General features: G+C 42.4%; 1 protein-coding gene and 1 long non-coding RNA gene across 2 annotated transcripts; both read right to left on the bottom strand.

Moving 5' to 3' along the window:
- Positions 1-20,293: 20,293 nt before the first annotated feature.
- Positions 20,294-20,597, bottom strand: LOC141768636 (uncharacterized). Its single transcript, XR_012594132.1, has 2 exons — positions 20,451-20,597; positions 20,294-20,354 (listed from the first exon to the last, which is right to left on the bottom strand). It is a non-coding gene; the product is annotated as an uncharacterized LOC141768636 (long non-coding RNA).
- A 10-nt stretch (positions 20,598-20,607) lies between these two features.
- On the bottom strand, positions 20,608-35,812 carry LOC141768504 (general transcription factor II-I repeat domain-containing protein 2A-like). The gene is made up of 4 exons (XM_074636833.1): positions 35,718-35,812; positions 33,893-34,163; positions 21,849-22,280; positions 20,608-21,717 (listed from the first exon to the last, which is right to left on the bottom strand). Exons 1-4 carry the CDS (start codon positions 35,810-35,812, stop codon positions 20,608-20,610), a joined length of 1,908 nt encoding a protein of 635 aa, XP_074492934.1.
- Positions 35,813-72,089: the final 36,277 nt, after the last annotated feature.

A 72,089-nucleotide genomic window follows, 5' to 3' on the forward strand; every position in this document is an offset into this window, starting at 1 on the left:
ATTCAACCATAAATGCTCATGAATATTTCTGCATATAAATGAACCTGCTGATCAATGGATCTTTACGGTGAATCACGGCAACTGCTGAGAGAAAGACTAAGAAGAGAAACTTCTCTGACACCGAGATCGAGGTGCTTGTGGGTGAGGTGGAGGTCAGAAATAATATATTGTTTTGTGGCCACAGCAGTGGTGTAACACTTTTTTACACTTTCATTTGATCAATTTTGAGTGTTCCCCAGCTAGAAGCGGCATTTTTTTTAAAGTTCTGATTGATGTATCCCAGCCAGAAGCTGGAAGCTACACTGACTTCACGTTATTGTATTATCTTTAGATGTTTTAGTAATAAGTTCAAGTTGTAAAACCATAAAACCAATAAAAAATAAAAATAAAAAATTCACTACAAACCTATACCAATCGACTCAGAATTGCCTGAAACGTGCTCCTAAACACCTTCTGGGGGTCCTTTTTTTGCCTCAACACAATTTTCACCTGCGTGCACCCCATTGCGAATAACAGGCGAACGTTTTCACGAATATCTCACGAACCGAACGTCGTAGGCACTCGGACATGTGCTCCGTCTCCCCTAATTCGGCCACGTTGAACACGCCAGTCTTGGTCCCGAGTCTCTACGACCTTCCGTTCCCGAGATAGACCACTTTATGCTCAAGGAAGTGACATAACTCGGGAACGGAAGTTCGGACACGCTCGGGGGTGGCACCATTGGAAAGCCCGTATATGATAACATGGATAAGGAACCAACTCCCATCTCTCTAGGACCTTACTTTCAGGTCGTAATTTAAGAAAGTATAATCCTCAAAAGTATAATCGTGGTTATCATCCCTATTCCTAACCCTAACCCCTAACCCTAACCCTGACCCATAACCCTAACCCTAACCCCTAACCCTCTGAAGAAGCAATATTTTTGCGAAACGTCGGGGAACATTCCACGGCACATTTACCTTTTACCCTTTTTATGGTTTTACCTCTCTTGGTTTTACCCTTTATTGGTTTTACCATTTTTAACCTTTTTGGTTTTAATCTTTTTTTAAACCTAATTTTAATAAAGTTCTTAATTTTGATCGTCAAGTGGAGGGCTCTGCCTTTCTGCAGGAGGAGGCCTACTCTCTCCATCTAACGGGCCTGCTCTCAAAAGACATTTCTCAGACATTTTGGACAATTGTTGGATTTTTATTCTCCCCTGAGTGTCCCCACCAGGCCCAACCAGCCACAAACAACTGGGACACACACGGCTACAAACATCTCCAGCCAGACCTCAAGGAGACGACTACCACCCCCTCCAACCACCACGGGCCAATACACACACACTCAACCACCCACCAGACCCAGAAACCAGGACCATCAGTAAACAATATTTTAAGCTAATACAAGCTATCCATCACAAACACACAATTGATCAGGCCATCCTCACACACACATTCCCATCTGGCATGCTCAGACAGGTCCATAGACTCACGGATTTCATTAAACCATCCACACCTACAGACAGCACACGCAGTAAAATACAAGCAAACACTACACACTGGATGCAAAACAACATGACAATACTCCAGGACCATTACCATTCCACCATACTCACCCTCAACAACACCACCCGCAACCCTCTGGCCCTACAAATTGCACTCAATTGGGCCAGAAAACGCTACGGACAACGCCTTAGACCGGACACCATACACACAGTAGAACACACACTGAACATACACAAACAACATAAAACAACCAGCCACTCCACCACTGTTCCATCCTCACACCGGAACACACTCTAGGACCCCTTACCTCCCTCTCCGAGTACATCACCAGACACAACTCACAGAAGGTCAACCGTCCACCTCTGCTCCCCACTCCACTACTGGCCCCAGCCCGTACACCCCCTACACCCAGCCAGGCTCCCAAGCCCCCCCTCACCCCCTCTACTACCACAACGTAGACCCCGCAGCCAGCCCCCCACCCTGCCAACCTACACCCAGGAACCTCCGCAGCCACGGAGGTCTCCCCGAAATTTTTTTTTACCAGCCACATCCACCCCACTCACCCAAAGAGGCAAGAGGGTCTCCTGGGGGCCCAAACAAGCCACCCTGGGGGCCCAAACAAGCCACCCTGGGGGCCCAAACAAGCCACCCTGGGGGCCCAAACAAGCCACCCAGGGGACCCCCTCTGCTTAACCTAACCCCCAGCTGTCACCTATCCTACCCATCCTTCACCACAAAACCCCAGCCCCACTGCAGTCACCTACATCCCTTCTCCCACATCCCACCTCTCCCACCGGGCCCTCCTGCACCAAGCCCCATCACATCCCACCCAGCACCACAGGTAATCTCCTAGAAGTTCACGCCCAGATCCACCAGTCACCCGAACACCTTCAGAACACCTCTGACCTGGACTCCATATGCCTTAGCACCCATACTACCTCCCGGTAGTGGTACTAGGGGACTCCAACATCAACAGAATCCCGGCTCACACCTATCAAAACATCCAACTGGACAGTTACCCTGGGGCTACTTTCTACCACTTCACTCAGGTCTTTCAAAAAAACATACCCAACACTACCACCAAAATAGTCATCATCTCCCTGGGTATCAACAATAAGGATGAACTACCCAAGATCACCTCAATCAAACAACTGAAAAACCTACATAAACTGACACAGCTTACCTTCCCCAACGCAGACATCTACTTCCCCATATTGAACTGCTCCCCTAACCTCACCCCTCTGCAACAGGCCAACCTCAAACTCCTTAACAACTACATAGCCACACACCTCCCCTCCCTTTTCGAAATCCCCCACGACTAATTCATCACTGAAAAAGACAACATCCACTGGACACCCACTACAGCCACACTCATCTTCAACTACTGGTGCCAACAGCTAAATTTATAATTCCTCCTGAAACCAACCCGGTACACAACACACACAACTACATACAACTGATCCAACTGACCCCTTGAACCCTGCATCAACACCCAACCCTGACCTGGGGTGGAGCTCACCCACTAACATACTCAACCTCTCCAAACTATTCACCCCCTCCCCAGCACAGCTCAGCCTTTTGGAGAAGGGACTTTCCTTCGTCCCCCGCCCATCATCATTTGACTGGGAGGAACTTCAAAGGGATCTCCACCAATATCATAGACGCATCAAAATCATAACATACTTCAAATCCGGAAGCACCCACAAATTCACTCCATTCACACACCCCTCCAACTGGGAACCAGCCACGTCCCAGTTGGCCAGACAAACCCGCCACCTCCTTCACCTCAATAGACAGGCCCTACATACATATCGGCCTCCGACGGATGTCCCAGACAATCTGTCGGAGGTCGAACACAGAGCCCTCACACAACTCACACATAATCCCAACATCATCATCAAACCGGCAGTCAAAGGATCTAAAATAGTCATCATGGACCGCCAACAATATCTTACGGAAGCAAACAACAAATTTCAAACACACAGTACTACAGACCCATCCCAGACAGCATCCAAATACAAACACAGTCAACTCTCCGCACTATCATACAGTCACTACCACAACAAATTCATCACAGCCAAACAGAGAGATTTTCTCTTCGGACCAGACAACCCCCGCCCCAGATACCTATACCTATTACCGAAAATCCACAAAGACCCATCCACCTGGACAATTCCCTTTGAGGTTCCTCCCAGCAGACCCATAGTTTCCGACTGCAACAGCACCTCTTACAACCTTTCTCAATACCTTGATCACTTCCTAGGCCCCCTTTCTACCAAACACCCCAGTTACATCAAGGACACCTACCATTTCCTGGAAATCATCCGACCCATGGCTGTTCCCAACCAATCACATCTATTCACCCTTGACATAGACAGCTTATACACAAACATTCACACAGAATCCGGCCTTCAAGCAGTCACTTCAATTTTTCAAAAACACCCCAACAGCAATAGACCAGACAAGGAAATCATCCAATTATTAAATATCTGCCTCAATAACAATGACTTCACTTTTAACAACCGCCACTTCCTTCAGGTCCACGGAACAGCCATGGGTCAGCGATTCGCCCCTTCCTATGCCAATATCTATATGAGCGAGTGGGAGCGAGAAGCCTTAGCAAAATGCACCCACACACCCTCACTTTACCTTTACCTTGGCCTCTCTTGCTCCCACTCGCTCCACCCCCACCCATGCTCCACCCTAGGTCACCATACCACCCGACAGTCACCCGCCACCACTACCGGACCCCCACCCCTCGACCTCCGCACCCCCACATATCCTACCCTTTGTTTCCACCTTTTCCCATAGAATCACCACGCTCCACCGCACCATCAAACACAACTTCACAGACTACCAGACACACCACCCAACACTTCAACATCACAGTACAATATCTGCATACCGTAAAAACAAACGCTTACAGGACATCCTCATCAGATCCAAATACTCCGACCATAGACCCCCACTTCATACACAACACAGCACACATTACAAAACCAGAAAATTCATCCACAACCCCCACAGTGGAGCAGCCTATCCCTCCCTTGGCTCCTTTTCCCTCAATACTACCAACACCATATACATCATCACGTGCACCCTCTGCCATAAACATTACATCGGCGAAACCAAATACACCATACTCACCAGATTGAAACAGCACCTGTATACCATTGGTGAAGGTAAGCTTACAACTCCTCTGGTCCAACACTTTCAACACCACTCACCCAACCATCTCATCATCTCCGGCCTTGAAGCCAACGAACAATGGACCAGTGGGCAGAGGAAAAGAGCAGAAAAAATCTGGATCGATAAACTCACCACTACCACACCAGAGATCTCAATGCCGAATAACCTCACTCTCTCTCCACAGTATCCCCTACTCCTTGACCCTCACCCCCTTCCTCTCTTTTCTCTTTCCCCTATCACCAGCCCATGTTTTATTCCAACTTTCCTAACCAGTCCATTTTATTCTTGGGGGCCTGTGCTTCTGTGCGCACACATGGGGGAGCGCTAATGTGACCACAACTATACCACTTTTGCATGATTACGATTAGCTTTTAGCACCTCTCACTCCAGCACTTTTGCATGTCTTTTTATTCTTCTTCTTATTATATTTATTACATTATTTAATCTTCTCTTATCATGCACAGAATTACCTATTTTATTCTTGCTCTTGGTCGCACGGTGGTGCTCCCTCCTGGGTGTGCCGCAAGCACGGGCCCCCCGTGTTTTATCTGGACTCTCTCTTTTATCAGAACCTGTGCAGTACCCTACCAGAAATTAATAAATTCCAGCCCAGATAGCAGCTTACCTGCTCACTGGTCCTCATCCTTGTCCTCCTTCATCACAGCCCCAGGGTCGACTGAGCCAGGATCCGAACCCGGGCCTTCCGGGGCAGGGAGCTGTCCTTTGCCTCTCATCTACTGTTCCACAAAGCATACTAACACAACACACATACACATTCTTCACACTCATACATTCACAAACAGATCATTAGGCCAGTGCAATAAAACCAAAAACAGGATCACCCAACCCTAATCCTAACCCCAAACCCAACCCCAACCCTAACTCTAATCCTCCCTCCAACCCTGACCCCAACCCCTAACCTTAACCACAACCCTCTACCCTACACCTTCCTCTAACCCAGATCCCAACAACATACAAGGACAACACTCCTCTGCGCTGCTACCTGGGACCCCCCTGGAGGAAAACATGACACCACAATTAAAACTTTCCACCAAACCACTCCAAGTGCAATTCATTTTCCATCCACTCCAAAATGGGCTTCTTTAATATACCTAATTTTGTGATACACTGCACAGGTCCCCCCCTTTTCTTCATCAAACCTTCCATGGTCATGATTTAAACTTCTCTTTATTCTTTTATTTATTGCTATATACGTTTGTCTTTGTTCATCTTATCCCGTTCCCATCTCTAATTTTACAGACGTAGGCAAAATTGTTGGTACTCTTCCGTTAAAGAAAGAAAAACCCACAAAGGTCACTGAAATAACTTGAAACTGAGAAAAGTAATAATGAATAAAAATGTATTGAAAATTAACTAATGAAAATGAGACATTGCTTTTGAATTTTGGTTCAACAGAATCATTTTAAAAAACAAACTAATGAAACTGGCCTGAACAAAAATGATGGTACTCTTAACTTAATATTTAGTTGCACAACCTTTTGAGGCAATCACTGCAATCAAGTGATTTCTGTAACTCTCAATGAGACTTCTGCACCTGTCGACAGGTATGTTGGCCCACTCCTCTTGAGCAAACTGCTCTAGCTGTCTCAGGTTTGAAGGGTGCCTTCTCCAGATTGCATGTTTCAGCTCCTTCCACAGATGTTCAATAGGATTTAGATCAGGGCTCATAGAAGGCCACTTCAGAACAGTCCAATGTTTTGTTCTTAGCCATTCTTGGGTGTTTTTAGCTGTGTGTTTTGGGTCATTATCCTGTTGGAGGACCCATGACCTGCAACTGAGACCAAGCTTTCTGACACTGGGCAGCACATTTCGCTCCAGAATGCCTTGATAGTCTTGAGATTTCATTGTACCCAGTACAGATTCAAGACACCCTGTGCCAGATGCAGCAAAGCAGCCCCAGAACATAACCGAGCCTCCTCCATGTTTCACTGTAGGTACAGTGTTCTTTTCTTTGTATGCTTCATTTTTGCGTCTGTAAACATAGAGCTGATTTGACTTGCCAAAAAGCTCCAGTTTTGTCTCATCTGTCCAAAGGACATTCTCCCAGAAGCTTTGTGGCTTGTCAATATGCATTTTGGAAAATTCCAGTCTCGCTTTTTTATGATTTGCTTTCAACAGTGGTGTCCTCCTCGGTCGTCTTCCATTAAGTCCACTTTGGCTCAAACAGCGACGGATGGTGCGATCTGACACTGATGTACCTTGACCTTGGAGTTCACCTCTAATCTCTTTGGAAGTTGTTCTGGGCTCTTTGGTTACCATTCGTATTATCCGTCTCTTCAATTTGTCATCAATTTTCCTCTTGCGGCCACGTCCAGGGAGGTTGGCTACAGTCCCATGGACCTTAAACTTCTGAATAATATGTGCAACTGTAGTCACAGGAACATCAAGCTGCTTGGAGATGGTCTTATAGCCTTTACCTTTAACATGCTTGTCAATAATTTTCTTTCTGATCTCCTGAGACAACTCTCTCCTTAGCTTTCTGTGGTCCATGTTCAGTGTGGTACACACCATGATGCCAAACAGCACAGTGACTACTTTTCACCCTTTAAATAGGCAGACTGACTGATTACAAGTTTGAAGACACCTGTGATGCTAATTACAGGACACACCTTAGTTTAATATGTCCCTATGGTCACATTATTTTACATCTTTTCTAGGGCTACCATCATTTTTGTCTAGGCCAGTTTCATCAGTTTGTTTTTTAAAATGATTCTGTTGAACCACAATTCAAAAGCAACAGCTGATTTTCATTAGTTAATTTTCAGTAAATTTTTATTTATTATTACTTTTGTCAGTTTCAAGTTATTTCAGTGACCATTGTGGGGTTTTCTTTCTTTAACGGAAGAGTACCAACAATTTTGCCTACGTCTGTATGTTTTATTTATTACTTACCTTATTATATATTACCCTAATTTACTCATTATGTGTGTATTTATTCATATTATTCTGCATGTTTTACCTCACCTAGTTCGTATACCATTGTGTTTTATCCTGAATCCCCTCCATGAACTTTTATGTCATTTTCTTAACCTCCTATATCCTTTCATATTCTTTTTAATGTATGGTTTTATTCCAACTTTTTTAACCAGTCCATTTTATTCTTGGGGGCCGTAGGTAGATTTGTTTTGCAGCAAAAATAGAGGATGACATCCGTATTGACAATGAGTTAGAGCACAGACAAGAGACAGACATACCAAAAACATGACAAAGGGTACTCAAAGGCTTACTGGGATCAGGACCCAGCAAAAAGAGAAGGCCACAAGAACAATATAAAAAACTACTGAAATATCAGGACAGAAAAGACACAATAAAATGAGAAAAGGGATAAACTTCCATAAATATGTGCAAAGCTGCTAAGACTTATTTAAGTGAACAATTGCAGCTGGAACAAAACTGTTCCTGTAGCGCTTTGTTCTGCACCTTGGGACCCTAAACCTCCGACCAGATGGGAGAAGCTGGAACTCGCCAAACAGAGGATGAGAGTCATCTTGTGAGATGTAGCTGGCTATCCGCTGTAACTGCCTGGTATACAGGGACTCTAAGCTCAGCTGTGACTCACCAATCAGCCGACTGGACCATTTAATAATCTAGAGCGTAACGATTGTGAGAGAGCTGTCACTGGCTTTATTTCTATACTTTGTTAATTTACACAATCCATATGTGCAGGTGGTGAAGATGCGTGAAGAAGGCAGTGTGTGTGTGGTGCACAGTGGTGTCTCCAAAGCACTGTGCGCCACAGTGCCTATTATTAGATCTTATTAAAGCTATTGGCGCTCTGTTCTGCTCTTCTTTAATGCTATCATGCTGTCGTGATGGTGAGACAGCGCTGATGAGATATTGAGCAGAATTTGATTTGAGATTTATGTCAGTTGGCTGATATCTTTTACATTTGTAAGGTGCTTGTGGAATAGTTATGGCTCACTATCACAAATATCACTGCTGTTTTAAATGTTTATGATAAAGTGGATATAAGTATGAAGAGAAGTTAAATGTGTGAGAGGCATCATTATACGTATAATGAATACTCTCACATTTCATTTCTATAGTCTGGCTTCGATTCACCACCTCACCGTCTGCGTCTCCAGTTCCCCCTACCTCGGTGCCTTCATAATGTGCGTACGCACGGGTCAGAGTTTCCGTACCGCTGCGCACATTCTCCCGTCAAGTTTGTTTTTATAGATCACAACTGTTGCGTGGGAAGTGGCGTACGCACTTTTCAGGCCCCGTTTTGTGTGTACGCAACGGTTATAAATGAGACCCCAGGTCAGGTGGTATGTTCAGTTGGGTGAGGCCGAGGAGATAAAATCCCATTCCCTGGAGTATGAGGGAGAACAGGAGGTGGCAGCTCGCTGTGAGGCTGCAGCTTTCCTTTGTTTGGTGTTCTTTTGATTCAGTTTAAATGTAGTTTCATTGAATTTCCCGGGTTTCATTTTTGCCACGTTTCCCCTGTTTCAGTTGTTAATAAATGACACCTTTTTTTGTACTACTCCTGCTTATCAACCTGGTTCTTCAACATCTTTTTAAAGCAATCCAGTACCAAACCACCTCATCTGCCCTTTATATGGGGTGGCAGCACACTACAAAGCACTGGTATTACAGTTTTTCTCGATTGTTTACACACATTTTCTGAAAGCATGCCTCATAGTCTCAGAACTCTACACACAAATCAAAAAACACACACACAATGGGCAAAACCCCTCAATTCTCCTGCAAAATGAAACTTTACATTCAAAACAATGTTATTTCTTCTCAAAATGGTATTTTGTTTTCAAATGACACACACAAACCATCATATGAATAGACATTTATAAGAACCAGTTGAACACTGATGTGCTCAATGTAAAACACTATGATGAATGGAAAACACTTCTTCTCCATTCATCATAATGACTTAGGCCTTTTTTTTGTTCAGTGTTACACTTACTACAGACAGTACATACATAAGTGTGTTGTAAAATATTTTAGAATATTGTTTTTATACTCAGAACACACAAATACACGGTAACAAATATATTTTATTTTCCCCACAAAAACAATGTACACAGTGTACATCCCAACCAACACAAAGTTGCACATACAGTGGTCTACATACAAAACAACAGAAGAATTTACTGTATACAGTTACAGTAAAAAAAAAAACGAAAAAAAAAACTATGCTGCATCCTCTCTTCTGTTTCGGTCTGGCCACAGCACCTCATCCACATCACAAGCAATGTTTTCCCTGGCCAAGCAGCGGGGGAAATATCGCTTAGCATGTCGAATCCAGCCATGAAAAGCATCAACTGCTATATCTCCACATGCGTCTTCCAAAGCTTGGAGAAGGGGTATACGCGTTTGTGGATTTCGGTCATACACTTTCCATGATTGCTAATTGTAACACTCTGTGACAGGTGTTTGCCCATGTGATGAGTCAGTGTGCATAGTAGGGCAATTGACTTTAGAATTTTGAATGACAGTGTGTTCCTTGTGAAAACGAGATTTTCTTCATGAAAATTGTGCCAAATGCAGAGAATTGTGTGTAGTGTTTTGAAAAAAGTGTGTTTTAGAACTGCAATTTGAGTGTAAAGCAGGAATTGTGCTTGTAGTTTAGCAGAATTGGTTCAGGGGGTTGGTGCATGAGTTACATGTTGTGGTCATTGTGTGTCAAGTACCAGTATTTGTGTGTAAACAATTGAGAAAAACTGTAAATGGTATTTATGCGTCTGTGTTTTTTGATGCATCTCATCATGAAACTGAAACGAACTAGGAGCAGTGGTTGGCTGGTTCACATTCCCAACCCTGAAATGACTGTCTCTGGGGACCTCTGATATACTACACGATCCCCTGCTGAATTTGCCTGGGTTCTTACCACCCAGTTACCATGAGCTGCCACGTGGAGGCCCAGTAGGAGTCTTGATGATGTAGAGGCACTTCAATCAAAAGGTTGTAACTTGATGCTGAAGAGCCTTGAATATTACAAGGTGATGGTATTTGATTTCCACTTGGCATTTTACCTGAAGTGATCACATCACCCTGTGGCATACTGCACACCAGCTCACATTAATGTGTGAGTGAAAAATGGAATAAAGTGTATGTATAAGAGTGTGAAGGTGTATCTGATCCTTAAAACTGGGCTCAAATCATGTCTCTGTAATGAGATGCATCCTGGTTGTTGGGCTGTGGTGGGTGTGGGTCATCAATGTCCTCTCTGAGTTGATGAAGAAGATCCTGCTCATCTTCATCAATTTGCTCACTGGAATCTATATGTTATGAAGAATGCAACACGCTGTGACTGTTGCACTGATATATGGCAATTTCTCCATGTGCAGACACTTGAGCCTCCTAAACTTGCATTTCAGGAAGCCAAAAGTGTCATGTTTTTTGGTTTTAATGATGGACCCAAATGCAGTGACAGTGGGCAGACAGGTAAATCCAACAAAAAGCCAGCTTTAATCTTAAAAGCTGAAGTCAAAAAACAAAGTTGACAAGAAACCAAAAACCAGAGTCCAGACTTGAGGAAAAACAAAGTATAAAGGAAATACACCAAAAAAACTAAAATGAGCACAAAAATTAAATTACAAACCAGGAGACACAAGGATCACAGATAGAATGAACACTAGTAGCTAGGCAGGACAGGATAGACGGGAGTAACATCGCAGACAGGTATACAAAAGGCAATCCAAAAAAGTAAAGTCCAACAGGAACAAAACACAGTGAAAAAAAACTCTCTCACAGGAGGAATCACATGTGGAACGACAACGAACTGACAAAGAAACAGAGACTAAATACACCAGGGAATCAGGGTGATTGGACACAGGTGGGACAAATCAGGGCGGGGCAGACAATTACAAAAAGGCGGGAAACAAACAAAAGCAGGAAGTAAAACCAAACAAGACACAGGAGAAGTGAATTTCAAAAATAAAAGTGGAAACACTAGAATGAATGAATATAAAAGAAAACCCAAATCACAAATAACAGAACTAATAAACCCCTAAAAGGATGAACACAAGACAGTCTTGACTCTTAACAAGAAAAAGTCCAATGTCCTCTGGGCACAGCGCCAGACCGTAACAAAAAGCATGCCCAATGGCTACACAAGCTGCATTAAGCTTTTTGTTAAAGCACGAGGATGAGCTGAATCACCGATAATGTGCATTCCCTCTGGGACCAGGGCCTGGGGATCTTCTTTCAGCAGCCGAGCAACATCTGTGTTCCCAAATGCTCTGGCATCATGTCAACTAGCAGGGTGACCTATGACAGAAGTGCCGTTCACTGTCACAGAATCCGGTGAGTATGATGGAATAGAATTGTTTTCTATTGTAATAGGCTATGGGATTTAATGTTTTTTAATGTGGTTTTACAATGTGAATGTGACATCCGTCGACAGCACAGACTGTATTTGGAAATCCAGCTGTTTCAAACCGTAACTGAGATGTGTGAAGTGCTTCCTCTGTAGGCCACAAAATGTGATGGGACAGCTGTGAATTGGCCGGGGAACAAAAGTGATGGAGATGTGTAGACTGTGTAGATTGTAGATTTTGAAATGTTGAATCTGTCTGCCACACCCCTACGTACAGCGGGTAAAATAAGTATTGAACACGTCACCATTGTTCTCAGTTAATATATTTAACTGAGAATATTTTCAGCAGATGTTGGTAACAACCCAAGTAATCTATACACACAAAGAAACCAAAACAAATAAGTTCAGAAATGAAGTTATGTGTAATAATGTGAAATGACACAGGGAAAGAGTATTGAACACGCTTACTGATATTTATTTAATACTTTGTACAAAAGCCTTTGTTGGTAACGACAGCTTCAAGACGCCCATTCTTCCACACAAACAGTCTTCAAATCTTGAAGGTTCCGTGGGCCTCTTCTATGAACTCTGATCTTCAGTTCTTTCCATAGATTTTCAATTGGATTCAAGTCAGGTGATTGGCTGGGCCATTCTAGCAGCTTTATTTTCTCTCTTTGAAACCAATTGAGAGTTTCCTTGGCTGTGTGTTTGGGATCATTGTCTTGCTGAAATGTCCACCCTCGTTTCATCTTCATCATCCTGGTAGATGGCAGCAGATTTTTATCAAGAATGTCTCGGTACATTTTTCCATTCATCCTTCCTTCAATTATGTGAAGTTTGCCAGTACCGGATGCTGAAAAGCAGCCCCACACCATGATGTTCCCACCTCCAAACTTCACTGTTGGTATGGTGTTTTTAGGGTGATGTGCAGTGCCATTTGTCCTCCAAACATGGTGTGTATTATGGCATCCAAAGAGTTAAATTTTGCTCTCATCTGACCAGACTATATTCTCCCAGTATTTCACAGGCTTGTCCAAATGTTGTGCAGCAAACTTTAAACGAGCTTCAACATGCTTTTTCTTCAGCAATGGAGTCTTGCGTGGTGAGCGTGCATACAGGCCATGGCGGTTGAGTGCATTACTTATTGATTTCTTTGAAACAATTGTACCTGCTAATTCCAGGTCTTTCTGAAGCGCTCCACAAGTGGTCCTTGGCTCTTGGACAACTCTTCTGATAATTCTTTTCACTCCTCTGTCAGAAATCTTGCGAGGAGCACTTGGTCATGGCCAGTTTATGGTAAAATTATTATGGGGATCATGGCCCCAACAGTGCTCACTGGAACATTCAGAAGTTTAGAAATGCGTCTGTAACCAATGCCATCAGTATGTTTTGCAACAATAAGGTTGCGGCGGTCTTGAGAGAGCTCTTTGCTTTTACCCATCATGAGATGTTTTGTTGTGTGACACCTTGGTAATGAGACACCTTTTTATAGGCCATCAGTTGGGACTGAACCAGCTGATATTAATTTGCACTGACAAGGGGCCGGATTGCTTTCTAATTACTGATAGATTTCAGCTGTTGTCTTGGCTTTCCAGGCCTTTTTGCACCTCCCTTTCTTCATGTGTTCAATACTTTTTCCCTGTGTCATTTCACATTATTACACATAACTTAATTTCTGAATTAATTTGTTTTGGTTTCTTTCTATGTATAGATTACTTGGGTTGTTAACAGCATCTGGTGAACATTTCATGTCAATAGCACCTTTGGAGATATATTTACTGAGAAAAATGGTGACGTGTTCAATACTTATTTTACCCGCTGTATATGACTCCTGGTTAGACAGAGTCCACAGACAGATGAGAACACGGTTAGACACTAGTGATCTGGTTTGCTGTCTGGTCATATAGAACGGTCATGAGGTCCTTGTTAGCAAAGAAGAGAAAATCAAATTATTTAAAGATTAAATTTGCCTAAGATGTTGGATAATTTCTCAACGCCTTTTATTAACCTACCTGATAACTTGAGAAACATCAAACATGGAGATACGTGGTTTTCACTGGCGGTGATCAGAAAAAAATATTAAACACTTGACTAAATGAACTGTAATGGTACGTGTCCACAGGTTTTTTTAATCGTACGGGATCGCCTCGCTTTCCAGCATTGGACGCTTGATGAGCTGCCACTAGACACAAAGTACTAAGCACCTGATTGGACGAACGCTTTCCCTCGTAGGCTGCTGCTCCCGGCTTTCAACCCGGAAACAACATGGCTGCTCGTTTGGAAACTTTCTTCTCTTATAACACGAAAATAGTTCACTGAAATGTGTTGCTGAAAACATTTTATGCGAGGAGTAAGCCATGGAACTGCTGAATCTGTCTTTATTTTGGATCGACAACGTTTAGTATAAAAGTTTTTCTGGAGTTTCCAGAGGTGGCGAGTCGGGTCGGACGCCCGTGATTAAGTAGCCTGGACCTCAACTTTATGCAAATGACAAGCGGCCAACGTGACGCCCATTTCTCGAATCGCTCCGCCACGCTACTAGAATGCATTGCACGGCTGCTTGCATAGACAATGAATGGGAAGCGTGGAAAGGACGGCGCCTGTTGACATGTACCATAACAGTGGCCACAGCTCTGGTTCATTTTAAATATTTAAATAAAAGAAATAATTTTCTCAGTTCAAGTCCATTTTCATGGAAAAGTAGGGGGATCTCTTCTGCTTCAACTTCATCAGCGATCAAGAATGCATACGTAATTTCTTCAGCCATAGCTATCGAAACGTGGTCTGTAAACTACAGATAGCCTGATTTCGTCTACTTTCCCGGCGAGGCGCAGCTCATCTCGAACAAGCCTGTTATTTGATGAAGTGTACACTGCGAAGATCTAACGCTCCGTCAGCACAGGGAACGTCAGCAGTGTGTGACGGTTGCTTCACTGAACGGCTGCGTGTTTCACGTGTGACATCCACGCTGCCCTTTCTTTCTACATAGAGTTTGCCTTCCATAATGGCCATTTCATTTCATTATAAATGTCATTTATATTTATTTTTGACAGAAAAAGGTTAAAACGCATGTGGTAATTTGTAAATAATAGTAACAATTAAAACTCCGTCCTTTATTCATGCATGGAGACCTGCAAGTCACATCATGTTCTACAACACTGTCCTGCACATATTTCAGAATAAAAGCCTTGTGTTAGCAAATTAATTCAGTCCACAGAAAAAAATGTTTTATTTTTAAATGAAAGCAGAAAGTGTTGATTTAAAAATAAATCTTTACTTTTTTTCCATGTCCGTGACATATTCTACAGATACAGACATTGAAACTGTAGTAATGTTGCTGGTATGATGTCAATATAGAGTATAACGATAATTTTCACTGTCTGTTGTTGCTGTGAACCGCGCGGCTCGCGGTAAAAATAGGCGAGACCTCGAATCTCTAGAAGAGAGCTGACACACAGCCGAGCTGCGCTGCTCACACGGTCAGTGTGGCTGCTCTAACCTGTTAACACGGACGCTGAAATAAAAAACAACAGGTAACGCAGCCGCCACGCGCTGCTGACGTTCCCAGTGTGGACAGAGCGCAAGTGCGCAGATATCCGTCACAGTCCCTCCTCCGTGACACCTGCCTGCCTAGTGCGAGTGTTTTTTTTTTTATTATTTTACTCTGCGTTTATTAATTTTACTCTACTCTGTGTTTTGGTATTGTTTGTCTGTATGCTCGTTTCCCTCCCCCTCCTGTCCTCTCTCCTCACTACTCACCTGGACATAATCTGCAATCAACGCTCCTGCCAGCCTCCTGCAATCAGCACACCTGGCCACCATCAATCAGCAAGCTCCTCTTCACTTCATAAAGCCTCCTCCAACGGCCAGTCTGCCGGATGCTTGCCATCCATGGTTTGTCAATGTGCCACGCTTCAAGCTCCTGCAAGTGATCTTGACAGTTTTATTCCTTTTTTTTTCTCTCAAAAGGCCAAAACAGACACACATTTTTGTGTTTTTCTTATATCCATCCATTATTAAAATTCGCAATCGCTTTGACGCAGTCATCAAATGTGTAACCTCATTCTCTAAATGTTCCTCAAAACCCCACACCATTAACGCAATTCACCACGGCACTACTTTATTACAATATCTTATGCATAGATATTGAGTATTCCTTCGCAATTTTGCTTCACACACAGAGGGTGCATCCCAAGTCTCTTAATTGCATCCACGTTTCCCTCACTATCGTGGAAATTTGTAATTTTGGGCTATACAAATTGAATTGATTTGACCTCTGCTGAACCTTCTTAGTGACACTACTGATATTCTGCTCCGACTTGCGGGTGATGATTGAGCCCAGGAAGCAGAAGGACTCCAGTATCAGGTTCTCTTTATAATATCATGGTGGATTACTGGAACAAAAACATTTAACATGGTGTGCAGGCCGGACACAAAAAGTCCTCATGCCTGTTTGGTTTTGCCACACACACCCAATGATACCAAAGGCGGCATGATGTGCATTCAATCTGAAAGTAGATAGATAAATTAGATTTGTTATAAATTAAGAATGCACTCCATGTAAAAAACTTTAAAGCCTTCCTACCCAATGATCAACAGGTCCTTTTCTCCACATGCCCTGCACAGGTCTGTCAGGTTGTCTATTAAGATATTCAAATTTCACAGTGGGTTAAGTATAGGGAAATGTTACAACAACTACACTACTATAACAACTATTTGAAGCTTACCAGAATCATCCATCAGTCTCCTGGCTATTTGTGTTCTCAAAGTGTTTATGCCGTCCTCATCCACAGCAAAGTCCATGCTGCCTCCGGTTGATAGACACTCGGCTACCTTAAAATACAGATCAGTGTTATTTGAGTCCTTTTTAAAATGGGTTTAAAGTCTTACTAGGGTACATAATCTTACTTTGCAAACTAACACTCCACAAGATGTGGAATCTTGCTGACGTGGATGAGAAACTGTGTCACACATCCATTGTGATATGTTGACACTCTTTTTCTGCATGAAAGCCCTAAAGCAACTAAATGAAACACATGAGAATAAATCATGGATTTGCGTACCTTGTTGAATCCCTACATTGTTTTAATTGATAGAGGTGGCTCCAAATGGGTCGATAAGCAAAACCCGTCCTTCATTTCGATACATGGCTTTTTACAGATAGGATACTTTAACATACAAGATTCTCAGAGTTGTACATTTAGTTGCATTCATTTACGTGCACTTACTACTAGAGTCCAATGATGATTTTTACAGACAGCCCCGACCAGGGTGTCCCACTCCCTTACGTCGAGCTGCAAGTGATAATTTTAGCTTTTAAGATTGCATAATTGTAACTAAGCCTTGGGACACACCAGGAACGTCAAGAGCGAGTGGTGGCTGCGTGATACACGCGTTGGGCATTCACACCAGCTGCATTTCAGCTGCGTGTCAACAGCTTGTCTGCTGCGTTTCTGCTGCTGCTGTCAGCCCTTTCTTTCTACATAGAGTTTACCTTTTAATGGCCATTTCATTATAAATATTATTTATATTTATTTTAGACCGAGAAAGGTCTAAAATAATCCTTTTTGGCACCCACAAGCATGTAAGCATTTACAATCTACACACAAAGAATATTCACATTAACTTTCATGTTAAAGAGGAAAAATCTGAAGCAGTTTAGCAAACAATACTTACCTCACTCTCCAATTCCTTCCCAGGTGCCAGCCTCTGGACATCCGCAGTAAAAAGTTTGTACGGTCCCACTTTTGCCCACAGTATCTCCCCTTTGATTTTCAATATATCCTCGAGAGCTGGGAATTCAGAACATTTCAGTCATGCTAAAGGGGACTTGTTATTTTTTGCCAGCTTTGCAGGAATCCTCTCCTCTGGCTCTGTAAATGAAATGATTTGATCTAGGTTTGCGATGGTTTTGGTTGAGTTGTTACTCAAACTAACAACTTCTCCCTGAATTGAAGTGATTGTGAATGGTCCCTCTCTGCCAAACATTAAATAATAAGGACTGTACTGAGTTGTTAACTGCTTCTTTGTCCGTAGTCCAAACATGGTGGCTTGGAGGTACTCATCCCATTTTTTCGGTCTATTTCTGGCGAGTTTACCGAGAGAACTGAAAAATAACAGCAGGCATTTTTATATCAGTAATTTATTCCATAGCATTCATGTTGTGTAGGTGTATGATCTGCCAATTTAAAAATATGCAACTTACCTTTGGATGGTGCTATTAAGTTTCTCCACCAAACCATTGGTTTGGGGATGATGGGGGGAACAGAAGGACCGTTGAATGCCAAGGGCCTCACAGAGTCCGGCATTCACCTTAAATTCAATTTTACAGAAAAAAAGTGAGCATTTACAGTATGGCTAAATAATACGTGACGTTTCAGGACGTTCAAGAGTGTTCTACCTGGTTTTTAAACTCTGTCCCCTGGTCTGTAAGCAGTCTCTGAGGTGCACCAAATTTGTATACAAATCAAGAATACAATTGGTCACCTGCTCTGCAGACTTATTCTTCAGAGGGTAGGCCTCTGCCCACTTTGTGAAATAATCAACCATTACACAAATGTATTGATTACTACCCTCAGTTACAGCTAACCTCAATAGGTCCATGCCAACAGGTTCAAATGGCACGGTTACCTGAAAAAGTTGAACGACAATTAGAGATCTGTATGTAGTAGCACATTTAGCAACATGGGACATTCAGTCGCACAAATAACCTCACCTCTATTGGGTTGTACTGGGTCTTTCTTTAAGACTGGCCCGCTTTGCCTGGCAATCTGGACACTGAGCAACCGGAATCCAAATAATATTCAAATTAAATGTACCTAGGGCTTTGGTCAAGTACAAACAGCAGGCCTAAATGGAGGGAATATCACAAATGAATGTTTTAATAGAATTCATTTAGTTATTGCTTTTGCATTTGACAAAAATGTTTTCTTAAATAGGTCTTCATGTTAAAAAAAAAAAAAAAAAAAAACTGAAGTAAATTTGGGTGACCCTTATAACTTACCCATTTGCGGATGTCAGCTTCCATTCCAGGCCAATAATAACGGCTGATCACTGAATGGTGTGTTTTCTCAACACCACAATGTGATCCAATTGTGCTGCAGTGTAGTTCTTCAAATATTTCATTAGCCTCGGCGGCTGATAGGACCACCTTGGCCAAATGCTCCTTTTCCTTCCTGCATATGTAGTGGAGAACTCCATCTGGTCAAAAAAAGCTCAATTTAATCTTAATATAACAGAACAAAATGACTTATTGTGATTGATGGTATATAACATTAACACTTACCCTTGAGCACAAATGTTGAAGCTCTTCTTTTTATTGTGTACCTCTGCTGCTTAGTGAGGCCATCAGGTAAGCCATTATGGACTTTGAAGTCCATAATTTCTTTCACAAGTTTTTCTTCCATTATGTTTCCGTTTTCTTACTGTGTTGTCTCCTTCTTTTCTTTCTCCCTACTTCCAACACAGTCCAACTTCTCCACAACCTTATGTATGCGTTTCCATAAATTGGTGGTAATGGGCTGATTGGACAAAGGCTTGGTTTGGTGGGCTCAACCATTTTGAACCTGGTAACTTCATGTGGTTAATGCCCATGTATGGTCAACGATCACATATGGGTGTATGTTTGGGTATTCATATACTTCTGGTCATATATTAGAGCAGGGGTGGGCAATTAATTTTTACAAGGGGCCACATGAGAAACCTGAGTTGTGTTGGAGGGCCGAACCAACAATAACTTGAACTTAATTCTGCTCAGTATTAATTTTGATTAATTGATTTTAATTGTAAAAAGCATTAAATTATATATTTTTGATTAGTTGCTACTGGTAATCAGAAGAATAAGGATATTCTGTAAATATTTATATAAATATGAAATTGTGGTGTAGGTCATATAGGAAAATACTCCTATAGAAGTAATAAACAGTAAAAACAATAATTGCATCAGTGTTTCATTTTATTTTTAACATGTTAATCTTCCCAAATACTGAATAGGTGTTTTACAGTATGTTAAAGATAGGCAATTGTCAACTTGATGCAAAAAGCAATAAATGCTTTTAATGTTTTACAGTTCATTTTACTTGCTCTGAAGAAGCTATGTTGCTTGTGGTGGTGTTGGTTCATAAAACATCTGATGTGGTGCACATTTAAACACAGGATCCAGGGAGCCGTTCCAACAATTTATTAAAGTCAAGGTGTGAAGTTGGATGGCAGTTGGTGGATGATTTTTTCTATTAAGAAAAGACATTAACAGATGATATTATAAATCTCATAAATATAATACAGATTACAATTAATAAGTCAATTCATTTTAACTTACATCTTTATGCATCCACAATCTGGAATTTGCCTTTTCTCCTTCACATATTAAACTCAGGTATCTAACATAACACAAAACAATCTGTTAACTTTCAAACAATATATATCTCATTTCAACCAAATAAATTATAAAGGCACAAAAGCCACATTAAACTCACATCACTCTCTCTTTGTTCTGCCTGGAATTGTTTGGAGGGAAAGGGGAGGGTTCAGGCCTGGAGGGCAGACTTATATAACCTACGGGGGAGTGGTTTAGTCAAGTGTGCATTCTATACCATGCCTGCAGGTGGGTTAGGGACTTGTGATTTAACATGTTCAGTGGGAAAAATCCAGCCTGCTCTGGGCTTGAACAAGTGCATTGAAATCTGGCTGAATGTCTGAGGTGGATATGCGAAGGACAGCTGAGAGGTGGTCATCAGTGATAGAGGATCTGTATCTGGATTTGTTGAACTTCATCACTGAGAATGTCTGTTCACATACGTAGGTAGATCCAAAGAGGACTAGAATCTTCTGAGCATGCCTCCTCATGTGTGGAAAGTTCTCCTCTTTGAGGGAAGAGTAGAAGTCCAGTAGTGAGACTGACCTAAAGTGCTCTGCCAGAAGTGTGTCAGACTGCAGGTCAATCAGTTCCATCTGAACATCACTGGGTGCATTCTCCACACTGCAGGTGAAGGGAGAAGAAACCATGTGCATCTCACTCTCAACTGTTTTAAAGTCTTGAAATCGCCTTGAAAACTCACCATGCAGTGCTTCTAACATGGATGAGTACTTGTCGAGGTGATCAGCTGATTTTGTGGCTTCCTTCAGTGTTGGCAAGTGGGTGAGAATGTTGTCCTTCATTTGGCTTGAGAGAAGCTGCAACTTTCTCATGAAAGCCTTCACTGCGCTGTACATTTCATGTACAAAAAGGCCTCTGCACTGCAGTTTGACATTTAGTTCATTCATTAGTGCCGTCACATCTACAGCAAAACCAAGGTCAGCAATCCAGTCTGCATCTGTAAGCTGTGGAATGTCCTTTCCTTTCTTCACACAGAACTCGTGAATCTCTTTTCTCAGGTCCCAGAAACTTTTCAGTACTTTGCCCAGGCTGAGCCACCTGACAGCTGTGTGGTAGCCTATGTCACAATGTTCAGTCTCGCTTTCCTCCAAAAGTGAAACAAACTCTCTGTGATTCAATGCTCTTGCCCTGATGAAGTTAACTGTTTTAGTTACAACATCAACAACATGGTTCATTTTTAACACTGACTTACACAACACTTCCTGATGTATAATACAATGCAAAAATGTCAATTTCTGCTCAGGGTTCATTTCTTTCACTTTATCCTGCATTCTCTTCAAAAGTCCAACATTTTTCCCCGTCAGATTTGGACAACCATCCGTTGTCACACCTGCCAGCTTGTCCCATTTTAGTTCCAACTTGTCCAAACATGCATTGTGAATAAATCACTCCCGGTTGTTGTCCCTTTCATTGACTGCATGGCTGCCAGCTCCTCCGTGATTTTAAAGTCCGTAGATATCCCACGTATGAAAATGAGTAGCTGGGCAGTGTCACGTACATCGCAGCTCTCATCCAAAGCCAGGGAAAAATAGTCGAAGCTGACCGCTCTGTTCTTCAGCTGAAGTTCCAGATTCCCCGCGATGTCCTCAACCCTCCTCGTTACAGTCCGTCGCGAGAGGGGCACGTTCTCAAAAGCTCCCTTTTTCTCCGGGCATATTAGGGCAGCAGAGTCCAGCAGACACTCCTTAATGAACTCCCCGTCAGAAAACGGTTTACTTTTTCTAGCGATTTTGTGGGATATGACATAACTTGTCTTGACAGCTGCATCTCTGGATGTGCAACATTTAGTAAAAAGTCCTTGTTGGTTTTGCAGCTTAGCTAGCAAAGCATCCGACTCCTTTGCGCGCTCTTGTTCAGACAAGTTCTTGTATTTCTCCTCGTGTTTGGTCACATAGTGGCGGTTCAAATTGTAATCCTTGAACACGGCGACCTGTACACCACAAACTAAGCACACGGCTTTACCTTTGACTTCTGTAAATAGATATTTAGCTGTCCATGTCTTGTTGAAAACGCGGCATTCGGTATCGATTTTTCTTTTGCTGCCGTGGGCTGACATGTTGAGGGCTAGCTTAGCATACCAGAATCACATGTAGCTGTTTAGCGTAGTCACGTAGTCACGTAGTCACGCATGTGCGTGACTACGTAAATAAAAAAACCTTTTCAAAATAAAAGCACACAGCCGTATTGCGTGCACAGCATAAATAGGCCTATTTTTTTATTTATGTTCTAATTTACTTGACCTCACGCGGGCCAGGCAGGGACAGCCAACGGGCCGGATGTGGCCCGCGGGCCGTAAAATGCCCAGGTCTGTATTAGAGGCTAGTGTATGTTTTCTATAACTGAATTTATTGAAAGGCTAGGATAGCACCTTGAGATGTAGCATCTCACTTTCGAGGGGGTCCTATAGACACAAATACAAAAAACACATACAGACAAAACAGCATTACATAGAAAACATACACAGATACAGATAGCTTGCTCACCATCTCCCACCCAGACCCCCGGCCCTCTGCTATTATACAAGAAAAATTTGATACAATGACCATATTTAAATCAATTACATCGGCATAAAGAACAATTGCAACAGTTTGTCTTCAGTTTGTATGTAGCACAAATAAACTGAGGATCATAAGTACACACAAATTGAAAACATGAACAGGTTGTTTTAAGTGATATTCTTCACTTTTAAATTGAATAGCTACTAACATAAATATATATTTTATCTTAGAAAGAACCTGTGTTAAATGGCTGCTTTGTGTAAATAGTATGATTTCCCCTTGAGAGGGTCATATGTTGTGCAGATTGATTGGCTACAAGTGAAATTTGTTGGCCTCTCCAGAATAAAATGAACTTGAGTGTTTGACCTCTGTGTTGTTGTTGTCTGGGTCAATTCTCAATCCAGTGCATTTTTGGTCTGAAAACATTTTCTTTATCGTGCAGCTGATGCAAGATCTTCAAACTTCAATATTTCCACGTGAATACAACAACATAAACATAAACAAACACTTATTTGTGTTGTAAATCAGATGGTCTGAAGTACACAGACAGTGTGGTCACAAGTTAATCTGGCTGCCTTCTGCGTCTCAGAGCGACTACTTAGCGTATGATGTTTGAGATAAATATGACATTCACTTGCAATCATCCTAGTGCTGTCACACAAGTTGTGCTTTTGGTAGTTTGGAGTTCGAATCCCGCAAAACCTGACTTCTTTTTATTTATTTATTTTTTACTTAAAGGAATGAAGAGTTGTTCTACCTGACACATGTTTACTAAAACAGACTCCAAAGACGAATATGTGTATTTAGAAACTTGTATTACTTAAACAGGAAGAGCAACGCTGCTCTTCCTGTTTTCAACATATTCATCATAACAAGCAACGTTCCCAACGCGAGCAGAATATAGCGGACACATGAGCGTGACTGAGCTAAAAATAGCATATTTACCGTAACAAAACCGTCAGGGAAAACCGGGAATCTTGGCCGCAGATGTTGTTAATTTCTCGCCGATTTCGGATCAGATTCCTCCGGGAACGAGCGCTGTGTGAAGTTTCTGCTTTATAAACTTTTAAGTAGTTTATTTTTCACGGTAAAAAGCAGTAGCGCCGAGATGGAAGTCACTCCTCTCTTTTCCTGCTCTCTCTCTAGCTGCAGGGCGAGCTCCAGGGCGGGGAAGAAAATAACGCTGTGTTGAGGACGTTTGATTGACAGCAGAGACCAGGAAACGCTGACCAGGCTCTGAATCAGAGTTTTTCAGACAGAGGGTGAAAGGACTTTATGAAGGCAGACCCGAGGCAGACAGTATGAGAAGAATAAAGTTTTTTTTGAACACAACAGCATGTAAACATGTTCTGGTACAACATTAAAATACATCTATGAACCTGGAAATGAGCATACTATGAGACCTTTAAACAGTGTTGGCCGCGGTTGGAGGACGTAGCTGTGGTCTCCAGGGCCGGAGTCTCTGCTGTACTCTGCTCCTCTGCCTGCTTGCCTTCAGTCACACAGCACGTTTGTCCTCGCTCTTTCGCTCCACTCACGTGCATGCGCGCACACTCCACACTGCAGAAGAGTTAGTTTAGCTCTGAGAATATCTAGTGAATGTACAGTGGACGTTTGTGCAGTAATAACTGCTGCAGCTCCTCCAGACCAACAGAGGTTTCCCGTGTCTTGTGAAGTGACGGGGCTCCACAGAGAGAAACGTTATCGTCTCCAACCAAAACTCCGGTGTCTCCCCTGTTCCCTCCGGCCGCGGTCGGGAGGCTGGGGCAGGAAAAGCCAACACTAGGATTAGCATTGATTCATGGAGAGACCTTCGTCTGGTCAGCTAACATATATAAATACTATTACTATTTCCACACCAACTTCTCTTCGAACAAATCTAAAACTCCTCTTGTGTTATCTTGGGTAGTCTGGAAGCGCTCTTTTCCTCCTTTTTGGACTCCTCTTCAAGGAAACGCATCAGTGCCCCCCTTTGTGGCACGCTGTTTTCTGGGTGGGGGGACAGGTAGAGGTGGATGGCTCATCATCCAGCTCTGAAGTGCTGCTTTTTTGTGCCAGGGTGGGAAGATTCCTCTTCCTCCTCACATGACTGGCCACAAGTAGCGGCCCCAGCTCCAGATGATGAGCCACTGGGGGCCACGTCAGCCACAGCCTCATGGTTTTCCCCGACACACGAGTCCAGCAGGCCTCAATAGAGGGCCGCCTCCCGATGGCCTCGTGCATCAGGAAATAACCACAGCCAAGTGGCTGCCGTGGCCTCTCCCCCTCTCATCTGTCCCTGTAGTTGTTGTTGGATTTTACAGCTCCTGGAAGATGTCAAACAAGGGATTTATGAGTTAGATGTAGACACACTAAACACACTACAATGCGATGCATTATCTAAAATAACAATAGTCTCAAATGCTTATTTTGTTTATGCTTATTTAATGAACTGAGCTCATAAGAAATACAATATTTAATCTTATACTTTCTCTTTAAAGCTGGACATACAATGCTGAGCCACGTCATTTGCCGTGCAGTGTACAGGGGGGACCGAGGACCCTTACAGACCGCTGCTAGCAAACAAACTTTACCTGCCCCGGAGCTTTCAAACCAATCTTTATTGACAACTGTCAACAGCCAGAACGGCCCCAAGGAGCCGACAGGCCGTGTTTTTTTTTCTATTTTACACGTACAGTGTGAGCACTAAGGTCGTGGCTGACGATCGGACCGTACAGTGTGAGCACATAAATCATGAGCTTTTGGCTTTAGATCGCAAACAATCTATTACTACTAGTCGGAATAGGCAGTACACAACAACGTTTCTAAAATGGCACAGCGTATGCCCAGCTTAAGTTGTCCCACGTTTTAGACACCTGTGTGGAGGTGAGCCGTTTCCTCATGGCCCATTAGCCTTATGGTTTCCCTGTTGAGCACAAAACATGTCAACTTATTGCATCCCAGATCCCAGACACAAGATGGTTCTATTCAATATTAATAAAAGGGCATCTCTCGTTAACGTGACAATGTCAGATCATATTCAACTGTGAGTCTCACATGCAAAGTGAGGGGAAGAGCTTAAGTGTGATTACTTATAAGTATAATACATGATAAATGGAGCACACACTTAATAGGCACGTGGACAGTTGTGATAGCGTGACATTGTATTGATTATCATAAATTGCAGCGAAATAGCACGGTCAAAACAGACATAAAACAGTTAACTCCCCCCAGGCCTTCTGAGCAGTATGCCTCTTCCCTGTGAAGAGGTGGTCATTTTCAGACCTGCGCTTTATTAATTTTTTTTGTGCCTCCGTCCGTCCCTGTTAAATGTGACATATTTCATACATGTCAGAAAAGGAAAACATTAAGCAATGTCACACATCATTTCTCTACAATGCTGTACAATGACATAACTAAACGGGTTATGGATTAAATAAATGTAAACACGTTTATTAACGTCACATTATTTAATAAAATAACATTAAATACCGGACACTTACATTTGTGCTGTTTTTCCACCATCTTGTTTAAATGCCTGACAGATGTAACTGGAGGCGAAGTCGGCGGAGTACGTCGGCTTTTAAGCTGCACGACTTCCGTGAAGGCTGCTCTCGTGTATCCTCGGTCATGGCTCCTCAGAGATCCCTCCTCGCTCCTCTGTGCAGAAATAAGAGCTTTGGGACGGTCTTCAAGACGGCGCACCAGAACAACTTCCGGTTCAAGCGAGGAGCGATGAAACGACAAATAAGACACTTGGGATGAACCCGGAGTTATATCAACCAAATCTGAAACAAATCCGATGATTGAGAAAGTTGACATAAAATGCATGAAAAACGCACAATATTCAAAATGTCATACTTCCGGTTGGGTGGAGCTAACAAAAGCCAATGTGAAATATGTCTGAAATGATGGTTACCACATTTTGTGTATATCGGAACAACTATGTCCAAACTAAGGCCATCCACGCATTAGGGGTCGCTATGGAGCCCACTAAACACGCATGAACCCAATCGCTGTCTATTCTCACATATTGTGAAGGGAAGGAAGGGCCTCCAAAACGTCCGGAGCCCCGGGGCCTCAAGTAATATTAAAGCGCCTCTGATCACATGTTGTCTATCTCGCACAACACACCTGGTAACAAATGTTTTTGCATGCCTGATCTCTGGTAATCTTCTGCAGATATGTCCAGACATCCAGCATTCACTGTGTCCAAGAGGGACATCTGATCATGTGGCTGGTGGTCATCAACTTTCCACCTCAATGAGGAAACAAATTCCTATCTGATCCACAGTTTAGACCACATTGACTTCTGTTGTGCTGACTGTGTGAAGAGTTTTGAAAAAGTGAACTCCGTAATGAGAAATGCACGTTACCATTAGTAAAAACACTGCACAATAAAAATGACTTCAAGAAGCAAAGGCTTTACTTCCTGTTTTTATGTAGTAGAAAGAAGAGAGCCAGCACAGCGCACTGCTGCAGTCTCTATAGAGAGGTATGTTGCGTGCTATCAAGTCACAATTACGCACGGACACGGCAGATCCGCTGGTTACATTAAGTGTAGTTTTGAAACACAGAACCCTCCGTGCTTATGTGCACATCAAACATGTTGTTTTGATTAACTATTCTACACAGTTCCATCAACAGACATCTCGCTCCTCCTATAACTCCCTCAGGGACCTTTCGTTCCCGTCAGTCTTTCACCCGGTGTCTCCATCCTGGACAAAATGTCGTCTGAGCGCCACATTTTTAATTATAATAGCCTACAGGTGTGTGGCTGTAGCGAGCAACATGATGTGATAGAGATTGTTCGGGTTCAAAACTAAAGTTGAAAAATAATTACGTTTCCTCTGAGGGAAACTCTCTACAGGACTCCCAAACTGTCAGTGTCATGAGGGGGATAGTCCTGTGATTAAGTAGTAGTGAATGTGATGAGTCATGATTGTCACAGCCTCTAATGTCCCCCCTTATAATAACGCCTTCTTTCTGATCCCACTCCGTGCTCCATCCTGATGAAAACGCCTATGGAACATGCGCGAGCGTGCACGTAATAATATGTAAAAAAGTAATGTTGACTTACTTTGTCACATTAGTCTTTAGTCACGTGACTCGTCGTTATCGTCAGCTCCGCGAGTCGCTATTTAGTGAAGTTAACGTCAACCACGACCGTTTCCTAAGCCTACCTTAGTGGTCGTGTTGCCTAAACCTAATTTCCTGTGAAAACAGAAGTTTAATTTGAACAGACACTATCGAGCGTATATTGATTGACATATCATCCCTGATCCGTCCAAAAGTAACGCAAGGGGGGTATCCCGTGTGTCGATCTCCGATGCCGAGGGGCGCTGACTAAGCGGCAGTATTTGAGTTATATTGAGTTAGGAGTGAGAATGTGTTGCGTCAGACGATAGCTGGTGGTTACGTGCGTTCAACCAAATCCTGCTCGAACGTGATTGGTCAATACTACTCTGACTACTTAACGGAAACCAGAATATTTTCGATGCCAAAATCTTGTCCACAGATTCTACATGTGAATGCAAAATCTGTTTATAGAGATTAGTACTCTTACTGTACAAACATGGAGGAGGAATGCCAATCTACATATGGCTGAGGTTTTCATAGTTTTAAAAACCCATTTTGGACCATCAGTTTTATTGCACCGCTTCACCTCGAGCTGAGATGATCGTATTTTGGAGGCAGAGGGGAGCAGAAAGAATGCATTAAAGGGAGATATTTCACAACACAGATTCTAGTTATTCATGTTTTGGAACTGGACCATGATGACTGTTTTAGTAATCACTGCACTCATGCACCACTCACTCACTCACTCACTCACTCACACACACACTGTGGGTGCTCAGTTACTTTCATATTACTCCCAGCGTTTGGCTCTGTGTCCAGCAGAGATTCAACAACCATGATATTTATTATTGCTCTGTGTGTCAGTGTGCTCTCAGGGCTTTCGTCCAGCCCTGTTCTGTTAAAGAATCTCATTTGTCTCTGGTAGGGACGTATCATTACCGGAGTCCCGAGCCCCCGGGAGCACTGGAGAAAGGTAACAACAGATTCCTCATTAGCAGTGACTCCAGATGCTCCACACTGAATGGTGGCTGGATGTGACCTCTTTGGCCTGAATAAGGCTTCTTGCAGGCTTTGGAGGTTCACATACAGTATGTTGTCTTTAATTTCCCCTAGTTTGTCTTGTTTATATGTCTGTTCATGGATGCCTGAACTTTAGTTTATTATTTACAGTACTGCCAAGTGGAACTGGGATATGTTTAGATTGTATTGATTCAGATTCCAACTCTGCTAATATGGTTCTTATTGAATCATGGTTCCAATTCTTGTCCTAGTATTTTAGAAGGAAAAGGAAAAAATGTCAGTATAATCCATCTTCAATTTCAGCAGTAAATCTAAAATACACCACCAAAAATGTGTTTTCAGGGATTCTGAAAGCATGTTCCTTTACAAAGTCTTTCAGTATTTGGGACAGGTTCCAATTCAAAACTCGGTCCCTTTTCTTCCCACCAAACACTACTGCTCGTTCTCACCAAGTGCTCTTTTTTCAGCTCATGCATTATTTCTTTCCTAAATAGAGTGCTCCAGGGCTGACGTATTTTTGTAGGCCAACTAGGAAATTAGCATCGCCCTGGTTCCCTGGATAAAAAGCCAAAGGGATTTTTCCATTAGGTTTTGGATTATTGCAGAAAATAAACTCTGGTAAAAAAATGTTTGATTCTTACACATTTTGTTCTGTAAAATAATCTCCACATATGAACACCACTTTTATGACTTTTGAAGTGTGAATGCAATCGCCAGAAGTAAAAGCTAACGTTAGGCTATAAACAAACTCCACCACGGTGGCATGAGCGCGTGTTAGAGTGACCGTTCGTTGTTGTTATTGTTGTATATTGCTGTGCTGCGCTCTCCCTTTTGCTCTTTTTCTTTTGGTGCGCTCTCCTGTCCCTCCGCACCGAGATGACGTCACGTCTGGGGGATCCCCTTCAGGGCAACGACTCCGGACCGCCCTCAGGTGGATGCCCTCAGTTTCCCGCCATTTGTGGTCCTGCCTCCGATACGTCACCGCTGTGTCCACCACTCCGCGGTCGGGGCGGAACCGAATCATTTAAAAGAGGACCGGAAATGAACGACACGGGTGGCTGTGATTATGCTTGATCAGTCCACCTCGTTGCTTTTTTGTGTGTGGTTACCTTTGTAGTATAGAAGCATTTGTTATTTGGTTGGAACTGGGCTAGAGAGAAGTGTGTTAGGTCACAGTAATGTGCTAGTTGGATAGGCTTTTCCTCTGTGTAATGCACTAGTTAAAGAGGTGGCTGCCATTCGTGTGTTTTGTTTATTAGTGTTGAGAGCAGTTGAAATAGAGTTTTATTTTTTGTTTATATTTAATTGTTTGCTAGCTCAGCTGTGATCCTAATTTCTAGTTTTGCAGTAGTTTTATCAAGTTATTGATTTAAGTTACATTTTATGTCAACACTTGTGTTCGCTTTTGTTTGCTGCAAATTGTTGGTAAATTGCCTGCAGCCTGTTTCTATCAATTTTAATTGTGCATTTAACAATAAACGGCTACTGTACGCCTGATACCATCGGGTCATGTTGCTTCCCTTACCCCTAGACCTAAATGGGACGTAACATAATGGGGGCTCGTCCGGGATCATTGTAACCAATTCCCAAGCTAATTGTAGTTGTTAAATTGTTTGTGGACAATCACAGTGAATTTGTCACTTTGTAGGTGACCTAATTGCTGATTGGATGATGGCTCCGTTTAACCTGGAACAGTTCATTGCTCATCCCACTTGGGAACAATTTGATCATTGTCTTAAAGATGACTTGCTAATTATCGCTAATCACTTCCAGATCTCTGTCTCTAAACAGTTGCTAAAAAAGGAGCTTAAGGCTCAACTAGTCGGTAGATTGGTGGAACTGAGGTTCTGAGACCTAAATGGGACGCAACAGCACGAGTATACACAACAAGGCTGTAAAGGAGGACGAGTCGGCGTGATGACGTTTAGTAGTCTCATTTAGCCACTTCTTTCGCAACCGCCTTTTTTAAGACACAAAGGCTTCGAGTGGGGAATTTATTGATGTATTTTATATTGTATAACAATACGTTAAAATCTCTTCAGCTTGTCTTAACAACAGACCTTATTTCAGGCATCTAACTAAAAACCCATTCAAATAACCCATTGATTTCCAGACGAGGGAACCAGAAGTACTAAAATGCTAACTCATATCCGGGTTTAGGACTCATTCCTGTAGCACTCAAACAATCACACATACAGAGAGCAAGCTACACTTTCCCAATCGGCCTCCATGTTAAAGTTCTTGAACATTAACAGACACCTTACTAAAACCATATAGGGTTCTTTGTCTTGTCCTCATAGGAGAACCCTTTTAGTTCCTGCTGGATCCTTTTATAAAGGTTCCACCTGGAGAGGTTTCTACCTAGAACCCAACATAAAGGGTTAAATCTAGAACCATTTGAGAAAGGTTCCACCCAGAACCTCCTATGAGAGGTTCTACAGAGAACCCTTCTATTGTGTGTAATGGTTTCAGAACCCTCTCTGGAGGCTGTATCCAGAACCTTTCCACCTTCTCAGGGTGCTAACAAGAACCCCTTTTATATTCTAATGGTTTTATCTAGAACCCTAAAGGCGCACAGCACTGTCGTAATGCGGTGCAAGCCACTGGAAATAATGGGTTTCAGAGTGCAGTGTTGTTCTGTCTAAAAGGGCCTTAAAGGACCAGGGCTGATGTGGTGCAACGCACCTTGGTACATCGTTCACAATCAGTTTTAGAGAGGTGTGGTCTGGGTTGTAGATGTTCCCTTTTAACAGTCAGGCTTTCAAAAATATTTGAAGAGCTGTTTCTTCCAAAAAGGGTTCTTTGGATAAAAATGGTTCTTACTGGAACCCTTAGTCTTACAAAGAATGCTTGAAAAACCCTTTCTTCAAAAAAAGGGTTCTTCAGAAGCAAATGGTACTTGGTAGAACTTCAGCCCTTCAGGAAGAATCCATTTGGAATCTCTTTTGAGAGTGTACCATGAAATTGTTCTTCACAAAGATAGCAATACTACTGCTCATGCTTCAACAAACACCATGCTTTTCCTCAGCAGGAACTGGGCATCTGGTTAGTATTGAAAGAAGAATGGATGGAGTAAAAATAATACTGCAAGAGAACCTGCTTCAGTCCACTAAAAAACTGAAGCAGTTCACCTTTCAGCAGGACAATGATCCCAAGCACAAAACCAAAGCAACACAGGAATGGTTAAACAACAAAAAGGTGAATGTTCTACAATAGCCAAGTCAAAGTCCAGATCTCAGTCCGATCACTTACCCCAAAGGACTTGAAGCTTTTATTGCAGCAAAAGCTCTACCAGATACTAATGGATAGGGGGTTGAATAATCCGTCCACACATGCACATGCAACTATCATGCAACCCTGGCAAACAGCAGGAAACGGACTCAAAAGCACGACTCAAAGACAAAGAGTACAGTTAAAGGCCGTGACACACCAAGCTGACAGTCGGCCGCTGGCGGGTTTGGGGACGTTTTTTTGCGGTGTGTCCCGCACCATCGGCTCTAGTCTGCCCGTGTCTGAGTTTTTTCGGCTGATTCAGCATGTTGAATCTGCGGCGGAGCTCGTCGGTGAGATAAATCACTGATTGCCTGTTCCGCTTAGGCGAATCAGTGCACGAGAAGAGAAACAAAAGTGAGTAAAGCAAGCCAACAAGTTAAGTCAAGTTTGGCCGAGACAAAGGCAACATGAGGCGACTCAACGATTGGCCTTTGTCACTGATGGTTCTTTGATGTCGGGTTGGTGTGTCTGGGCCTTAAGAGTCTTTACTTAGCAAGAACACAGTTGACTGTCCAAAAAGTCAGGAAATGGTACCAAAAAACACTAGGCAGAGTCAAAGTCAAGATCCAGAAACAAGGTTAGAGGACACTAGAGAACTACTCGAAAACTATCGCTTTGCACTCAGGAGTATCACTGTAGATTCTGTTTTACACTGAGCTCAGGTTCGGTCTCAGACTGCATCGAAGGCTGAAATTAATTTTCCATCTCTTTCAGGTAAGCTTACTGTGACAAATCTTCCATCGCATGTTCTGATAGTTGAAAATTCTGACTGCACCTGCACACTCACATGCATGAAAGCATGCTGCATAATGTTAACTATCTCGTGAATCCTGCATGAGGCATAACTGCACATTTTAACAGGGTTTTATTATCCAAATGATTTTGATGTTTATTGCTCATTCATTTCATTTAAACATGTCTGAAAATGTGATACAAAAAGTTAGCTCATGCTGAGACAAACTTTAAACCATTTGGATCACTGACTGTCCTCGTGCTCGAACAAGGCGTTTTTTCTCATGTCGTAAAACATTGAAATGATTAAGATACAATGCTTTCACCTGACAGCAGCGATATGCTGGTACATGCATCTAATGTACTCACAAATCTAAGCTACAGTCATATACTACTGTCTTTCTGTGTGTATGCACACACACACACAGAGGTACACACACTCATGCACTCAGAGGCATTAGATGTCATGTGGGAAGTATTATTCCTCCCTCGTGTGTAATTGCATTAATTGCTCGTCTGATGTTCTTTCTGTTCTGGTGTGTGTGCCTCTCCTGTCAGACCTGACAGCCTGTTTGATGGCTGGGACAGAGGCGCCTGCTGCCATTACAAACACACACTGCTTAGATTGCATGCAACACAAAATCTGGCACACACACAAATATGAGCCTTCGCTAACTGAGTCTTTGAACTGCAGCCAGAGCTTCATGTACGCTGATTGTCGCGTGTGTTTGCCAAGCAGTAAAATATGGGCCTCGCTTATACTCTACTCTGTCTCTTACAGAGCAGTCTATAGGGTAAGGGACCTAATTAATGTAATGACAGGTTATTGTCTCCTGTTGTTTCTCTCTCGCTCTCTCTCTCTCTCTCTCTCTGTGTGTAAGCGATGACAAATTGCAAGGAATAAAATAACACTGAGAGCTGCTCATGTTCTGCATGAAAGTGATGAATGCACACCACCTACGGCTCTCCCCAGACAGGTCTCCGCGTCAGGGACCCCATCCATCAACACTGGGACGTAGGAGGTCACTGGTCCCAGCGGCATTCCCTTCAACAGGTGTTGTGGGGACCCCCAGTAGCGTAGGTCATTCTCTACCAAAGTGGGAATGGTAACCAAGCGCCGATTGTGCTTCTTGGCATCGCAGCGGCGGCGCCAGGTAGCAGCGCCAGGTAGCGCCGCCAGGTAGTGCCGCCAGGTAACGTTAGACCCCTGCGGCCCCGCAGCAAAAGCTGGACTGGAGAGGCAGGAAACGAGGAAATACGTATTTAGAGACACGAGACGTCGTTTCCTCTGAAGCGTCACATGAAGCGACGTCTGTTTCTGATGACAGCAGCAGCTGATCACAGCTGGATCAGCTGTCAGTGGCTTTAACAGCTGTTTATGTCTGAACTGATCTAATACTAATAAAGACACGCAGTTATTATCAGTGTCAGAGCAGTAGTGTTTTCTCTCTGTAGCCTGTTACCTGTTTAACAAACACCTGCACATGAATAACAGCTGCAGTCTGTATTTCTACTGTGGACTGAGTCCTGCTTAGAGACTCAGGAACCATCTCTACTGCCACAATATCTTTATATTATTTATTCAATATTAGGGTCTGTATTTATTGATATTCTGACAGTAGAAGTTATGTATTAGGCTGAATGTTTCAGGGAAAATGTAAATGATATAACTCATATCAAACCTGACGTTCAGGAATTATAATAATAATAATAATAATAATAATATCTTGGATTTATATAGCGCCTTTCATGAAACCCAAGGACGCTTAACAAAGACATAAATAAATACAACAAATGTAACAGTAGCTAGAGGCCATAGGCCTTGGTGAAGAGGTGGGTTTTGAGGAGTCTTTTGAAGGTGTCCAGAGATGGTGCGTTGCGGAGCTCTATGGGGAGAGAGTTCCAAAGTGTGGGGGCTGTCACACTGAAGGCTCTGTCCTCAAAAGTTCTCATTCTTGTGTGAGGGACGGAGAGCTGACCCGTGCCTGAGGATCTAAGGTTCCGGGGCTGTGTGTAAGGGTGGAGGAGGTCAGATAGGTACTGAGGAGCCAGGGCGTTGAGGGATTTGTAGGTGAGGAGGAGGATTTTGTAGGTGATGCGGGACTTGACCGGGAGCCAGTGGAGGTGGATGAGGGTGGGGGTGATGTGCTTATCAGCCTCACATGTGACTGAATGGAAATGAGAATAAATGATGTAAAAGGTGTAAAAGACAGACTCTCCTTCTCTCTCTGACTTTAACTGGATCATTAATCAAAGTTAAGGGGGGAAATAACAGATCATCAAAAGAAAACTCTTTCTAATAAATGAAGAAAGTTATTGGAGGTCTGTCTATTGTCATGTCTTATAAAGCTGTTTCAGCTGTGGTGTGTGAAGCAGAGGTACTGCAGGTCCTTCTACTGCTGGAACACTTCACCATCAACATGGTCCGTTTGTTGTTCACACCTACAGTTAACACAGATTTAAACTAGATGGTGAATCAGAAGACAACTAAACTATAAAACTTTTAATCTGTGATCTGTCTTCATTCCGGTATGAAACTCCAGTGACGTTCACAGATCAGTCCGATCGGCGCAGTGTCCAATCAATAACTGATATCCAATAAGGGGGCGTGTCGGTCGGTAAAAGACTTCTGCAAAGGATACACCGGCGTATCCTCGCTTATGGTTCCTCCGGCAAGCCTCCTCGCTCCTCGAGATGCATTTTAGGAATTGGGATGTCCTTCACGATGGAGCGCTGAGATAAATTTCACACTCTCTCTTTCTCACCATCGCGTTGTAACACCTCACCTCTTCTGAGGGGGAGCAAGTGGCTGGTGGCTGCTGAGCTGTGGTTTCTCCTCATCCAGACATTTAAGGTGCTGAGGGACCAATAAAACCGGCATGCTGGGATGAGCTGTCTCCATGCGACCCTACACCCTGAGACGGCTCACCAGATTTTCTTTCCACTGGGGAAGTCCCAGTGGAAAGATGTCGACGGTGGGCCTCTGTGGGATACTGATATAACAAACACTGAGGAGATATTGTCGTCATCACAATCATCGGCACGAAGTTGAGAGAGACATAAGATGAGATAGATAACAGAGATTGGTTGAGGAAATACCAAGCACCGCCCACCAGCCGGAGCAAACGTTCTCATTTTACAGCTAAACCGTGCACTACAAGATGATTCTGAAAACATCTGAGGGGAGATATAGGCATTACAGTAACAGAATATTGATTCATATTTGATCAGCGCTGCCTAGTTTGACCGTTTGGTCGGAGTTTGCGAGTGATTGACAGCTGCCTCCGTTGAATGAACAGCCAATAGGAACGCTCTCTCAATGAAATGACCTGTGATTGGCCAGTCTCCCGTCAAGGGCTAGATGTTCTAAAGGCTCAAAACAGAGCCATGAGGAGGAGCAGAAGTCTAGTTTTCTCTCAGAACACTTGAATTTCAATATGCTGAAAGGTTATTATGGGATTGTTGCCCAATGATGCTAAAAACATTCCGCCTACTGCAGCTTTGAGCCCACCAATGGCATTTTCTTAATAAAGGACAAGCCCAAAGAAGAAGGGAGATGTACGGCAAACTCATCAATATCAAACTGAAATGTATAATGTTATTGTGGATATGTTAGATTATGTGCATGGTAAATTATCTCAGTCAAACCTCTTCTGATCAGTTTTGCTTTCATTACTTTAAGATGTGATTCCATCCTGCAGAAAAAGATCAAATGAACAGAAATCCAACTACTAAGTCCAAAACTGAAAGACACAGGACAGAACATTGAAAATAACCCATTATTAATGAATTGCATCAGTAAATGCATTAATGGATAAATATAACCAAATGTGGTTGAGATTAAAGTTTTTCTTTTGTATTACATGTAGGTTTTGTGAGAACTCCGGTCCTTATAAATAACGATGAACCCAATCATCACTTCTCAGGAGTGTCTCACATAGTCCGGTGTTCTGCTATCAGAACCTGGTTGTTCATCACAGATAGAATCATCTCTCTCTTTCTGATTGTTATTCAGTTCAAATTAGAGAATCTCATGAATCAGATAAAGATTATCTCTGTCTCTTCCCCTCCCCCACACCCCCCCACCTCCCTCCCTCAGATCTACTGACTTCATCATGTTCTCGTCACTTTCAGATTATTGTGGATGTTGCTTTTTATTTATTTTGAGCCTTCCTGATCTTTATCTTTAAAATGAAAACGTCTGATGGAGCAAGGGAGGAAAGTTTAGACTGGGGCTAAACCTTGATTCATGTTGGTCATTGAAGTGTCTCTGCTGTCATTGGTCAGCACTCCTTCACAGCCAGATGAAGCTCCGTCATATTGCTCTAAAAACAACGGGACTGCAAACCAGATGTGTGAAAAGGGATCCAGCACTACTTGGTTGTTATCAGGGTAGTTTTTTTCCCCCAACATCTTGTTTGATGTTACAGAAACAAAAGAACCGAAAAAACAAATGGAGACATAAGTCCACGTTGTTTTTCATTATATAGTTTTGTGAGATGACTCATGATGATTATGTTGTTAAATCAAGCTGCTTCAGTCAGTTCAGTAAAAAAACGACGTCTATACAAGCACCGTTCATATAGGGTTAACAGCTCAGCAGACACAGTGCGACTGTTATCACCTTGTTTGTTTCTGTGGTTTTCTGAATGTCTTTTCATGAGCTTTTAAACCTGCAGTAGGCGGAATGTTTTTTGCTTCATTGAGCAAACATCCCATAATAACCTTTCAGCATATTGTAATTCAAGTGTTCTGAGAGAAAACTAGACTTCTGCTCCTCCTCATGGCTCTGTTTTCAGGCTTTAGAAAATCTAGCCTGTGACAGGAGACTTTGACCAATCACAGGTCATTTCAGAGAGAGAGCGTTCCTATTGGCTGTTCATTCAACGGAGGCAGCTATCAATCACTTGTGAAGTCCGATCAAGCGGTCAAACTAGGCAGCGCTGATCAAATATTAATCAGATGTTCTCAGAGTCATCTTGTAGTGCACTGTTTAGCTGTAAAATGAGAATGTTTGCTCCGGCTGCTGGGCGGTGCTTGGTATTTCCTCAAGTGATCTCAACATGGCGGCCAGTTTCTGAGAACATCTGAAGAGAGAAATAGAGATTACAGTAACAGAATAATGATTCATGATTGTGTGCCTCGGATTATCTTTGAAGGAGACTTGCATTTTGTACTTTTTTGAGACCATATTCCTCCCATGCAATGAGCCTTTCACAAGACTGAATGAGAATAATGATTCATATTTGATCAGCGCTGCCTAGTTTGACCGTTTGTCGGAGTTCGTGAGTGATTGACAGCTGCTCAGAGACGGCAAGGCTCCAGCTCGGCTCTGATTGGTTGTTTTCCTCCGGTCTGTGAAATCTTACAGATGCCATTAGGAGCACCAGAGGACAACGGAGGACACAGATTACCTGTCTCATGCACTACTGTCAGGATGTAGTCACTGTTTTATAATAATTCATATTATCTTATAATCTTTTTTTTTATCATATTTGCTCCAATTCTACCCACTGCTGCTGTAAAGAGGAAGTAATGTACGGTGGAACGGTGCTCTCAGGCACCAGTTAGGAGCTCAACTGCTAAAAGCTTCTGATTGGGTCAGTGACACAAAGTGATTCAGTAACAGCCCGTTCACTTTAAAGGTGTCAAGTTGAGTTATGCAGTAGTTTGTCAGTAAAGCAAAATCATTTTGATTTGCTGGATTGGAGGAGTCAAAGACAAACATGCACCAGATGATCAGAAACCTGCATAATGCCAGAATATCAACGACCCAGTTTCTCTGTTTGATGTGAACATCATATACTGAATATGATGAAAACCAGGATAAGATTTAAAACCAGCATAGTAGTGTGCATCTATCTGTCATTAATAGGAGTTCTTTTCTCTGGCCTTCTTCTTGCATTTTGTTATATATATTTTGCTATTTAATATTTATGTCGAGCACAGTACTGGAGGGGGCCACAAAGCATTTCATTGCACAACGTAGATTTATGTTAACCTTGAAACTTCATATCATCTCCTCCTTCCTGCTGACCAACCAGCCCAGTCGCACAGCAGTTCGTGGCATAGTCACGAAATTTAATGTATTGATTTGTGTACGTAGACACGACTTTCACGTTTCTTTCGTGATGGTTAACACAAAGTCAGTTCTGATGTAATCCATGTAAGAGAGCGGTATAAAGTATAAAGAGTGGTGAACAAAAAACACAGGCCTTTCACCCAGGAGAGCGGTGTTCGTGTCCCGTGTGAAACCAAAAGTCAAAGTTGATTTATTTGTCACATAACTTCCGTACTTAAGTCACAGCCCTTCTGGAGTTATTTTAACCCAAACCGGGATCTTTTCCTAAAGCTATCTAAGTTTTTTGACTAAGCATTGCCAAGGTCAATCTATTCCTAAACCTAAATAAGTCGTTTTATTTTGAAAAGACTGGAGTGGAGATTGACTTATGCCTCACGTGTTGCTGGACATTCGTAGAAAAACTGTTTCACAAACTGCCATGAGAGTGTGTTGGACCACCACACACACACATTCCTACATTACCAACAGTGGACTATCATGCTACTCCAGCCAAGTGTGGCCCTCTGTTTCTGGTCATTATAATATATATATATATATATATATATATATATATATATACTATAATATATATATATATATATATATATATTATAATATATTATTATTTTTTAAGAAATTTGTGTTTCAAGAGACTGGTTTCTTCACTAAGTAGCCTGTTTAAAAACCCCTCTACAGTCTGAAAGACTGTCTGGGGCTGCAAGCCATTCATGCAGTCATTAAAATCCTATTGCTGAGCATGGACTTAAACACTCACACACATGCAAGACATCTCTTGGCTGAAATAATAAAAACAAAATCAGGGTTTTAGACATGATTTTAGCACGATTGGGAACTTCCAAAATGTCCCCTGTTGGCTTAGTCCACTGTTGAATAGGAAGGTAAGTGTGACTGCTGTCTACAGTACTCCTCTCAATACTGGACCAATTTAAAAAAATGCTGTCCCCCATTAGACACTAAAACATGGGAAAATAGGGACCAGGTTGAAAAATACCAAAGTTGACCTTTAGCCTTTAACCTGAGACTTTGACATTAATTTGAGACTTACTTTAACCTGCAAAACAGTGACTTTGTCTGTCCCGTGGTGAAAAACAGTGTGTATTATGAACAGACAGTGAACAGACAGATAGATCTTGAGCAGTAATCTTGTTTGTCATTAACTGTTGGGCCCACACATGCATAACTCTCCCTGTTGCTTAATAGGGTGTGTGTGTTTGTTTGCTTGCTTGCAAGCTGAGTGTGTCTTGCAGGAATTCACTGGCTGCAGTCTAGACAGCTGATCCCCGTCTGTCCTCTCCCAGGATCCCAAAAAACAAAACTGTTGCAACACTAAACGTCTCCTCAGAACTAGTTGACCTGGTCTGAAAGTAAAAGGAGCGGTCCACTGAAACTGAACGAAACCACTCCATGAGCTACATAAACGGACACATTTAAAAAAATTGTCATGTTATATTTGCAGTTTCACAAAGAGCTTTGCTTTGACCACATCAAAAAATACACTTAGGGAACTGTCAGTTTACATTTTGAGAACTGCCTGTAAACATCTACTCAGATATGAACCTGCAACCCCTCGTCTCCGTCAAAATTACGTTCCCATACAACTAAACTGCATTCTCATTTAGGTTACGAGGAAAATGTATTTTCTCCCGGAAAACGGTGGGAGTTTTAAACACGTGGTTGAAGTTGTAAATTGAGAAAAAACAAAACAAAAACACAACAAAACTACTTGGTTATATTTAGTAAATCATCATGATTTGGCTTAAAATAGGTACGTTTGTTACGTTATTTTATTATTCCGCCCCCTTTTTTAGAGGGGTAGTGGTGGGGGGGCAGGGGATGTTCAGGGGGAGATAAAGAGTCAGTAGATATCACATAGAAGTGGTGTACATCATCTGAAAGCTGGAACCTGAAGATTAATTTGAGATGCAGCTCAGTGCTGTGTGTCAAATTGTTCTTGTCATTAATCAGAAATAATCATTAATTAATTCAAATAAATAGTAAAAGTGTATAAGGGTTTAGAACATTATGATAGATTGAGGAACACCATAGAAAAAGCCATGCTGTGATTTGGTATCAAAAACTTTTGACATTTGGAGATTTCAGTGATTGGATGGTGAGCACTTCTGTTCTGGAATATAAAATAAGATCAAATGTACATTTATTAATTCCTGAGGGAAATTCGGGGAAAACCAAGAAAGCCATCCATCCTCTGAATGTTCTAGGTCTCTAGTCTGATCCATCCATCCTCTGAATGCTCTAGGTCTCTAGTCTGATCCATCCATCCTCTGAATGCTCTAGGTCTCTAGTCTGATCCATCCATCCTCTGAATGCTCTAGGTCTCTAGTCTGATCCATCCATCCTCTGAATGCTCTAGGTCTCTAGTCTGATCCATCCATCCTCTGAATGTGTTCTGTACCCATAGAACCCATTTTCATTCACATATCTGGAGGTAAAAATTTAGTGTAATTTCATAGCGATATTTATCGTTCTTACCGACTTGGTTGGTAACAATAGATTCCTTAGGTTTTCTAGACAGGAGGAAAACCAACCCACGGTGTCATGTTATTTCTTGTATTTTTTCTGTATGAACTCAGTGCTGCTTGATATACTGTATGTGCTCTCATGTTCCTCATTTTATCATATATTATTTATATATTATATTATATATATTAGTTATATGGGATTTAGATTTTTAAAATTTTTACTCTGTAAATCTTTTAATCTGGAAAGAACTTTGTGCTTAAATGTTATATAAATTATTATAATTATTACTACACTAGTTGCCTAGGTTACGTATCTCTACTTTCTTATGTAAAACTAAAAACTAAGCAGTAAAACAATGGCTTATGAGATTTCTTAAAAACAATCACTGCATCCTCAGGGTGGGAATAAACCTTGTGTGTGTGATGTCACTAGAACCTGTCTGTAAACTGCCAGTACAGCAGTCCGTTGTCCACACCGAGATCCAGAGCAGCACGTCGGGCCGCCGCACGTCTCCGTAGCTCCGCTGTGGGTCCGGCCCGGACAACTGACGGCGAGCCCCCTCTCTCCATCCACCGTTGAGGCATTTTAATTAGACTTTATTAAATAATGGATTTTTTCCAAAGAAGAGAGAAAAAATATTTTATAAATGTTACTGAGATTTGGTCATGGTTTATTTCAACCAATTACTTGTTTTTTATATTTTGATCTCCCTCTTGCCTCTCAAAAAAATAGAGGAGGAGCAACCTCCTCTGCCTCTATGGACCAGCGTCTTCACTCTTGCTCACCTGAGCCCCCCTCAAACCTCTGAAAGACAGAATAGCGGCCGGGCCGTCAGATTGTTAAGGGGTTAAAATAAGTGAACATTGTCCTTTGGTTTAACATGGGACACGAACATCATAACATAATCTGGGAGAAAACACGTTTCCTTTCCTTCTCTTTTGTTCTGTAATTCAGTTGTGGTTTGTGCCAAATGTAACTGTAAAATAAACCGTTTTGACAGTGAGGAACTACTCTTAGGTAGGAGGCAACCGCACAATGTATGGCGGTTGTGCCTGGCATCTCCTAGGTTAGAATATGTGTAACTGTGTGAATCATGGCGTGTCTGCTAATTCAAGTCTTCATTCACCAGAGCCAGTCCAGTCCTGTTTCATCAGGCTCATCAGGTCTGTCCTGATGGATCACTCTGATGGCGTGACTGTGTATGATCTTCACCTCAACCTTGGCAATTTATTTGTTGGTGCTGCCAATCCACTTAATAGGTAACTTAATCCCAGTTTTAGCTGCTGGAACAGTCATGATGCTGTCACAGCTGAGCAGATTTATCTGACACATCCGGCTCAGAGATCAGCATTAGCATTAGCATTAGCCATATCAACTGTCAATAAAGGTCATGTTATCAGTAATGTGAGCCTTGTTACTTTTGTGTTACTTTTATATCAGCACTCAAATGGTGTACGAAAAACTGGAACTTGATAATAAATGTGGAGATTACTGATTTTCATGTCTTCTTGTGGTCGGCATGGAAAATGGAACCTGACTCGACTGTTATCAGGCCATTAAATAGGAGTTATCAGTCGTTATAAGCACCATAGTTGTGGGTCATTAGGGGCGTTCTAACATGTTGTAAAACTGAAGGAAATGTCACGTTTTTAACACAAACAAAAAGTCTTTAGGTTTAAGACAGTTAGGTTTAAGCAACAAAACTACAACATCTTTATGTTTAGGCAATAAAACTACAACTTCTTTATCTTTAGGCAAAAAAACTGTTACATTAAAAAATACAACTTTTTTTAGGTTTAGGCAAAAAAAAAAAAGTTAGGTTTAGGCAACAAAACTATAACTTCTTTAGGTTTAGGCAAAAAATAAAATAAAATGAAAAACAGTTGGGTTTAGGCAATAAAACTGCAACTTTTTTAGGTTTAGGCAATAAAACTACAACTCCTTTATGTTTAAGCAAAAAAAAACACTTGGTTAAGTTTAAGAAAAAACATTGTGTTTCGGCTTAAAATAAACTACGAACACAAAGACAACAAGTAGTTGGTTTCACACAGGATGCGAACTCCAGGGTGAAAACCCTGTGTATTGTCTCGCATCCATCCATCCTTGATCTCCACCCCTATTCTGTCTGTACTACAACGCCTGACTTTCACTTCAGCTCTTGTCATAATTTGTATGGTCGCTAGGGGTCGCTATCCTGTTCTTTTATACCTTCCTTCGATAATCTATCATGTGAATAGATGATAAAACCTACTAGTGGGTGTAGTAGGCCCCTATTGAACCACATTTATGGAGCTTATAGCGACTGATAACGCCTATTTAACAGTCTAAAAATGTACTCTGGTATATTCACCAAGCTTGCCTAGAGGCCTATTGAATTACAATAAATCAGCTTACCAACTTATCAATTTGTCTACCTACACAGTGACTACAGAATTGGCATGGAGACAAGGACCACTAGTGCATGCTAGAGTGCTAGCATAGAGCTAGCTGTCACTCAACAAGTACCCTAAAGCAGAGGTTCTCAAAGTTTTTTGGGTCACGGCCCCCGTACAGGAGAGAACATTTTCCACCGACCCCTTCTTGATGGTAACACTGAGTAAGCATGATGCTTACTACCATTTGTACTCTTTATGCCATTGGAACTAGTTGTAGTCTAAAACGTTTCAACCTAAATACTTCAGACATGCTTCATAGTGATAAACAGAAACACATTTTGAATCATGTTAAGATAAGATGAGATAATCCTTTATTAGTTCTGCAGCGGGGAATTTAATGATAGAGCACAATTTTATAATTTATATAGCAAATTATTTCATGGACCCCCTGAGTGGCACGGTCCCCTGGGGGTCACTGGACCGCACTTTGAGAATCACTGACCTAAAGTATTACAGTGTTGCCATGTATTACTTAACACGGTGTAGGCAAGTCCCCAAGAAGAGCGCCAGGTTTTGAAGCAAATTTTACTTTGTGTCTGTCACGTGATGCCATTGCACCCAAAAATACTTTCCCCATAGACTTACATTGGGAAAGAGACGTCTGTAAATCAGTGGATCATTTTTCTTTAGGTAAATCAACTTCCCAGTACGAACACTCTAATAGCCCTTATTTAAATCACTAGGTCCTAAAAGTTGTAGAATGCACTAACAGCTGAATCCAAAGTTATTTCCCTTCCACCATTCATGTGAATGAGACCCAGACCGAGAGCTGGAGCGAGGGCTGGGAGGTGGAGTAAAAGGAAACACTACTGCGCCTGCTGTAGGGGCCCAATGGATGCGGAAGATCGATGGAAGATCTGGGTACTACTGTATATCACTCAGCAGTCGGGCCACTTTGGCTTCATGCACCACTGAGCAACTCTCATAGGAATGAATGGGAGCCCGCCTCCAACGCTGTATCCAGTTCAGTGGACGGGGGCAGCAGCAAAACGTATTTTAGCCACCTACAGTAAAAGAAAGGCCCACCTTAAAAAAGAAACGCTAACCATTAAAGTGTACACTACATTGAGAATATTTTCACCGCTTTATCTTACCGTCAGACAGTCCTCTCCAACGGGGAACTGAACTGAAAGTGAAACTTATCTGTGCTCTCTTCAAAGCCACCAGACTCCGTTGACAGAAACAGTATATATGCGTTTCACTTTGAGCCTTTCTTTTAGGTGTCTAAAATATGTTTTGCTGCTGCCACCTCTATTCTCTAGAAGAGACGCGTCTCAGCTGTGACTTCTCTAGAGAATAGAGGTCTCGCCTATTGACACGTGCCGTGCGTCTCACAGCAACAATAGACAGTGAAAATGATCTATTTTGGCAGTGTGGCTGCTCTAACCTGTTAACAGGGACGGCGTAATAAAAAACAACAGGTAACGCAGCCGCCACACGCTCCTGACGTTCCTAGTGTGTCCGGGCTGTAATAGTGTGCAGGTGATTCAGCCTGGGGGTGAGAGTTTCCTACATGCTGTCTGCTGTGCTGCAAAACCAAACAGTTACAGGCCCTTTGGATGCCTCTAATAACTCCTTCACACGGTACTCTCACTCATCGTAAAGTTCAAGCATAGAGCACTGGAGTTTACGACCACAAAGGTGAGTTAAGGTTTACATTTTCGTCAACGGCTAACTTGACAGATGGGACGCCGTTCAGAAAACTACAGCATCCTTCACAACTCCTCGCCACCTGCTCTTAACCTTACGACGAGGGCACGTCCTGGCTGTTTACATGTTGCTGCGGTATCGTGGGAGTACACATAATAAGCCAGTGACATTTATAAAGCGTAATGAGCTCAGTGACAGACAAACTATGAGAGCATTACTGGCTAAGCCACAGGTACGCTTGCTATGCAGACAGCAGATGATTTGTAATGCTACCAGCTTTGTCCTGTCGGCGTGAGCTGCTGGAGTTTACGACAGAGCTCTGTGACACAAATAGGCTGCAGCTCGTGGGAATCTACTACGGACGGAATGTGACCATGCGGAAGAACTCAGGAATCCTAAACATGCAGCTCACCTGAACGGCACAGCCAGACACAAAAGACTAGAATAGACTAGAATATACCAGAGCAAACTGTCTTACAGGCCTCTATCATTCCACGCTCAAATGAGATGGAAACACAAGGAACATGTTTAGCTTCCTATTGATTCAGGGGACCCAGCCAGAGGTCCTCAACTGATGGAGGGGCTCTGTTTCCAAAGCACACTACGGTGGAGAATATTGACTTTAATGGACTTATTAGCACATGTTAGAGGAATAATATTGTCTCGGCAGACTTCAAAGACCAGAAAGAGAGTCCGGTTTCAGCGTCTGACCGTAGGTAACGTTGTGGTATCAGGGGAGGTGAAGTGAGAGAGGACGACAGGACACTGACCTGTGTGTGATTGAGGTCTCCTTCTGTTTTCTGGAACATTAAACATGAAGGGAAAGCCCTTCTGAATGGTTCCTTCCTTTGTGTTTGTATTTATGTGTATACTGTAAAGGCTCGCCCACACTAAAAGATTTTTCAAATCTTAACACATTTTGAAAATGTGAAAGAGCCCACACATAACGACATGTTATGTTCAATTTAAGGTTTGTTCTTATAGTGTGTGGAGAGCAACGATTGGGCCAAAACACCACACACACCAACCTAACAGATTCATTCATGAACAACAAGAGTTCTGACTAAAAAAAACGGAAATCTCGCAAAATCTCTCACGATCAGACGTGTAAACAAACGATGTTAGTTTTTACTTTGAACTGAAAAATTCACGAAGGATGGATGGATGAAGTCATGGAGACACTTTAAATAAACCAGTAGCTCCTCCATCTCTGAGCTCCATTTTACTACTACTTTATGCTTCGCGTTTTGCATTAGCTCATGAATTAGCCGCGGCCGCCATGACTACGGCGGTGGTTGTCCTTCCGTTTCTTCAGTCAGCTTGGTTCTATCGTTCTTTCTCACGTGACTGCGTCATCGGCTGTCCTCGGGGTTCCCCCCACACGCAACAGGATATCCCATCGTAAATATTAAATATGTTTAATGTTTACCATTTGAGATCGGTGCGGCCAGGATGGACTTCTGAGCAGATCGGGGGATGTAAAAACACTCTTAACATACCTCACACCCCCACAGGAATATCTGGAAAGATCATCTCTAGAACCATCAAACACATCGGGGCTTTGTTGACGATTTGTCGGGAGGAATCAGGCCCAAAATGGGCTTGATTCTCGTGTAGTGTGTACCCGGCATTAATGACCAATGGGATTTGCTTGGACATATTAGTGTGTGTGTGTGTGTGTGTGTGTGTGTGTGTGTATATGTGTGTTGAGATGGTGATGTTTCAAACTGGTTGGGGTCTCAGCCTTAGAGCAGCGGTGAATTTATTAAACAAACCTGATGGTTGGAATTTGTTTTCTGTAGCCCCTCTCTCTCCACCTGCTGTCTGGGAATGTTAACCAGCTGTGGGAACACACACACACACACACACACACACACACACACACACACACACACACACATACACATCATGCATGTCAGACTTGTCATAATAAATCAAAAAGGGTCCGTGCATAATAATAATAATTATGCACGTTGCGTTTACCGTCACATGGCAGATTGAGATTTTAAAAACCCAAATGGTTTCTTTTAAGATACAGATTGATTATTTCCTATATTGTAGTGATCAGAGAGAGAGAGAAAAAAGTGAATAATGTATAAACGTTAGGCCTCTCCTAAATACAATAAGTGCTGTTGAATTCCAAGTGTATTTGAACCTTTGCATCAGTGCCATTCTTAGGCCATTTAAATAACTGAAAATATGGATAAATAACAACAAATGAATACATGACAATATAACACACGCACACACACACACACACACACACAATAACACATTTTTATTGCTACCTTGTGTATAAAGTATGCCTTATTTCTGTCTTTTTACCCATGGACGTTTGATGTTTTTTTTTTCCCTTTCTTTCAATCTTGATGTCTTTATTTGGGCTGTCAATTGATTAAAACATTTAATCGCGATTAATCACAATTATTTTTTATTTTAATCTGTTCAAAATGTACCTTTAAGGGAGATTTGTCAAGTATTTAATCCTCCTCAACATGGTAGTGGACAAATATGCTGCTTTATGCAAATGTATGTAAATATCTATTATTGGAAATCAATTAACAACAAAAAACAATGACAGATATTGTCCAGAAACCCTCACAGGTACTGCATTTAACATAAAACAATATGCTCAAATCATAACATGACAAACAACAGCTGTCAGTGTGTCAGTGTGCTGACTTGACTATGACTTGCCCCAAACTGCATGTGATTATCATAAAGTGGGCATGTCTGTAAAGGGGAGACTCGTGGGTACCCATAGAACCCATTTACATTCACACATCTGGAGGTCAGAGGTCAAGGGACCCCTTTGAAAATGGACATGCCAGTTTTTCCTCGCCAAAGTTTTGCCAAAGTTTGGAGCATTTTTTTAGCCTCCTTAACGGAAAGCTATAACATGGTTGGTACCGATGGATTCATCAGGTTTTCTAGTTTCATATGATACCAGGATCTTCACTCTAGCTTTAAAACTGAGCCGCTCCAACCTATAAATTGCAAGACGGTCAATGCGTTACAGAAATCAGTACCATTAAAACAAATTTGACGCGTTATTATTATCGCGTTAACTTTGACAGCCCTGGTTTTGATGTTTCTTGTTTTGTGGTATTGTGTGTTTGTGTCGGGATCCCAATGAATCCATGTTAGTTGTATATAATTTAAGATATCTGATTTACATGTTTTACATTTACATTTGACCATTCTAGACTGTAATAAATTACTGAGCTATTTTAAAGGCTTCAGTATTCTTAAAAGTCAACTTGCACATAACATATGTCGTCTGACAATGTCCAAAGGTTAAAGCACTTCAATCACACAGATATACTGTTCCTCTCCTGTTCTGACTGGTTGGTGGATTCCAAATGAATCGCCTCAAAAAAGCATCAAAACTGATTACATGATATTTGTGGGCTTTAGTATCAAAGCAACTGTACAGTGTGTTGCCATTTTACAGCAGCAGTCGCAGGTAAAAGGCTTCACTGTGTCCGTGTTGTTTTCCCAGCACTGCTTGTATATTCAGTGGGCAGTTGCCTGAAGAAAAGTCAAAACAAACACATTCCTGTGCAGTTGTAACAGGTGTGTGCAGCTACTGGTGGCTTGGTAGGAAGGCCAGAGCCTCCACAGCAGTATCATAACCTACAAACACTGGTAGCCTGTGTGTTTCCATCAGGAGACGGGGATCGAACGGGAGACGTCGGCTCTTTGATCCCAGCGTTGTCCCAGCGTTGTCCCACCTCTTGGTGGTTATGTTCACCCTGAGAGCGGCAGGGGTGGAAGGAAGGAATTACATGGACCCTTGTTTTTACTTTGAAGTATTTTTTTTATAGTAAGTATTGTACTTTGCTTCATGTTTACTGGCTGAATGTCAGGAGGTGTGAGAGGTGGGTCGGGCTTAGCAGTCCGTGAACAGTACAACAATGCACACATAATGAATAATTATGTCATTATGGGTTATGGTTTGCATTATTGTACCTTGGCAAAGGTAAAAAAATATATATATTTGCCTCTACCTTATTAATCACTGCTTAATGCACAATGATGTGACTGCAGAGCCTCATTTAGCTTAAGGATAGACTGAGTGATCACACCCTCCACTACATCCATGGTTATGGAGTTATTGAAGAAAATGATTATTTCTTGTGTAGCCCAGGTCTGTCCCAGATGTGTGTTCCAGTGTCAGTGTTGAGGAATGTATGCAGTTGCCACAGGTCTAAACACTGCCCACTCACTGCGGTGTGGAACGGTTTACATTCCCATTACAGGATATGTGTGTGTCTGGCTTAGAGTTCCCTCTGTGTGCATGTCTGAGTATGGCATTATTGCCAACTACCAACCCACTCTTGCTGTCTGGTGTGAGGCATGACTCATAACACATACTCTCACACACAAATACCACTTTTATGAATGCTTGTATGTGTCAGCTGGGCTCGGTTCCAGCACCCTGTCAGATGATACAGTAGCCATATCAGCAAGATGAAATACAGCCTTAACCCTCGGAGACCCACAATACACCCATTTTTGTTTTTTTTAAGCTGGGACAGGGGGTCTTTAGGGGTAGATAGCAGGTCAACAGTAGATGTCACATAGAAGTGGTGTACAGAATAGATTAATTTCTTAGGTCAAGGGACCCCTTTGAAAATGGACATGCCAGTTTTTCCTCGCCAAAATTTAGCCCAACTTAGGAGCGTTATTTAACTTCCTTCATGACAAGCTAGCATGACATGGTTGGTGCGGGTCTCAGAGGGTTAAAGGTCAGTGAGCTGGATAGAGCCGATGAGAAGGTGGGTTAACTTGCTCCCCATCGTCGAGGGTGTGTAAGAAAACAACTGGCTCTCCCATGCCTTGTATGAAAGCATGCTTTTGAAGAATGTTTTCATACATGGATGGATCGGTTTCATGTGTCCACAAAGTGAGCAAGTGTGTCAGAATGTGAAGGTGAGCAGCCACTCCTTATTGCTGCTACACACACAGGAACAACAGACAGTGGTGAGTCCATCTGATACAAGACAGCTGTCATCATCATTATCAGCTTGGCAGTTTTACTATGTGTGAAAACGACTGTCTCATCATCTGCTGTTTTATTGCAGGGGAGAACGTACAAGGTAAAGTATAGGCAGTTGCAGATTGTAGTGGAATATGCAAAAAGATGGAATCAATCACTTTTGAAATGAGTAAGTAGTCAGAAAATATACTGTAATGTATATCAACACATTCTCACTCCCAGCTCATCAAATACCGCCGCTTGGTCAGCGCCCCTCGGCATCGGAGACTGATGCTCGGAGTATCCCTCTTGCATTACTTTTGGACACACCAGGGACGGCGTGTCAACACATGCATAGTGTCCTTTCAAAATATACTTCCGTTTTCACAGGAAGTTAGGTTTAGGCAACACAAACACTTAGGGTTAGGGTTATGAAACGGTCATGGTTGACGTTAACTTCACTAACAACTCACGAGACTGACGATACCGACGAGTCACGTGACTAAAGACTGACGTGACAAAATAAGTCAACGTTACTTTTAGTTTCACACGGGACACGAACACTTCCTGGTTGAAAGTCTTGTGTTTGTTTGACTCATCCACCGGCCCTTCCACCCTCAGCGGACTATCAAACTATTAATACTACGTCACTGCGCTCCGACCGTCGAATAACGCCACGGGTGGGTTTACATTGGAGTTAGTTGAAAGCCCGGTTAGTCACATATTGTCGCTAAAGGGTGCCTCTGTGTGGCGGTTTTCCGATGCGGCGGGGTGCTGCCCAATCAGCACTATTTGACGAGTTGGGAGTGAGGATGGGTTGTGTATTTATTGCCCCTGGTCACAACAGAACAGGAACCGACCAGCATTGACTGCGGTGTGTGATCAGCTTCAACACCGCACTCTCCTTTTTACTTTTCCAAGTAAGCCTCCATTTATATTAAATACATTCATATTTATTTCTAAAAGCTCTATTCTTTATATGTTTTGACAGTCTGTGAGTTCATGTGAACAGTGACATTAATCTCATATGACCAGTATGTGTTAGAAATAACCAAACCTGTAAGTCATATCTATACCATGGTGACCACATTCTATCAGTTTCAGTGCTTCAGCTTAGCACAAGTGAGTATTTTCAAGTCCTCTGCTGTTTTCCCTGACTTAGTGTGAAGTCTGCTCTCTGATCCAGTGTTTCTCATGGTTTCCAGGTTCCGTTTAGCACTCCGTACTCACACACCAAATTATGGTTCGACTGAGAGCTGCTTTTCCCCCTCACCCTGGTTCCCTGTCTGGTTTAATAGCGGTGCCATTTTTGTAACCTGCTGAAAGAGCGAGTGACAGAGGAAGGGTAATTGTGAAAGGGAGACAAAGGACTGACATGGGGAAAAAGAGTAGAAGAGATGGTGTGAGAGAATCAACCTGATCTCATGGGAAGGCATGTCATAACCACGCCACTGGCTTAACGTTGTGAAACAGCCGCAGTTATGTTTAGGCAACAAAACCACTCAGTTAGGTTTAGGAAGAACGTCATGGTTGGGCTTAATATAACTACATAAACTAGGTAAACTATATACGTAAACATCATAAATACGTTACAAAAAAACATGTCGCAAAGCCCACTAACATAACTTCAAAATAACAGAACCACAGTTTGGGACACAAACGCCGGTCTGCTGGTTGAAAGTCTATCTATCACTTTTAATTAGGGATGCACCGATAAAAAAAATTTCAGACCGAGTACAAGTACACATTTGGGTACTCGCCGATACCGAGTACCTATACGAGTACTTCTCTGTGCCAAAAGACCCTCGTTAACAGCCAGCTGGAGGGTACGAGCGACACACGGCAGGCTGGGCAGGCTGGGCAGGCTGGGGAGTCCCGCCACGACCGGGTCTATGTCGGCTTGGAAAGACACGGGGCGAATGTGCTTCCCAGGGCCATGGACAAAGTGTCAGCGGGGCGGACTGTCAGCGAGGCGGACTGTCCTCAGTGTGCCCCAACCGTGGCGTGCCCCCAGGGCGGGGCTCAGGCCACGTAAAAGGCACCAGGGGTCTGCGGCGATGTCTGCAACCCACCCAACCGGCTTTGAAACATGGGCCAAGGACTCTAATCAGAGGGTGCAAGCAAAACCCCGTGGCGCAAGGAAAGTGAGGGCCGGCGCACGCCAGCTGAGCCCGCACCGTCGAGGAGGTGGAGCGTGAGCGCGTGCGATAGGACCCGAAAGATGGTGACGTTAACGTCACGCTGCCGTAAAGTGGTATCGGTGCCGTTGTATCGGAGCCGTTTTGCGAGTACGAGTACATGTGCACGGTGCATCCCTACCTTTAATTCTACGTCACTAGCTCTGAGCGTAGCATATTCACGTGGATGCGTTTGCATTCCAGCCAGTACAGACTACATCGCGTGTAAAGACACGCCAAAAGCAACCAAGGCTTTGTTAAAATGACTAACAAATTACCGTGTCATTCATACATCATTTGGACCAACCGGACTGGAGAAAATACAGGAATTCTCAGCCTTGGTGTTGTATGACTTGTGCATGTTGGAATGCAAGTGTCTGTGTGAGTATCTGTATGAGCAACATGTTTTTACCGCAGTTTGGCCGGGATATACTTGATCAGAACTAGTTCTTATGATGTGCTGTCTGACCACATAAGGAATGAAAGTATTAAAGATCACATATTATAATCCTTTTTAATAAGTTAATTTAGGTCTCAGATGTCTCCAAACCGTGTCTTTGAAGTGTTTTGTTAAAAAAAAAAAAATCAGATCACTCACCCTAGCATGTCTATATTCCCCTCAGTCTCAGCCCTGTTCCAAAAGTGCTGATTCTGTGTCTACAGCTTAAAATGAAAATGAGCTGCTGCTCCCCACCGTGGATGTATAAAGAGAACTGGATACAGCGTTGGAGGTGGGCTCCCTGTTACGGTCTCGTTGTGTCCAGAGGACATTGGACTTTTCCTTTTTTGTTAAGATCTTATGTTCCTCTTTTTAGTCTATTAGTTCTGTAGTAGTGATTTGGGTTTCTTGGATTTGGGTTTTCTGTTTTCTGTTTTCTGTTATCCGCTAAAACACAATTCAGTATCATTATCGTCCTCTACTTATTTGAGTTCTAAGCTGTGTGCGGCGTTTTGTAAACTCGATTGTGCTCCATCTCAACAACCCGCAACGACTTGCTGTTACAAAATTCTATCATGATGTGCATTAGAAATGTAAAAAAGCTTTCTGCTCATCCACCTCAGCTTTTTTTGCAACGTCCGTCAGATTTATTGTTTCATGTTTTGTTGAAATGTTAACATTATCTATTTATTTGTCCAAGTGCACATGTGGAATTTGTGCAGCGATGCCTACAGAAACAGAAAAGATATGCTGCTTGGAGACACCACAGGTAACACTTTTGTTAGCGATACTAAGTTATATGTTTAGACATATTTTTCACATACCATGACCCTTACCATATGTAATTCACTCTAGGTTACAAGACGGATGCAGCAGCTTGAGGACGATATATCATGTATGGTAGAACATCCTGGGTTGGACCCTGTGCAGTATGTCTGAATGTGTTCTCCCTCCAGAACGCATTCAACATATACAGAGCCTTGGTGCTGACTATGGGGCTTTACGACTAAGGGGAATAGAGCAGTAAGTGGTTTCTGACTTTTTTATCATCATAATTATAATCAAAATGTACAATTAAAAGCTAATGCTGTTCATGAAAATAAATACCAGTATATGAGATTTGATGCAGTCTTCCTGCCCATTACTTCAGTGTGCCTGACATTACAATGTTCACAACACACCATGAATGGCGTAATACACCAAACGATATTGCTGAATATTGCCCCAAAATCAGAACGTGATTGCGTTTTAGTGTATAGCTCAGTTTGACATCAGCAGATACTGTTTGTATTAAACATGAATTCACATGACACATCTTACAGATATCTGTAAAGCCTTTATTGTCATCATGTTGTGACGGCCCCAGGGCTTCATCCAGGGCTGGTGTACTGTTTGGTGCTGTGTTGTGCCTGTGTGTTGCAGTGTTCTGGTCCCTGGCTGGTTGGAGCTGGAGGTGAAGGTGGATCAAGTGATTGGAGACAGTTGGCCACTGTTGCTCTGGTCTATAAGACCCGCCCCATCCTCAGAGTCCACGGACTTCATTCCCCTGGCACCACCGGGTGCTATGTCAGCGTTGCTTTATCGTGTAGTTCCCATTAACATTCCTTCAGTAGCCCTGGCAGCCTGTTTTTCTGTTAGTTTACTTTGTTAATATTCATCTTTATGTTACCTTTGTTAACATTATTCAATTTTGGTTAAATAAATCTCTTTGTGTGTCTGGCGTGTTGCTTCCTTACTTGTTATAGTCTGGGAGCCAGGCCATAACAATGTTCAATCAATAGTTGCACTACAACATTATCGTAACATGACAACTTGTGCATAAAGTATTCATGACAATGGAGAAAAACAAAGGATTCATAGAACCCAAATAAAAATAAAATCATTTGCGACACACCATAGATTGGTGTTCTCATGACTTACAGTAAGCTGTTATCACTGTTACACTGAATATCTTGTCCAATCTAGCAGCTGTTACAGGTATCTAGCCTATAGAAGCTTTGTGAGCTGGTGCTTTACATACATGTATACACACACACATACAGTACATACATACATACATACATACATACATACATACACACATACATATACATACATACACACATAAACGTTTTAACGCAAATTTGTTTTAACGCCACTAATTTCTGTAACGCATTAACGCAGCTTGTGATTTTTAGGTTGCAGCTGTCTCAGTTTTAAAGCTAGAGTGAAGATACTGGCATCATATGGAACTAGAAAACCTGATGAATCCATCGGTACCAACCATGTTATAGCTTTCCGTGAAGGAGGTTAAATAACACTCCAAACTTGGGCAAGATTTTGGCGAGGAAAAACTGTCATGTCCATTTTCAAAGGGGTCCCTTGACCTCTGACCTCCAGATACGTGAATGTAAATGGGTTCTATGGGTACCCACGAGTCTCCCCTTTACAGACATGCCCACTTTATGATAATCATATGCAGTTTGGGGCAAGTCATAGTCAAGTCAGCACACTGACACACTGACAGCTGTTGTTGCCTGTTGGGCTGCAGTTTGACATGTTATGATTTGAGCATATTGTTCTATGCTAAATGTATTACCTGTGAGGGTTTCTGGACTATATCTTTCATTGTTTTGTGTTCTTCATTGATTTCCAATAATAAATATATACATACATTTGCATAAAGCAGCATATTTGTCCACTCCCATGTTGATAAGAGGATTAAATACTTGACAAATCTCCCTTTAAGGTACATTTAGAACAGATTAATTTACGATTAAGTGTTTTAATCGATTGGCAGCCCTAATTATATAAATATATATAATTTATTTACCTGGATAAATCTAAAAGGCCTATATCTACAGAAAGAAATGATATCCAGGAAATCCACCACTTTACAGTTTTAAGGATCAGATACACCTTCACACTCTTATACATACTCTTTATTACATTTTTCACTCACACATTTATGTGAGCTGGTGTGCAGTATGCCACAGGGTGATGTGAAGCACTTCAGGTAAAATGCCAAGTGGAAATGAAATACCATCACCTTGTAATATTCAAGACTCTTCAGCATGAAGTTACAACCTTTTGATTGAAGTGCCTCTACATCATCAAGACTCCTACTGGGCCTCCACGTGGCAGCTCATGGTAACTGGGTGGTAAGAACCCAGGTAAAATCAGCAGGGGATCGTGTAGTATATCAGAGGTCCCCAGAGACAGTCATTTCAGGGTTGGGAATGTGAACCAGCTAACTACTGTTCCTTTTGGAGAGTTTGTTTCAGTTTCATGATGAGATGCATCAAAAAACACAGACACATAAATACCATTTAACATTATTATTTTGTGTCACTTTGTAGTGTGCTGCCACCCCATATAAAGGGCAGATGAGGTGGTTTGGTACTGGATTGCTTTAAAAAGAGATGTTGAAGAACCAGGTTGATAAGCAGGAGTAGTACAAAAAAAAGGTGTCATTTATTAACAACTGAAACAGGGGCAACGGGGCAAAAATTAAACCCGGGAAATTCAATGAAACTACATTTAAACTGAATCAAAAGAACACCAAACAAAGGAAAGCTGCAGCCTCACAGCGAGCTGCCACCTCCTGTTCTCCCTCTTACTCCAGGGAATGGGATTTTATCTCTCGGCCTCACCCAACTGAACATACCACCTGACCTGGGGTCTCATTTATAACCGCTGCGTACACACAAAACTGGGCCTGAAATGTGCGTACGCCACTTCCCACGCAACAGTTGTGATCTATAAAAACAAACTTGACGGGAGAATTTGCGCATCGATACGTAAACTCTGACCCGTGCGTACGCACATTATGGAGGCACCGAGGTAGGGGGAACTGGAGACGCAGACGGTGAGGTGGTGAATTGAAGCCAGATTGTAGACATTAAATGTCATTATACGTATAATGATGCCTCTCACACATTTAACTTCTCTTCATACTTATATCCACTTTATCATAAACATTTAAAACAGCAGTGATATTTGTGCTAGTGAGCCATAATTATTCCATAAGCACCGTACAAATGTAAAAGATCAACCCCCATCTCCGGAGCTCAGAGGAGAGGGCCGGACTACCGACACTGGCAGTCAGCTGTGGAGCAGCTGCTGAAATCATCATCATCGGTTGTAGAAATCCAAGATTACATCAAATAGCATTAAAGAATGGCAGAACAGAGCACCAATAGTTTTAATAAGATCTTCTAATAGGCAGATATCACCAAGTATGACATTAGTTTTCATAAAGTTGTTGTGTAAAATCGCTGCAGTGAACATGAGATGACTTATTCATTTATTTATGGTTTATTAGATAGGGACAGATACAGTACATAGACATTTGAAAACAGCTATCCGATGCAACTATAAGACTGTCTCCAGTGTGCCACCGCGCTGCACCACACACCCTGCCTCCTCCAGTCACCTCCACCCGGCACATCTTCACCAGTATGGAGAGTGTAAATTAGCAAAGTGTGTAAATAAAGCCAGTGACAGCTCTCACACAATCGTTACACACTATATCCTCATTATCATTATCAGTCCCATTCATAATGCAGGACATGTTCACCACAAAAACTTTAATTAATTAATTAATTAATTGTGTTCACCTATCAGTAAACATATTACTGATTGTATTGATCATTTTGGCAAGTTGTGAATGGATCAGTCTGATTGTTGTAAACATATAAACACTGCAGTGATACTGGTAACATGCTGCATGGTGGATATACCGGAACTGAGGACTACGTGACGTGAATCAGGAGGGAACGAGTGTTCAGAGACCTCCTCACCTACAAGCTCCTCCATCTCTGTGTCAGAAAAACTCCTTTTCTCTGTCTTCCTCTCGGTAGTCGCCGTGATTCACCGTAAAGATCCACTGATCAACAACAGGCTCATTCACATGCAGAAACATTCATGAGGTGCTTTGCATCGACCATTTATGGTTGAATGAGGGCGTGTAGAGGGCGGGATATGAGGCGGATCCACGTGCGCACATTTCCAGGTGGACTGTGATTTATAAATGGAACATTGCCTGCAGGTGTGCGTACGCACGGTTTTATGAGTCCGATTTTTTTTTTGCCGCCCGCCATTTTCGGCTTTTGAGCGCACGTACAATTTTAGTATGGATCCTACGCACTGTTTTATTATGATCTACCCCTCCATCCCAGGCAGGACAACAACAACATCCTATGAACCCATGAAACAAACTAAACAAGCTAATAGCATTTATACACACTACTTGACATGGTGTATGTTATGTGGCTCCAGACAGATTTATTTATTTATTTATTGCCTAAAATGGCTCTTTTGATAGTAAAGGTTGCCGACCTCTGACCTAGACAGACCCAAAATAAATCAAGAATAGCTCCACAACCAATAGTTTGCATGATCTTGGTCTCGATGGGTAGGTAAGACCTCAGAGAATTCATCCCGCGTGTCGGTAAACTGGTGCCTGAGTAAACTCTGATGAACCAAAGGAAAAATTTACATTTTTATCCTCTCCTAAAATGTTTTCTATAGATCAGACAGTGGATAACACCATTATAGCAATGATGCCATGCATAGAGATGACACTGAATTCATTCAGCAACTCCTCGGCTACAACTGAGCCTAAGCAGATATTAATAACACAAAGCACATAGATTCTACAAAGGTTTTAGTTTAGGATAGGACCAGGAGGACTCTCCGTTTGGCCACTAGAATACCCACTTGGATACATTTACCCTGTGCATCGTCTCATTCTACTGTGCACAGTATCAAATCAATAAAAAACAGCTAAATTGTATAATTTTGACTCCAAATTTGATTAAAATAAACTCCAAAATGTTATTACAATAATGAAATATAATCAAGTAAAACTCAGATAATAACAAATAAGATCAATAACAATTTAATAAAATAACAAAAAAGAATCCAAAGTCAAGTATGTACATTCAATATAAAAACGGTCAAAAATATTATAAAGTAAAAATACAATTTCTCGTGCATTGATTTTGTAACTAAAATATTGAAATCATTGCCAAACAAACATTGTTTGGACAAAATACATTTAGAGTGTTGTTTGAGTAGCGTTTAGGCCTCGTCTATTTGAAACTATTCAGAAATGAAACCACCACAGCATTTTATGATGTTTTTAAAGGCAGTGTTTTAACACACAGCTGTTGGGTAAAAGAGGTTAAGGAATCATACTTTTCTATTTCACACACCAGTTAACAGTCTTTCAGCAGTTTCTCTGGTCACACGTACTCAGACGACACCTTTGTCATCTCTCACTGTAACTATAACTTTATCCATGGTTAAAGGGACTGTTTGTAAGAATCAGAAATTGCTTGTTAACAGCGACACCTGTGGCCGTTAAGTCAACGAAAGTCAGCTTCCTGTTGCTCGCGCTTGTGCTCGCTCTACATAGACATGAACGAGCATCGCTCAAAACAGTGAGGCGACACACGTCAGCTAAAAGCACAATATCACTCTATAGTTCAGCTGCTTGGCAGTAATGTTAGCTGACCAGACGAAGGTCTCTCCATGAATCAATGCTGATCCTAGTGTTGGCTTTTCCTGCCTCAGCCTCCCGACCGCGGCCGGAGGGAACAGGGGAGACACCGGAGTTTTGGTCGGAGACGATAACGTTTCTCTCTGCGGAGCCCCGTCACTTCACAAGACACGGGAAACCTCTGTTGGTCTGGAGGAGCTGCAGCAGTTATTTCTGCACAAACGTCCACTGTACATTCACTAGATATTCTCAGAGCTATACTAACTCTTCTAACTCTCGTGGAACGAGAGAGCGAGTGAAAACGAGCGCGGTGTGTGAGTGAAGGCAGGCAGGCAGAGGAGCAGAGTACAGCAGAGACTCCGGTCCTGGAGACCAGAGCTACGGTCTCCCCCGCGTCCTCCGACCACGGCCAACACTGTTTAACAGACGGGCTTCACTAGATACAACCAAGAGGTTTTGGTGCTTCCGTGTAGTTTGTGTTGGAGTCCGAGTCTGAACAGCGTAGCCACACGCGAGTGCGCTTGGGACACCTACCCGGATTGATTTATACGTGTAAGAAGTTACAAATAGTCCCTTTTAAAGGTTCTGCAGGTGCTTTATATACCCTATAGCATAACAAGGAAACAAGAACAACTGCTTGAAATGGAGCAGATCTATTGTGTGGAAACGGATTACAATTGACAGCAGATGGTGCTCATCACAGTGATTACTGAATACTGATGACGTCGTTCAAGAATGTATTTCTTGTGCTTTACTGCAACAATAAAAGACCATTAAATTTGTCAGAAACTAAACTTTGACTCAGTGTGAATATTTTTTCTTTAGTAGCTACTGTAGCCAGGCAATAATGGCTATTTTGCACATAAATTCCACTGTATTAATCATCCTAATGGGCATATGAGATGTGGTTTGTACTTCCGGTCTGTGAAATCTTGCAGATGCCGTTAGGAGCACCGGAGGACACCGGAGGACACAGATTACGTGTCTCATGCACTACTGTCAGGATATAGCGACCGTTTTATAAAAATAACTTTTTTTAATCATATTTGCTCCAATCTCGCCTACTTCAGCTTTAAATACATACTCATGACACGTGCAATGTCTGTAATATCATGGTATTTATAGGCCTTCCCGTGAGACCGGGTTGGCGTATCCACATCAATGAGCTGTGGCCCGCGACCATGATCCTTCGTTACCATGAACATACACACTGTAGTTCATTTTGACTCATTCCAACATCTCACTAGAGCACCAAATGTGGATTAATCCACTGCTGAAAATAATCCAATCAAAGGAGGATTTCAGTTTATTTCCACTTTAAGTCGAAGTTGAAGCGGGTTTACAGGTTTACCCATTTAGTTGTTTTTCTTCTGTTTGCCTCCGTTTATTCTTCTAAGATGAACTAACCTGGGGGTTCGTTTCTAGCCTGTCTGATCATCTGACTGCTTGTGCTTCTTAAGATTTCTTTTTAGTGAGGTCAGCATGTTCCAAGATTTCAGCTATCAACTTGATGAGTATAATGGCATTTTTGGCTGGACCGCAGAGGACCAGCCCTACAAACACAAAAGTCTGTCACTGATTGATTGACTGACTGATTGACTGACTGACTGATTGACTGACTGATTGATTGATTGACTGATTGATTGACTGACTGACTAACTGATGAAGTTACACGATTGGTCGGCCGAGTGTTGGAGTTTCCTCATTGGCTGTTGCTCAGTTAAAATAAAAAGGCGGGAACAGTCCTTTATGCAAATGAGCCCGTCCAGCGCGGCGCGTCTGGCGCACAAAACTTGGACCAAGCTGTCAAACTAGGTGATCTGGTTCTAAAATGAAACCAGATTCAGCAGTTGCATCATCGCCTATTTCTCGCTTAAAATGTTTTCAGAAGTAGATTTTGGTGGATTGTTTAGACGTCTAATAAAGTTAATGAGCAGGCCGCCATGTTGTTTCCTGTTTGAAACAGGCAAGCAGAAAACCAGGGACCAATCAGGTGCATTCCACGATGGGACACGTCACCGCTTGAACGGCCAAGTGAGTGGAGCAGCGCGTTCCATAGTGTCCTCGCCAGACTTGGTGGACATGTAGCGCTGGATTTAACATCATAGACATGACCACTGACTATTTGTAAAACAATTAAGCCACAAATTCACAGACTGAACAGACACTGTCCAGACATATACTGGGTTTGGACTGAGTCTTGTTTACAGATAGAAATGATGGCCAATTATACAAATACAAGCTGCAAGTTGTGATAAAGCAGAATTATTCATTTCAATAATCCATTATTCCCGTTAGGGGGAGGTCGCTGAATTAAAGGATTCATCACATTCCTTTGTTAATTCCCTCCATTCACACACACAAATACATTCCTACACATAGTGTAGTATCTACATAGGAAAATGCTCGGTCCTGGTCCTGGCTTGGATCCACAAAGACCACCCCCCCTCCCCTCCCACGCCTTTGCTGTGGTGACGTGTGTGTTGCAGGAATCCCCTCTTGGCTCTCATTCACGTCTTTAGCCAGCCGTTAGCTGTGGTCTGGCAGCACAGTCCCTGTGACATTTCTTCCTTGTCAGAGCTGTTGCGCCATAACAAGCTGAGCAGTGGATTTACTGCCAGAGCCTCTTTGTAGACCAGCCAGGCTAATGGAGAGGAGGCCAGCGCTGGAAAATACCCCAAGTTCTGCTGGAAAAGCCTCCTTGGACACGCCTGCGACTCTCCAGGGATCCTGAGGGCGCCCGGCCTGGCTCATGTTATGCGCTGGTGTATGTGTAGAATGTACGGCTGAGTTGAATGAATGAATGTGTGTGTGGTTGCTGAGAGAGGATGTGAGCTCTGGAGAGAAATTAACTGCGTGTCAAACTCCTCTCTCTGTGTTTGGGCCTCGTTCCCCCTGGCAACAGAGAAAACATGCATACTTTTTTTTTAACTTTAAAAAGCTCTTTGAGAATGTCCTCAAGCACACGCTGGGAAGGAGAGTTGTGTGTGCGAGCGCGGTAGTCCGTCCTGTACGTCACGTGCAGGCACGGCGGTGAGCTCATATGGAGTCGATTTGACGGTTCTCCCTCCGGAATGATGACAGGAATGACGGCGATGAAGATGATGAAATGATGATGGCTTAACAGGGAACGGTCAGTGAAATCACTTAGTGCCTCAGCTGAAGTGATGAGCAGCAGCGGTTAACACCCTTCAGCCGTGACGCTGTCCTCCTGACTCCGTGTCCACAGGACGTCCTGCCTGTGCCCTTACAGAGAGACTCTCTCATACTGCAGGCCCACACAGCAGAGTTCCCCTCACTAAGTCTTTATTAAATGGATGGAAAGACTGTTGAACAGCATTTAAGCCAACGTAACACTCTCCATTAAAGCTCGTGTTGTGATTCACTGTGAAGAGTCAGTGGCAAGGGAAACACTGAACACGCACAGAGCATGTCAAACACAGTTACTGTTGCATTCCTTGAAGGTTTAGAAGGGAAAAGGGTCATTTTAAAGGCAACTCTGCCTTATTGTATTTGGGTCTTATTTGGCTTATATGGCTGTCAATCAATCAAAATATTTTACGATTAATCGCATGATTGTCCGGCGGTAAACACAAATTAATTGCACATTTTTTATCTGTTCAAAATGTACCTTAAAGGGAGATTTGTCAAATATTTAATACTCTTATCAACATGGGAGTTGGCAAATGTGCTGCTCTATGCACATGTATGTATATATGTATCATTGTAAATCAATGAACAACACAAAACAATGACAGATATTGTCCAGAAACCCTCACAGGTACTGCATTTAGCATAAAACAATATGCTCAGATCATAACATGGCAAACTGCAGCCCAACAGGCAACAACAGCTGTCAGTGTGTCAGTGTGCTGACTTGACTATGACTTGCCCCAAACTGCATGTGATTATCATAAAGTGGGCATGTCTGTAAAGGGGAGACTCGTGGGTACCCATAGAACCCATTTACATTCACATATCTGGAGGTCAGAGGTCAAGGGACCTCTTTGAAAATGGACATGCCAGTTTCTCCCGGCCAAAATTTAGCACAAGTTTGCAGCGTTATTTATCCTCTTTCCGACAAGCTAGTATGACATGGTTGGTACCGCTGGATTCCTCAGGTTTTATAGTGTCATATGGTATCAGTATCTTTACTGTAGCTTTAAAACTGACCCCGCTACACCCCCGAAATATCGATTGTGTTAATGCGTTAAAGAAATTAGTGCCGTTAAAGCAAATTTGCAATAACGCATTATTATGGCGTTAACTCTGTTATTTTGTAGTTTTGTCCATAATGTTTATCAGTTCAGTCGAGACATTTGTTCAAGAAATGGACAGTTAATAGCAAATGGTTATCCAGTTAGATTTGGCAGAAAAGACTCTGGTTTGAACGCACTCTCAAAGAATCTGAGCAGTGATGTAAAGAGAGAGATCTAACCCCTTAAATTAAATACATATACAAATATTAAATCAGTTAAATCAACGATGCAAAATACCACATAAGTCAACACATTCTCACTCTCAACTCGTCAAATACCGCCACTTGGTCAGTGTCCCACTTGTGTTACTTTTGGTAGGACCAGGTATGGCGTTTCATTATACGCTCATTACATGCGTAGTGTCCTTTCAAAATAAACTTCGTTTTTCACAGGAAGTTAGGTTTAGTTTAGGTTTACACTGAGTTTAATGTGAAAAAACGCCAAATCTGCAGTGACATCACAGTTGAGTTCAACGACCAAAGCACACTTGGTGATTGTTGGAAAGAGTAACGACGACGGTTTAGGTGAGTTTTATTTTGTTTCTGTCCAGTTTGAGTGAAGTGTTTTACAATGCTCTGCTACGTACAGCTGATCTCAACATAAACAAGAATACACGTGGATGATGGTGCAAGCTGCACGGAGAGGCGAGGGGGGGGGGGGAGAGGTCTGCGTTCTCCGAGTGCCATTTTAGTTTTAAGTCATTCACTTGTCTTGGACTCGTGCCCCGTTGGATTGTCTCGGTCTCACCTGTTGAGAACGGGTCAAGCAACACATTCTCACTCCCAACTCGTCAAATACCGCCGCTTGGTCAGCGCCCCTCGGCATCGGAGACCGACGAACGGGGTACCCCTCTTGCGTTACTTTTTACAAAACGTTGCCTGATTCCACCAACACAGTGTTTCCCCTCTATGCATTCAACAGGGTCACTGCTAAAAACATCACAAACGCAGTTTGGGCCGCCATGGCGAAAAAAAAAGTAGTAGATACTGGATGTAACTTCAGTTCTGAGTGCAAGAGATGCAACGAGAGGAAGAGGGAGTGAGACGCCGCCTGGATGAGAGATGTGACCAGACTATCATAGTTTGTGAAAATACACCACACCAGTCCCTGTCATCCCATCATACATTACATTACATGCCCTGTGTTAACTTTCCATTACTGTTTATGTTGGAACATGGGCAGTTTATAAGGCTCAAGGTGAAGGGACACATGTCTGCTCTTGTCTCTGTGCGGACATATGTGTGCCAGTGTGTGTCCATGTGTATGACCTTTAGTGTGTGTCCATGTGTCTGTACTTTAATGTGTGTCCATGCAGCCTCCCTCAGGCCCACAGGATGGGGGACTACTGGTCTACTGGTCTGCAGGAAACAGGTGATCGTCCACCGTCACGTAGGGAAGCACGAGGCACAGCAGGGGGTGAGGGGTCAAGGTCAGGGTCAATGATTATGGGTCAGAGGTCTGGAGGAAGGTGCAGGCCCACCAAACCCCAGCTGTGTTGTGGACAGGCAGCGTCTCCCAGGTGCTGTTGTTAAATAACGCCTGCTGACTGACGTGTTGTGTGACCACGGATCACCAGAATGCTTCGTTGTGCATTAAAGTCTCCACACAGACAGACAGACGGACCGGATCTCCCACATGATCAGAACCAATTCGCAGCCTGTCTGGAGTTTCATCCAACCATACCAGTACATTATATCAATGGCTATTCTCATTCAGCTATAACAAAGAAAAACTGTAAGTTTGGAGTTTGAAGGCTGTCGCATGATAGGCATGTAAAAATATACGTACATAATATAAATTATATAAAGATATATGTAAAGACCAAGAGGGTGATTAGTGTTTGTCTGTGTTGCACTTCAGCTGCTGTTTCTTCTGTTTTTTCTGAGATTCATAATGTCTATTTAGGATGAATATCCATTCAGAAATCACACAAAAGCGTGCAAACAATGTTGTAAATTGAAACAAACAACACTACTACGTTAGGTGTAGGCAACAAATCTACTTCGTTAGGTTTAAGTAAAAAAACATCATGGTTTGGCTTAAAATGACTACCACGTGGAAACAAAAACACTTTTGGTTTCACAGGAGATTCAGGAAAGTCCTGTGATGGTTTGACCCATCCACCCCCCCTACCTGCCCGTAGTGGACTTTGGTAGTGTCTAGAAGGGGACCCGCAAGGTAACTCTGAGACGGTTAAGTTTAGGATAGGTCGTCGGGCAGCGAGTCTCGCAAGAATTTTTGCAAGTTTTTGCAGATATCGGATCAGATTTCGCAATTTGCGGGTTACCTTCTAGACACGGCCGCGGACTTTCTCATTTGTAATACTCGTTATTATACCAGGTAACTTAATTATTTGCGTTGCTCGTTCTGCGTCACTTGCTGTGGACTTCCGTGGACTGCCATTACAAACGGGGGCGGCATAGTGCAGTGGTTAGCTCTGCCGCCACACAGCTAGAGGATCACAGGTTCCAATCCAGCTTGGGGTCCCGTGTTAGCGTGGGTTTTTCTCTGGGTTCTCAGGTTTCCTCCCACAGTCCAAAGACATGCAGGTTCATTGTTGACTCTAAATGTCCCGTAGGTGTGAATGTGAGTGTGAATGGTTGTCTGTCTCTATGTCTCAGCCCTGTGATAGTCTGGAGACCAGTCCAGGGTGAACCCCGCCTTCACCCAATGTCAGCTGGGATCGGCTCCAGCCCTCATTACAAATGTATTTGTGATACGTCAAAGACAAACAAAATCGGTAACAAAATACGTTTCCCTCTCACAGGTAACTGAGAATGCAGTTTAGTTGTATGGGAACGTCATTTTTAGGATTAAGGGCGGCCAAGACACAGCCAGGAGGAGGCTATAATGGCAGGCCTTCACCTACTTCCAGTTCGGATATTCAGAACAGCTAGGAACACGTCTGCCTTTAAACATACAGTAGTTGGACTAAACTGCTACACTGCTTCCAGGATTTAACCACACGCTCACACTCTAAGTCTGACACTGAAAAGGCTGTTGCCTGCTCCGACCTACTCGGCTTTTACATGTTACCAAATTAACTGCCAGCGTTCAGAATGGATGCATTACACCTAGGGCTGTCAACGTTAACGCGATAATAACGCAAATTTGTTTTAACGCCACTAATTTCTTTAACACATGAACGTACCTTGCGATTTTTAGGTTGTAGTTGGCTCAGTTTTAAAGCTAGAGTGAAGCTACTGGCATCATAGTAAACCTAAGGATCCATCGGTACCAACCAGGTCAGACTAGCTTGTCACGAAGGAGGCTAAATAACGCTCAGAATTTACCCTAAATTTTGGAGAGGAAAAACTGGCATGGCCATTATCAAAGAGGTCCCTTGACCTCTGACCTCCAGATATGTGAATGTTAATGGGTTCTATGGGTACCCACGAGTCTCCCCTTTACAGACATGCCCATTTTATGATAATCACATGCAGTTTGGGGCAAGTCATAGTCAAGTCAGCACACTGACACACTGACAGCTGTTGTTGCCTGTTGGGCTGCAGTTTGCCATGTTATGATTTGAGCGTATGTTATATTTATTTATGTTAAATGCAGTACCTGTGAGGGTTTCTGGACAATATCTGTAATTTGTTTGTGTTGATTTCCAATAATAAATATACAGTATACACACATTTGGGAAATATAAGTTTTACATCTACTCCTTTTCGGACACTTTTACTCGTTTTGTTTGTTATTATTTTGTATCTGTTTTTATTTTTATGTTCGAAATAAAGTTATTCATTCATTCCTTCATTCATATTTGTCCATTCCCATGTTGATAAGAGTATGAAATACTTGACAAATCTCCCTTTAAGGTACATTTTGAACAGATAAAAAATGTGTGATTAACTATGGATTAATAAACAGCCCTAATGACAACCTTAAACAGTGTCACAAAGTCATACTGCTGATAATGTTTAGTTTGCTTCAAGCAGTTTAAGCAATTTTCGTTCAGAAAAACTAGAAAGTTTAATATATACAGTGTATATATATTTATATCTATATCTATATAAATATAGATATAGAAAGATATATAGTAAGTGCTAGTATGAGGAGGTAATACTACTAGTAAGTTAATAGCAGAAGTCCCAGTATCAGCCAGCAGCTGCAGTTCCAGCTTAGCAGTGGAGGTTTTGGTCTTGTAAGTTTTCATCAGAGTTCACAGAAAACAGAGCAGAATAGATATAAATATGAATTCATGCTATTGCTCTGCTTTTCTACAAAGGCCGAGGCCCTGTGTGATAATACATAACCAACATAAATATGATGTATGAATGACCTGTAGCCTCCTAGGGAGCGCAAGGATGTCTTGTTCCTTATATTTTTAGATTTAATACACGCCAGACGGCACTAGTTCTCCCTCTTGGGGTGATGTCCACATCAAGAAAATTTATATTAGCTAAAAATTCTGTGTCTGGCATGCCTGCTGTGCTTTGTTCAACCTGGGATGTCTCATAGATGACATACAATAATCTCGCCGAAGCACTCCTCGTGTGGAATGTGCTCTCTGTGTGTAGTTTGGATCCCGACTTGACATGATGTAGAATGCCACAGTAGTGCCAGAAATAAGATACAAATGAAAGCAGCTTTTTAAGGTTAGCTGCACATGGACTATCAAAGACTCCGGGAGGCAAAGCAGACTTTATTGGTCGCCATTTGGGCGGTAAGAGACGAGAAACAAAGAGGAAAACAAGTTCCTCTGTAGGGAGTAACTACAGCTGCAAATGGAGCTGGATACTCTAGAAACGCTTCATTTGTTACCAGTTTTCCTTCATGAGTACCGCCATCTTTGAACTCTTTTGAATAACTAGACCATCTATACTGGAATGTCAGTTAAGAAATTAAGAAACACATATTTTGTGTTGCCAGTGTTGCACAGAAATGATGACAAACAGAGATTGGTTTTGAATTTAGGTTTATTGCAACTTTGCCCAACGGCAGCCCCAGATTTTTGTCGGTAAATATGTTTGAATGTTGAGTTCTATACCCTGGAGGAATGCATACTTGCCAACCCTTCCAATTTTCCCAGGAGACTCCCGTTTTCATTGCCCTCTCCCGGTTTCCTCCCGGGGGGTCACAATTCTCCCGCATTTCTCTCAATTTATGGCAATTTTTCACACCATTTTTTCCCTTTTCGTTATTTCAACATGTTTCTGGATCTGTACAGTGTATACAAGCTCTACTGTTTCCACCCGAACGGCAGTACAGCTACACCAAATGGCTTTTTCTGGCGGAGGAGAGCTGCTCGCAACACTGCAGCACGATTTGAGCTGCGCTCGCCCACACATCACAACAAAGCCGTCATTGGAAATAACGGGTTTCAGAGCGCAGTGGTGGCGTTTTCACGTTGCGTCTGAAAGGGCCTTCAGTGAGTGAGAGATGGAGAGAACTAAGAGAAAGAAATACTCTAGCAGGGGCAAAAATATGAGATTCACACAAGTACACCCCAGAGGGGAGAATTATTTGTTTTCTTTCCTGAGAATTAGAAGTCAAATTAAAAATAGGCCTATTCAGCAAAAAATGCTGTTGCATTCTGCTCCTCCTCGTGGCTCTGTTTTCAGGCTTTAGAACATCTAGCCCGTGACTGATGGGAGTTTTTGACCAATCACAGGTCATTTCAGAGAGAGAGAGCGTTCCTATTGGCTGTTCATTCAATGGAGGCAGCTGTCAATCACTCCCTAACTCCTAAATCATATTTGCTCCAATTCTACCCGCTGCTGCTTTAATGTTTGTGTACATTACACCTAACCTAGTCACTGTCATACCTGTAGTTTGGTTCACTTGATGCGCGCCGAGGAAAAGAAAGAGCCACTGTTGCCTTTTTGTTCTGGTTCATGTTCACATTGAATAACTACAAACAAACCAAGAGGAGTAAACATGTCACCGACAGGTAACTCATTCACTGGACAGTTAAAGCCAGGGTTGGAAATCTTCTTCAGAAACATTTTTTTGTGATATAGGTTGAAATGATCTTTACATTCCAACAGCAATCAATAAATCAACTGCTCTGACAAAATAAAGAAAAATAATCTGGTATCTGTGGCTGTCACAGGACTGTAATAAAGAATGAAATGACTGGACGGGCTACCTACATACCTGTCTACCTGCACACACTCTGCCTGTGCACTCATTAGGCATCACTGGAGTCTTCCACCAGCTGCTAGCTTGACAGCTGTGAGTACTAACAATAACCATGTTTGTGTTTATGTTCATAATGATAATTTTGGGGGAGTGGCTTTGGAGGGAGGACTGAAGGGACGGACTGTCAGTGTCGCTGACTTGCCGATTTTCTCTCTAGATTCGTGGACTTTTGGAACTAGTGCTGCTAGCTACACTCACTGGAAAAGGGTTGGTAACACTGGGCTGGGTTTTTCTAGTGTACTCTTGCTAGTTTCTTAAGATTATCAACAGGGGTGAAAGTAGATTGAAGTTATTGCCGGTACTACTAGGCTACCCCAACCTTCATCGCTTGATATTGGTCTCCTCCCACCCCGAGCTTAATGCATCCCTGAACACACGATTCAATGCCTGTACGGTGTAGAAAGAAATTAGAAACACTTGACATCCTGTACAGCAAATTATTTATTTAAATGGTGAAAGTGCTGCAGAATCATTTCTAAATGTTGACAAAACTTTTCAAGTTTTGATTGTCGTTCCGACTAGGGGCATTCCCGTGAATTTTACCAGTCGGGAACTTGTATTTCCAATTATTTCGACACCACATGAATGCAGCACAAATAGCCTACTGTATATATTACAATGTTAATGAAAGTGAAACAGCGTTGCCACGTCAACAAATCGAGCTGTGATCAGGGATATTTGACCATGTGACCACACAGCTGTACTGGCAGGGATACATAGCCTACAGTAGTGCACAGATGCCGTTTCCATGGTTGCCACACATGGCGTTTACTTCCAAGCAAGTACGGAGGCGGAGTGGCGCTAACCGTCTGAAAAGACCTTAATGCGTGTACAAACAAACGGAACCGAAAACAGAGCCTCCTCGGTGGAGGTAACTAACTGAATGTTGACCTGATGTCAGCAGATGTGTTTTCTGGTTGGAAATGTGATCCCGTGTGATGGGTTGTATGTGACAGGCAGCTGCTGTCTCCTCTTCCCGGTACTGCGTACCGGATCATACCGGCCTACTTTCACCCCTGATTACCAACCCTAGCTTTAACTGTCTTTTGCATCATCAGCTCTAAATAGACACACCTGGGAAATTAAATCAGGTGACTGAGCGCAGGTCGTGCGGCGCTTGACTGAACCCTATGTGTATTCATCCTGTCACAAAGAGCTTTCCAAGTCAATCTGATCATTACCAGCCCCGGCTGAAGCTGGACGTCGTCATAAATAATAACCCACATACATCTCATTTTCACTAACTGAGTCACAGTTTGTGTAACTGTGAGCTTTATTGTCAAAAGCTGTGAACCACATTAGGATGCACAAACAACTCTAGTTCAATATACAATAAAGCAGAAATGTTACAACATTTCTTTTTAGTCGATATATAAATTACATACATATACAAACAACAAATAATAAAATATAGAGAGATAGATATTGTAGATGTGATTTTCTTTCCTTAATCACATTCTTTCTGTTAAATCCTAGATCTAATCCTGTCTGTTTTCCTGTGAAGGCCAACATTTCAGCGGTCAGCCCTGAGAGCAGGAATCCAGTTGGAAGCCTGGTCTGAAGTTTTCCATACTGGTCAGGTTCTCAGAAATCAATGCTGGAGGAAGAGACGTCTGCAGTGAGTTTTTCAACCGATCGCGCTGTCTGTACTTCCCTGTCCCTCCCACTCATCCCCTTTCCTCCCTCATTCCGTTTTCCTTTTTGCCACATTGTAAATCCAGCCTGTGGTCTGGACAATTCAACAGCATGCTAAGGTGGATTTAGCTCTACGGTTGAGCTGTAGTTTTCCTGCGGTACAAGTAGACAGTTCGTGCTGATTTTGGCCCTACCAAAGGATAGGGGTCACTAATGTCAGTCGGATCCATCCATGTTAATGTCCAATAGTTGTTTTTCCCACATATATCATATTACATATCACAAATAACATTGCAATAACTGCATATTATCCTTGCAAATAAAATAGTCCTGTGATGGACTGGCTCCAGCCCCTTGCGACCTTGCACAACGTAAGCATGGATGG

This window comes from Sebastes fasciatus, chromosome 5 (genome assembly GCF_043250625.1).
Source record: "Sebastes fasciatus isolate fSebFas1 chromosome 5, fSebFas1.pri, whole genome shotgun sequence".
Taxonomy (NCBI): domain Eukaryota; kingdom Metazoa; phylum Chordata; class Actinopteri; order Perciformes; family Sebastidae; genus Sebastes; species Sebastes fasciatus.

Coding starts and splice junctions, on each gene's coding strand:
- LOC141768504 (XM_074636833.1), bottom strand. CDS start 35,812: ATGCCGGTTTTATTGGTCCCTCAGCACCTTAAATGTCTGGATGAGGAG. Junction 34,164..35,717: donor CTTGCTCCCCCTCAGAAGAG/GTGAGGTGTTAC, acceptor CTGCCTCTCCAG/TCCAGCTTTTGCTGCGGGGC. Junction 21,718..21,848: donor CTTTGGATGAGAGCTGCGAT/GTACGTGACACT, acceptor CACAATGCATGT/TTGGACAAGTTGGAACTAAA.